Here is a 58,033-nt window from a genome sequence, read left to right on the forward strand (position 1 = left end):
GCTATTTGGGCACCCCCACCAACTTTTTCTCTTACTGGATTGTCGAAATAGACAAATGTTTGCCATTATTGTATCTTCCATGAATAAATACTTATTTAGACGTATTTAGACAAGGTCTCTACATAGCTCAGGCTGTCCTGGATGTCACTATGTAGGCCAGGCTGGCCTTGAACTCACAAAGATCCACCTGCCTTTCCTGAGTGCTTGGATTAAAGGTATGTTTTTTGTTTGTTTTTTGACTTCTCTGTTTAGCCCAGGCTGCCCTAACTCACTCTGTAGGCTAGGTTAGCCTTAAACTCAGAGATCTGCCTGCCTCTGCCTCCCCAGTACTGGGATTAAAAGTAAGAGTCACCGCAGCCTGGCAAACTTTTTTTTTTTTTTCCAAGACAGGGTTTCTTTGTGTAGTTTTGGTGCCTGTCCTAGATCTCACTCTGTAGACCAGGCTGGCCTTGAACTCAGAGATCTGCCTGGCTCTGCCTCCTGAGTGCTGGGATTAAAGGCGTGTGCCACCACTGTTCGGCTAAAACTTTATATATGTGTGTGTGTGTGTGTGTGTGTGTGTGTGTGTGTGTGTGTATACACATACATACATACATACATATATGTGTATATAGATAGATAGATATAGATAGATAGATATAGATAGATAGATATAGATATAGATACATAATTTGGGAGGGTTTTCGAGACAGGGTTTCTCTGTGTAACAGAGTTCTGGCTGTCCTGGAACTTGCTTTGTAGACCAGGCTGGCTTCAAACTCACAGAGATCCTCCTGCCTCTGCCTCCTGAGTGCTGGGATTAAAGGCGTGCGCCACCACTGCCCAGCAAAATTTTATATTCTTAATGGAGTTGTATACACCAGGTTAAAGTTGGTCAATAGAATTTTTTAAGATTTATCTATTGAGGGGCTGGAGAGATGGCTCAGAGGTTAAGAGCACTGGCTGCTCTTCCAGAGGTCCCGAGTTCAATTCCCAGCAACCACATGGTGGCTCACAACCATCCATAATGAGATCTGGTGCCCTCTTCTGGCCTGCAAGCATGCATGTAGGCAGAACACTGTGTACATAATAAATAAATAAATCTTTAAAAAAAAAAATTATCAAAAAAAAAAAGATTTATCTATTGAACAAAAATTATCTATTGTATTATTTTATGTGTATGAGTGTTTTGCCTGCATGTATATCTGCATCACATTCATGTGTGCCTGCTGAGATCAGAAGAGGACAAGTTCTTGGATATCCAGACCTACATAATAGACCCTGTCTCAAAGATGGCTATTGAAAACAATCAGCTTGACTTTACGCAGTTGCTCTCTGCCAATAGAGGGCAGTGTTTGTCAACACTGAGCTAGTGGTCTGTCTGCTTTCTGGCTCATTTTCAGAAGCTGTGTCTATCGATCAGCCTCCTATCAGCACAGCCTGCCACCTCTGCGATACAGTCTGTGATCAGTGTGTCCATTGGAACATGGAGCAATAATCTCCAGGGTTTTAAACAGGATCTCTTGATTCGTGCATGTGTTCCCTTGCGTTGTTCCCCTCTTAGAATTCTGAAGCTTTGCAGACAGCATCCTAACATGAATGTGTGCATTGAGGTTTCAAAACTCAGCTGTGAACTCTTGGCCCTGTTGTGAAACAGGTGTTGACTTTTGCAGTTGTCCTCCACGCTGAAGGTTTCAGCACTGACAAGTATTCATACAACAAATACAGAGCGTTGTTCTTGAGAAAATGTAGTAGCTAAACACTCCTTGATCTTGATGGTATGTTTCTCTTTCCCTCCATTCTCTCAGCCCAGTGGACAGCTACCCATTTTAACATGCTTTGACTGGGCCACTGCCAGGAGAAATCTGTACTCTGGGGTGTGCTCCCTGTTTCAGTAGTGAAGTACTGGACAAATATTGTGGAATACAAGCTGTGCTAATTCTGTGGACAGGGAGCTGGAGGGTATAGCCAGGGTTTCCAGCCTAGTAAAGCAAATAGTTACTTTAAGTGTGATAACAAAACGTTAGAAATGATTGTTTGCCTTGACTTAGTGCTCTACGCAGACACTGGAATGATGATTTATTAAGTTATCTAAGGAACAGCAAGGAAGTGTGTGTGTGTGTGTGTGTGTGTGTGTGTGTGTGTGTGTGTAATTGGTAATGTTTTAGCTCTTAAAGTATGTGTGGAAGAGAGTGTGCACACTCATATATATGCCCTTTCTGTTCAAGTGTATAAGAAAGATACCTCTTTGGGGACTGGAGAGATGGCTCAGTGGTTAAGAACACTTTTTCTCTTCCAGAGGGCCCAAGTTCAATTTCCAGCATGTAACTTGCTTCAAGGGATCTAATGCCTCTAGCCTCTAAAGGCCTCTGTACTCTCATATGCTCGCCCTCCCTCCCTCCCTCCTTCCCTCCCTCTCTGTCTCTCTCTGTCTCTGTCTCTGTCTCTGTCTCTGTCTCTCTCTCTCTCTCTCTCTCTCTCTCTCTCTCTCTCTCTCTCACACACACACACACACACACACACACACACTAAAAAAAGAAAAAGGAAAAAGACCCTTCTTTGGCTGAGGTGGAATGCTGTGTGTCTAATTGTATTTTTCTCATCTGGGGTGGCAACAGGAATAGGTAGTCTGCATGTGCTCCTGACTACAGGAGTCCAGAGCAGGTGAGTGAAGTCATTGATCCAAGAAAAATGATGGTTTAAATTTTAGGGGGAAATGGCTACCAGTTTGTAATCCTAGCTGACTAGATATGTAGTGAGAAGTGATTCTTACCCACATGTAGCTGATAATGTCTGGTGAAATACCTAACCAAAAGTAAGTTTTGAAACACTGGTCTTTAACAAAGACCATGCACACAGTGGCACTTACTAGATCCTTGCTCTGTGACTCTGCAGTTCACTAATTTAACCTAACTGAATAAAAATACTGAGCACAGAAAAAAAAAATACAGTTTTACTGCCAAAGTAATTAAAAGTAGTGATGTAACAAAACTTTTGTAAGACACTAAATGTCTTCAAAGACTCAGTTGACATTCTGTTTATTTTCTTTTATTTGTTTTGTTTGTTTTTTAAGACAGAGTCTCACTAGGTAGCCTTGGTTGGCCCGAAATTCTCTTTGTAGACTGGGCTAGCCTTGAACTCGGTAGTCCACCTATCTCTGCCTCCTAAGTACTGGGATTAGCCTCGACATTCTGTTTAGATCTCGGATCATCACCTAGGAATTGGTGCCTAACTGTATCTGCTGCATGTCCCGTCTCAACCACAGGCCAAGTGTCTTAGCTTTGTCTCCTGCTTCTGCCGTTACCTAGTTCTTTATTCCTTCCCTTGTTTTTGTGAATGAACAGTTGTTTTCCATGGGTTTAGATTTTTCTGAGACAAGTACATTGTTTAGATGTGAACCAGTCCCCTGGAGGTGGATGGGGAGCCAGCTGTCCTGTAGAGAGCCGTACAATTGGCCTGAGTACAAGACAAACAGCATTTCCTTGTAAACCTGGAACAGTGTCGAGCTTAGATTCCAAAGCTCTATTGTGAACGTTGGTCTGGCTTCAGGTATGCAGGATAAAGACGGTATCTAGTTCAAGAGTGTGGGTATTGTCCTAGATCTTGCACAATGGGTCAGTGTTGGGACATGAGCAAAGCGGGTCATCTCTCACACCCAGTATTCCTTGATTCTCTCCCCACCCACTCCCATGGAGCAATAAAGCCTCCTACTTGGCCGCTGGGCTACTTAGCCTTCTTTAGAAGTCAACATTGTTAAGCAGTCTGAGAAGTAGGTGCCCGCTCTGGGAAACTTAAGTCTGAGTGGGGACATACTAGCAATGCCCGGCAGTGGGAACAGCAGTTCCTAGAATGCCCATTCCTCAGAAGTGGCCAGCAGTTTTTTTGACAGTGGAAATTATGGCAACTAGATTGTAACACACACACACACACACACACACACACACACACACACACACACACACACGAGCTAAATGAATGATACATCACATTTCTTGACAGGTAACAGTCTAGGAGCAGTTTGGGTCTCTGAATATTGACATGTCCGATATTTTTATGGCTTAAGACACTAGAGCTCAAGATAGACAATTAGATTATCCCGGGGAACTGACCTAAGTGGCAGAGAACTGGCAGGTACGGGGCAGCGGGGCCTCCCAGGGTACTACTCACTGTAACATAAGAAGTTTGATTTCACACACCCCAACACATGCATACCCATCACTCTTCTCAGAGAAGTTTTGTGGCTGGTTTGTTTTGTATTGTTTGTTTGTTTTTTCTCAGAGTTTGTGTGGCTTTTTTTTCCCCTTAGTTTTGTGGCTGGTTTTGGTAAGTCAGAATATAAATTTACAGGAAGATCTTGGGCAAGTCACCGGCCTCTCCACCCTCAACTCCCCTGCCCTCTTCTACAATGAGGATAATAAGAGACTGTTTCTCGACTTCAAAGGGACATTGTAGCCCAAGGCAGGCTGGAAAGCAGGCTCTGTCTATACACCATCGCTGTTGGCATTGTGGTCCCGCCAGCTTCACAAAAGCAGCAATGTTATCTCCAAGCAAGGTACACTGGAGTCTAAAGCCCCGTTCCTGCGACACCGAAGCCCCGAGCGTTGTCTCGAGTATAAATGAGTTATTTATTAGTAAGAACACACTTGCAGAAAGGTAATCTTTAACAGGCCCACAGTTAGCGTGGTTTGAAAGGGAAAGAAAGTGTCAGTGGCGCCCGAGCCCCTTGTACTGACTGCTGAGGTGGAGTTTTTCCTTAGTGGAAGTACACAGGAGCATTGGTGTTCACCTTTTGGGCTTCTTATAGGAAAAAGGAATTTTGCCCAGTGATTGCAAACTGTATTCCTAGTTAATAGGTATATTCGAATGGGAGAATGTTGATATCTGGGTCTGCACATACTTGACAAGTATTTCTAACCTGGTCAAGAGCCGGGCGGCGGTGGCGCATGCCTTTAATCCCCGAGTTCGAAGTCAGCCTGGTCTACAGAGTGAATTCCAGGACAGGCACCAAAGCTACTCAGAGAAACTCTGTCTCGAAAAAGAAAAAAAAAACTGTCAAGGGATATGGGTAGAGTTCAGTGGTAAACCGCTTGCTGATCATGGTGTTGTGTGGGGTCCTGGGTTCAATCCTCAGCAATGGAAACAATGGCATATTTTTGGTATGTGAAATGACCATATTTTGGTGTCTTGGCCTTTGGAATCTAAACAAAAAGGAAAACACAAAAATGGTTGCACAGGACCATTTAACTGATGAAATGTAATGCCCCATGTTCTCAAATACTAAAACCTCACTAGAAATACTTTTTCTGAGGCCCAATCATGAGTCCCTTTATGACTAATAGTATTTTGGCAGCTGAACCCAGGAACAAGCTACAAGATGGATGCCTTCCTCCCCCACGATCTGCAGGGAACAAAGACCCAGTTTCAACGGACAGTGAAGAGTTTGATTTATGTCTGTTGGGCAATGGTCAGCCTGTATAAATAGTCAGGGACCTGGTATCATGTCATCAGCTCTTCCATCAGATCGGTGTGAGCATCGTTGGTGCTTTTTAGAGAGATAACTCCCAGAAGTCCCAAGTTCCTCTTGTGTTATCTGATTGATCGCTTGGGCTTTAGTCAAATTTTCAGTTTCTCTGCTCTGTTGCTATCACTGAATTCCGTTAATGTGCATGACACACGCTTCCCCTCACTAGACATTTTGGACAAGTGTCAGCATTTAAGGTCGTGAGAACTGTATTTTTGTTCCCATTAAGAGTGTGGTACTGAAAAAAAGAAAAGAAAAGAAAAAAGGCTGAAAACCAGGATAGTATTCTACCCCCCAGGCTAAGCTCTCTCCAGTTCTTGTAGAACTGATAAAAACTGATAATCAGTTTTTAAAGTTTCTCTTTAGTTTTGAGACAGCCTTGCCTCAGACAGTAGCCCAAACTGCCTCAGGCTTCCTAGTGCTAGAATTTGGGGTGTGTGCCATCACGCCCAATTCAGGATATTGTTTGGAACTTAAGTATGTTCATCTCTTTTAATCCACCAGGCAGAACAGAACTAAGTATTAAGGAAGGACTCTGCAAACTGATACCCTGGTTGCCCATAAAAGTGCTTTATATCAGAGCCTCTCCAAACATGGCCCTGGCCAGTAGCCTCAACCTTAGCTGGAAACTTGTCTGAAATGTAAAATCCTGGGTGCTGCCTTAACCTAATAAATTCCAAACTGGCCATAGGACCTAGCAGTTCAGGTTTAGCAAGCCCTCTAGTTGATTCTTCCAATATAGCCACTTCCAACATAAAGGATGCCCAAGGATCAGCTGAACTAAATTCTCATTGTTCCCTCCCCCATCTCCTCCTGCTCCTCTTCACCACCCCCGCGGCCTTGGCCCGAGTGAGGCTGCTGACATGGGCAGTTACGGTATCAGGAACTGATGGTTTGTTTAGCAGCCCCAGTGAGATCGTACCACTGCATCACCATTTACCATTCCTGGGAAATATTTTCTCTCTTTTTCGTATTGTGTGTGCGCGCGCGCGCGCGCGTGTGCGCGCGCACGCTACCCATGGAAGTCAGAGGACAGCTTGGTGGGGTTAGTTCTCTCTTTCCACCTTCCTGTGGGTTCTGAGGATTGAACTCAGGTCCTCAGGTTTGCATGGCATGTGCCTTTGCCCACTGAGACTCCTCTCTGGCCTGGAAGTAATACGTTTTTTTCTTTGGGGGATATTTCACCCCCCTGTTGGCGTCACCAGGGAGAGAAGTGACCTATTTCTCCTCTGTGGTGCCATCACACTCCTCTTCTGGCTCCTCTGCTTTTTATCCTGTGTCTTAGGAGTCCTGTCTGCCCAGTGGGCACCGGGCTGGCCCACAATTGTAACCCCACCACTCCAGAAGCTGAGGCAGAAGCTACAAGTTTGAGGTCAGTTCGTGTTCCAGAGAGATTTCTAAGCTAGCCTGGGCTACAGAATGAGACCCTGTCTTGTCTGTTTGTGTTTGTTTTTGTTTTGTTTTTGAGACAGGGTTTTTCTGTGTAGTCCTGGCTGTTCTGGAACTCACTCTGTGGACCAGGCTGGTCTCGAACTCAGAGGTCCGCCTGCCTCTGCCTCCTGAGTGCTGGGATTAAAGGTGTGTGTCATCACCACAACAACAAAAGAGCCAACAAAACAGTAAACCTCAGTGCTGGCTAGTGTTTCAGTGGATAAAGGTGCTTGCTGTCAGGCCTGACCACCTGAGTCCAATCCCACGTGGAATTCATATGGTAGATGGAGAGAACAGACTCTGGAAAGCTGTACCCTCCATGTGTGCCCATATGAGTGCACACACACACACACACACACACACACACACACACACACACACACACACAAAGGGGGCTGAGAAGATGACTCCATAGGTAAGAGCATTTGCTTTGTAAGCACAAGGACCCAAGTCTGAGGAGTTTTTTTGTTGTTTGTTTGTTTGTTTTTTGGTTTTTTTAAGACAGGGTTTCTCTGTGTAGCTCTGGCTATTCTGGATCTCACTCTGTAGACCAGGCTGGCCTTGAACTCACAGAGATCCCTCTGGCTCTGCCTCCCAAGTGCTGGGATTAAAGGCATGCTCCACCGCTGCCTGGTGGACCTAAGTTTGAATACCCAGCCCCCACATAAAAAGCTGAACATGCCTCTAACCCCAGCATTGGGTCTCAGAACCAGATGGATCTGGAGAACTTGAGTAGCAGCCAGCCTAGCCAAAGGAGTGAACTTCTGGTTCAGTGCGACCCTATCTCACAGCAATAAAGCAGGGAGTGTCAGAAGACACCCGATATCTTACTCTGGGTTGCGAATGTGTGTGCACAGGCACACTCACCTATACATCTATGTGCATGCACCTCACATGTATAACAGGCACATGCACATACTCACCAAGAATCCCACCTGCTATTAGACCTCCTACAGATTCAGGCTTTGTTTAGATTCTTCCTCCTGCTCTAGAACGACAACTGGACAAATGCCTTTGGAAACCACAGGTGGTCATGTTCGAGAGTGGCGCACAGAGCACACAGTTTCATCTGTAATACCGTAGACCCTCACTGGGGCTGCCACTTTGCACTCCTAACCCTGAGTCTTAGTAATAAGAGTAGCTCCCATCTCATGACTCCTTACCACAGATGTAGGAAGTCCAGGTAACATGGCTGTCCTTGAGTTAAAGAGGCTGAAACCAGGATCTAGAGATGGTTAAACAATGTGCCCCCTGTCACATATAGCCCGGTACCCCAACACTGAGCAAATATTTATTGACTAAAGTCAACAGGGATCGATTGCAGTTTGGTTCCCTTTGCTTGTGTACCAGAACAGCTCCTGGCAGAAGCACCAGGTAACCCAAGGCTAGATGGGAAGAGCCTGACGGTGGTAAAAGCCTGAGGCCAAACCAGAGGCCTGGGCTTGAGTTCAGGTCCTCCGCTCACCAGCCGAGGCCTCGGTGCGACCCTTCACCCCCCTGAGTTCCAGTGTCTGCAGCTGTGAGCTGTCTGCAGCCTCGGCTTCTCAACATTGCTGGAGCGCACACACGAAACACCTCGCGAAGGCTCACAGAAGGCTTTCTTCTGGGGAAGGAGCGGTTGGCTAACGACACCCGGGGAGCAGAAGCCAGGAGCAGTGGTGGAGCCACAGTGCCCTTCATTCTTGCTGCACGGGGAAGCTATCTCTCTGGCTGTTTTTTCTAAGGGTGGAATGATGGCGTCATCTGGGTAAACACGTGAAAGAGAGTGCCAGCCGGGACTCACACAGCCTTCCACTCAGTGTTCCTTGGGCCTCCTGCACGCCTTGCCTTAGGCGCTGTCTGTTTGTCTGTACTCATCCCGAGAGCCAGCAGGTAAACAAGGTGCTTCTGGACATCTTTATACATGGAGAAGGGCTTGTTGGAATGTCCTAGAATCTAGAACGGCACAAGCCAGGCCTGCCTCCCCAAGTTCTCTTGGCTGGTCAGATCTTTCTGGTTAAGGACCATGGGCGGCAAGCAGGTGGGAATGGCAGAGAACTAGTATCTCCCTGATTACTCCGGTAAGGAACACATCGTCATGAGCTCCTACCTGGTCTGCTCTCTCTGATGCTGGGGTGCAGGGTTAAGGGTGGGCAGGTGGCTCATGGGAGAATCCTACAAGCTCTTCCTTCTCTTTTGCTGGACACCAGCTGAGCCTGAGTCTGTGGAGCAGACTATACTTGGGATAGCCCACCAGTACCATTTTAGGTACCTCTGGCTCCCTGGAGAGACTGCAGAATGCAAAACTCAATCGTCCTGCCTCAGCCTCCCAAATGCTGGGAGTCTAGCTTGGCTCACTCCTCATTCTGGAATGGGAGAGATTCGGAACTGAAATCTCAGAAGGATTGGTTTATCTGGATCAGGGCCTCCCAGCCTTGACTGTCTGTGGGGGCCTGTGCTGTGTGCTGAAGGACGCCTTAGTGGCAAATTTGGCCTCCATTCACTGGGTGCCAGCAACACCCCTCGCCCATGGTATAATACAAAATATCTCCAGACACATAAATGTCCCCCAGGGGACAAAACTGCCTTGAGTCGAGAACTATCAACCTAATGGTTTCCTGGGACCCCCCCCCCCCCGCAGTGATATGAAACTTTTGTTCTAGGAGCCTCTGCTAAGAGTCAAGGGTAGCGCTGACTGATGAGAAGAGTCCCAACACTTAGCCTCCACTTTCCATACTCCCATTCCATACTTGGGGTCTCAGAGGACCCCAAGGCAAGCCTTTGGCTTTCCATACGGACCACTGCAGCCCACCCAGCTACCCAGCCAGGCCAGTTTGGAATGCCACTTAGCCCACTGAGGCCGGCTCACGTTTGTATCCTGACAGAGCATGCTCAGTGTAGCACTGGTAGGGAGTTTACCAGATGTCCCAGGTACCCAGAGTGCCTTCGTGTCCATGGCCTATGCCGGTGTAAAAGACAGTGCCAGGAGGAAAGGGCTGACCACTGTCCCTGCCCTTCATTAAAACAAAAGGCAAGTTAATGAGAGAAAGTATGTTTACGTAATCAAAGTCTTATGTGATATTGGAGCCTTCGGACTGAAGGCCCGAGACCCATAGGAAACTGTGACTGTAGAAAGCATGTGGAAAATGGTGTGACATAATGACAACCAAGGAGGGCCCCGCAAGGCTGTTTCCGTTCTCCTTGACCTCTCTGTGAAGTGTGGAGTGGGACTCGGCTGGAGTAGGGGGTCTTTGACTTTGACGTAACAGGGCTGGCTTTGGGGAAAGGACCTCAGTATCTCTGGCCCATCTTGAGGGAGGGAAGAAAGTCTGGTGTCCATAGCTTGTCTCAATGGCAGATGAAGAATGAGAGACAGGAGACCAGAGAACTCCTCAACGGAGGCCTCTGGGGCCCTCCTCTTGAGACACTGTTTTCTGAACCCTAACAAAAGCGCTGGGATGCTTTCCTTCTCAGAGTTCTCCCCTTTCCCCAGGCAAATTACACACTTCTGTAATGGAAGGAAATAGTTTCGGGGCTGAGATGAGAGACTCAAGTTCCTGGTACCCCCTCCTCGTGAGAGCCCTGGGAAAGAAAGGAGGAAAAGCAGTTTCTCTTCCCTCTCCCTGCCGGGGGGAGCCTAGCCTGGGACAGAGACCACTTCCTTCAAGCCAGCAGAAGCTTCCAAACCTGCCACCGGGCAAAGCTGAGACGTGGGCAATTCCAGAAAAGATGAGATTATATGGTAGAGGAGGGCCCTGAAGAGGTCAATGTTCTTAATCTCAGCCTGTCAGCTGCCTGCAGGGTGGCTGTCCCCTGCCAGGGCTGTGGACAGCTCCTGGGCACAAGGCTGGCTGTTTTAAGTTTGGCTGGTCAGCACTAACACAGGGGGGAGCAGGTGGCTTTGGCTGGAGTCCCAGGACAGGCCTGGAGGCATCCCCTGCCAATAGGCTTTCCTCAGTCAGTGCTGGCCCTGGCAGGTGGCTTTTAGAAAACAATTCCTGTGGGGCCATAGGTGAGGAGACAGAGGGGACAGCTGTGGGGACAGGAAACATCTGGGCTGCTGCTTCGCTAGAGTGGCCACTGCTATAAGACGGTGCAGGATGTGACCCTTGGGGACCACTGGAGAGAGGGAGGGAAGAGAGAGGGAAGGGGGGGGCAGGCGCGGGGAGCTGGGAGAGGGGCTCTGGGCCCCTGCCTCCCGGGCTCTCTCCTCTTTCCGTCATCTCTTCCAGGTCTCTAGAAAACGAAAACACCAACCTTGAGGTGACAGGGTGGGAAGTGAGGAAGAGGAGTGAGTGTTTGGTCCCTTGCTGGCTATTTAGCAGTTTCTTCCCTGAGGAGAACCAGGACGGTCAGCCAGATCCTTCAGAAACAGGAAGGAGAAGAAGCAGGGATACTTTGGAGACGATATACACCTGGAAGGATAGACCTCTCGATCCCACAAAAACATTTCTTTCTATTTTTTTTTTAACATCCTTAGGTACAGAATTTAGGGCTTTGCACAAACCACTGAGCCAAACTTTTTTTTTTTTTCAATTAAAATTTTTTTCCAGGAAAGGCGCAAAGCTACACAGAGAAACCCTGTCTCGAAAAACCAAAAAAAAAAAAAAAAAAAAAAAAAAAAAATTTTACTGTGGAGGCCGGGTGGTGGTGGTGGCGGTGGCGGCAGCGCACGCCTTTAATCCCAGCACTTGGGAGGCAGAGGCAGGTGGATCCCAGTGAGTTCTAGGCCAGCCTGGTCTACAGAGCAAGTTCCAAGATAGCCAGGGCTGTTATACAGAGAAGCCCTATCTTGAAAAACAAAAAACAAAAAACAGAACAAAACAAAAAAATTTACTGTGGGGGCTAGAGAGATGGCTCAATGGTTAAGAGCACTGACTGTTCTTCCAAAGGTCATGAGTTCAATTCCTACCACCCACATGGCACCTCACAACTGTCTGTAACTCCTGTTCCAGGAGATCCAACAACCTCACACAGACATGTCTGCAGGCAAAACACCAATGCACATAAAATAAAAAAAAATTAAAAAACAGGAAAGAAAGGACTTTTGGATTTGTGTGTGTACGTGTATGTGTGTGTGTGTAAAAATTTACTGTGGATGTGGACATGTAGCTCAGTTGATAAAATACTTGTCTAACATGCACAAAGCCACAGGTTCAATCCCCAGCACTGCCTAAATTAGGCTTTGTGGCACATACCTATAATCCTAGCACTTGGGAGATAGACAGTTGTATATTGCTGTGGGATGTTCTGTTTGGCAAATGTGTTGCTGATTAGTCAATAAATAAAACACTGATTGGCCATTGGCTAGGCAGGAAGTGTAGGCGGGACAAGGAGGAGAATAAAGCTGGGAAGTGGAAGGCTGAGTCAGAGAGACACTGCCAGCCGCCAGGATGACAAGCAGCATATGAAGATGCCGGTAAGCCACGAGCCATGTGGCAAGGTATAGATTAATAGAAATGGATTAATTTAAGCTGTAAGAACAGTTAGCAAGAAGCCTGCCACGGCCATACAGTTTGTAACCAATATAAGTCTCTGTGTTTACTTGATCGGGTTTGAGCGGCTTGGGACTGGCAGGTGAGAGAGATTTGTCCTGACTGTGGGCCAGGCAGGAAAACTCTAGCAACAGTATATCCTCTTTTTTTTTTTTAACTTAGACAGTTGTATATCCTCTTACTTTAAAAAAAAAAATGGGATGTGGTGGCCCATGCTTTTAATCCCAGTACTCGGGAAGCAAAGGCAGGTAAATCTCTATGAGTCTGTGATAAAGGGGGCCCTTCTCAGAAAACCAATAAGCAAGGAGAAAGCCAGAATATAACTCAGTAGTAACTAGAACACTTACAGGATCAGGGTTTGATTCTCCAACACCAAGGTATACAGGGGAAGAAAAGAGAATAAGTATCTATTTAGAAAGCCCACTCACACGCTCTGCCCTCTGTCTCCCAGTGATAACAATTTGTGGGAATACAATATGATATCAGCAAGGTATCAGCACTGAGGCATCCGCCACTCCTACTCAGATAGTCCGATGGGCAAGGAGGAGAAGCAGACAGATGAGTGGGCCTGTGCGTGTGTGGGCGTGTGTGTGTGTGTGTGTGTGTGTGTGTGTGTGTGTGTGTGTGTGTGTGTGTTTAGTTCTATACAATGTATATGTAAATAACCATCACTAGAATCAAGTTCTGAATGTTACACATTCCAAGGATTTCCCATATTGACCTTTATCAACACACCACCTTCCATCCCTTCCTGTGCCTCCAAAGCTAAAGTTTTGTTTCAAATGTTTCAAAGGGGCTAGAGGGATTGCTTTTCCTGAGGACCTGGGTTTAGATCCCAGCACCCAAATTGGGTGGCACACAATCATCTATAACTTCTTGGAATCTGATGCCCTCTTCAGGACTCCATGGGCATTGGCGTGCACATGCAGACGCACGCGTACACACAAACACAAATAAAATAAATACAAATAAAATAAATCTTTTTTAAAATATAAATAAATACAAATCTTTTAAACAGAATGTTTTGTGTGATTTGGGGATGCATGTCTCTCAACACAATCGTTTGTGGAGCTAACCAAGCAATGACATGCATCAGTAACTCACTGCTTTTTATTCCTGGTCTCTTAGTACTTATGGTAGTTCGAATGTAATTGACACCCACAATCTCACAGGAAGTGGCACTATTAGGAGGTGTGGCTTTGTTGGAGTGGAAGTGTGTCACTGTGGGAGGGCAGTCTTTGAGGTTTCCTTGGCTCAGGATACTGCCCAGTGTCTCAGTTCATTTCCTGTTGCCTTCTGATCGATCAAGATGTAGCCAGCACCATGTCTGCCTGCACGCCGCCATGCTTCCCCATGATGATAATGGACTGAACCTCTGAAACTGTAAGCGAGCCACCCCAATCAAATGTTTTCCTTATAAGGGTTGTCATGGTCATGGTGTCTCTTCATAGCAACAGAAACCCTAACAAAGACAGTACTCAACTCTGTTTTGCCACTCACCTGTTGAAGGACATGTGGGTTTCCCCCTAGCTTAGTGATATGCAAGATAAGGTTGCTCTGTGCCCACCTATGCCAGCGGTGGGATTTTATTCAGTGACAGCATCCTGCTGGGCACACTGTGGACCCTCAGTCACTAGTCCTTGGTAGTGGCTGCAGATAATGAGTTCGGTCCCAGTAAGGGTGAGGGGAAGTGAAAAATGAGGAAAAAACTCATGGCAGTTGCAAAAAACAATGACCAAAAGCCAAGGCCCAGTTTGAAAAAAGGACTCACCTAAAGACAGGGGCCACAGTACAAAGTGGTTAGAACTGCAAGAGAGCAAAACATAGTTTGAGGGGCTGGAGAGATGGCTCAGTGGTTAAGAGCACTGGCTGCTCTTTCAGAGGACCTGGGTTCAATTCCCAGCACCTACATGGCAGCTCACAACTGTCTGTAACTCCAGTTCCAGTGGACCCGACACCCTCACATAGACATCCATGCAGGCAAAACACCAAGGCCCATAAAATAAAAATAAATAAATTACCAAAGTGTAGTTTGATGTGTGTGGCAAGGTGAAGATGGCCTGCAGCATGCCCAAGCACTGATGGATGTGAGAACAGGCTCGGGGGGTGGGGGACCCACCTGACTCCTCTCCCTCTCACATTCTTGGCTGTGTGTTCTAGAGAGACGGTCGACCTCTCTGCACCACCACCTCCTAATCTATAATATGGAGATCAGATCTTTGTCCTAAGGGTCAAAAGGAATAAATAAGACAGTTGGTATACAGTTTTTGACTCCCAGTAGCCCCAGAGTAGCTGTTGGTTCTATCTGCCTCCCTCCCAGTTATATAGACACGGAGGCGGGCTAGTTGAAACAGACTGGGAGAGGTGCTGGATCGAGAGCACAGACGACAGGGGCCTAGCCTAAGCAGTGAGCTGCTAGGTGGATGTAGGCAGTTCTCTGAGTCCAGGCATGCTTCAAACAGAGAAATTCACAAGTCGGGATTCGACCCAACGGGTCCATCTACCATTTGGCTGGGCATTCTATCACCATTGCTATCTGTCTTAGTGTTCTGTTGCTGTAAAGAGACGCCATGACCGTGACAACTCTTATAAAAATAAAGCACTTAACTGGGGCTTGCTTACAGTTTCAGAGGTTTAGTTTGTTTTCATCGTGGCGAGAAGCACAGAGGCACACAAGCAGACATGGTGCTGGAGAAGGAGCTGAGAGGTCTACATCCAGATCCTCAGGCAGCAGGAAGAGAGAGCGACACTGGGCCTGGCTTGGATGTTTGAAAACCTCACAGCCCACCCCCAGTGACACACTTTCTCCAACAAGGCCACACCTCCTAATTCTTGCAAATAGTGCCACTCCCTGGTGACCAAGCCTTCCGATCTATGAGCCTATGGGGACCATTCCTATTCAAACCACCACATCATCATCATCATCATCATCATCATCATCATCATCATCTTCATCACTCCTGCTCCTACCAGCAGCAGCAGCATTTTCTTTTTGCTGAATGTATGGATACTTTTCCCTGCCAAACACCTAACTCGCAAAGTGATCTTAAAACCTGTAAATTAAACCCTGTCACTCCTCCTCTGTGTCCTTTTGAAGGACTTCCTGTTGCAGAAGAATGTGATCCACACCATCTCCTTTCCACCAGTTTACCTGACCCCATTTCTGTTTCCTCTTGCTCTGACTGGCTTTCCTCCTGAAGCTCACCCACCTAGTCCACAGTCCTGCCTCAGGGCCTCTGCACCTGCCATTCCATCTTCCTGTCTTCTTAGTACTTTCCTCCTAGATCTCCCAGGGAAGGGAGCCTCTTAGGATCAGCTCCAACACCTCCCCCAAGGGCTTTCTTTCCCTGGCCCCACACCCCCCATCATCACATTTGACTTTCTCTATCACCATCTGAAGTCAGGAGTGAGTCTATGGATTTTTTTTTGGAATATATTCTCCAAGTCAGTAGGGACTCCATCTGTCCCATTCACCCGTGGCCCCCAGATTACAAAAGGGCCTAAGAAATATTTTGTTGGGTGACAAAGGGCGCACCCTGAGATTTCACTGGGACTGAGAAAAGCCCAATGATTGTGGGAAGAATGTGGATCTGGGAGCCCAAAAGACCAGAAGCCTATAGGTACCCAGGCCCTTAAGCCCAGGCGGGGCCGGGCTTCTCTGAACTTAGCTTTCCTCATCTGTACAGTCGATGTCGCTTCCATGTGGTTTTTGGGGGAGTGTGGTAAGGATGAGAGGATTATACGAAAGGACGAAATAGGTGCAGACTACACGCTGGCTTCCACCCAAGTCCACAGGCTTAGCTAAAGAGAGTGAAACAGTTTCGGGGGTGCTGGCTGCGAAGCTAATCTTCATACCTGTAATCAGCGCTGTCATACTTTCCACTTAGGAAAGGAAGCTGGCTTCTGGCACCCTGAGAGGGTGGTGGCAGGGTGGGGACACAGGAACTACTCCCTGCCGTCTGGGGCCAGGCTACTTCTGAGGTCCTATGGTCCACAGGAAAGGACAGTTTTTATATTTTTTTTCCCAGATTTATTTATTTTGTGTATATGAGTGTTTTGCCTGAATGTATATATGTTCACCATATGCATGTCTGGTGCCCATGAAGACCAGAAGACAATGGATCCCCTAGAACTAAAGTTACAGACAGTTTTGAGCCACCATGTGGGTGCTGGGAACTGAACCTGAGTCCTCTGCAAGAGCAGCCAGTGCTCTTAACTGTTAAGCTATTTCTCCAGCCCTGGCTTTTTACATTTCTAAGCAGTTAAAAAGAAAATCAAAGGAGGCGAGGGCCAGGTGTGTAGCTGACCGGTCCAAGCCTTTCCCTGCTAGGACAAGGCACTGGGGGAGGAATTACTTTTGGGACACATGAAACTCAAACTTCAAGGTCCGCAGGTAACAGCTTCTCATTAGACTCAACATCACCTTCACTGATATCTATGGCTGCTTCTGTGCTATAAGCAGAGGCAAGAAGCCATGGAGACCATGAGGGCCCAAAATATCTTCGTCTGGCCCATTTCAGAAAAGGTATGTGGATCTTGGCAAAAAGTCAAGGGCCTCTCTAAGAGTCTGTGTGGTGGTAAGGATGGCCCCTGGGGACTGATCCCTTTCCAGGGCTCAGCTGCAAGCTTTGAAAAGCCTCCATTCAGACGGTTGGTGGCGACACATGCCTTTAACCCCAGCATTCAAGAGTCAAAAACAGGTGGATCTCTGAGTTCGAGGCCAGCCTGGTCTACAGAGAGAGTTCCAGGACAGCCAGGGCTACACAGAGAAACCCTGTCTCAACAACCCAAAAGAAGAAGAAGAAGAAGGAGGAGGAGGAGGAGGAGGAGGAGGAGGAGGAGGAGGAGGAGGAGGAAGAAGAAGAAGAAGAAGAAGAAGAAGAAGAAGAAGAAGAAGAAGAAGACAGACCTTGGTTCACCTGTGTCCCCAGAGGCAGTGCCCACCTCCTGGAGCCCAGAGGCAGCCAAGAGGACTGCTCCTTTCCTGGAGCTTTGGGGAGGAGCTCCATAGTGATCCCTGGGGGAGACCTGCCTGTTCCTGTTTGCCTCCTCCCTGGTAGGTAGGGAGTGGGACAAAGTGGCTTCACTTCTTTGAGACATCAACTCTTTAGGATAAAGGTGACCTGCCCCAGGGAGTTACCCTGTGTGCCCTCTGTCCTTCTCGAGACTATCCCCCCCACATCCGCTCTGCAGCCTGTGTGGGAGACAGCCTGCGAGAGGCTGTTGAATTATTCTTAGAGAGGAGAGGAGAAATGGTGACTTCGGGGAGGTGGGAAGTCGGCTCCTAATAACAGGCTTCTCCTTCCTCTCTCTGGGGAGTGTATAATAATCCTCTGTGTGACAGAGACGCCAGGCCCGAAGGAGGCCAAGACATCGAGGGAAGCTGCTGTGTGGCCTGGTTGGGGCAGGGGGTGGCACACACTCATAGCCACAGTGCGAAGGGACATGAATCAAAATGCAAAAGGAACCCAACAGTTCTGGCCTGGCCTAAGCTAAGGTGCCAGAGGTAGGAGGGGACGCAGGGTGGCAGCGTGGCTTGGGCAGCCGCACACCCTCTGGGTACACCTCCCTCTTCCTCTCTGATCCTCCACCATGCCTGGGGAGGCTGGAGCACCAGGCTGGAATCCCCATAGCATCGCCTCCTCTAAGGAAGAAAAAGGTCCCTTTCCTAAAGGCCTTTCGGGGAAACAGAGAGAGAGTATACGTCTCCTGCTTGACTTTGGGGTGCCTTCCTTAGAGGAGGAACCTAGTTTGAAGAGAAGGGGGCGAGGCCGGGCTCCCGCACTGGAGGCTCCCTGGCCCGGGCGAGTCATTCATTGCTCCTCCGAGTTTACATTTCCGTAATAGCACCTGTCTGTCTCTCAAGGTCACTGTAAGAACCAAATGACATGTTGCACACAAAAGCCACTTTGCAAACCAGGAAACCCAGGCAGTAGTCACTAAATGAGCTACGATCTTTCTGGCTCACACTGTCGGGGCAGACAAAGGGGATCATGCTCATCACCCTGACGTGACTCGGGTCCCACCAAGCTTGTAGAGGAAAAGCGGAGTATTTCCCCAACAGGACGGACTTCTGTCCCCAAGAGGCTGAGGTTGGGGGACAGCCCACTTAGAGTTGTGCTGGCACACGCCATGGCTGTGCGGGCTCACACATGGGGCTCCTCACCTCCCCCACAGCAGCCCCCCCCCCCCCCACACACACACCAGGGGTGGTGTGCTTGCATCTCTGATAGGGCCCTGGCTTCCTGTTTAAGCCTAAAGGCCGTTAAGCACGAGATAGGGTGGTTTTAGCTTCCGAAAACCTAGTGCTTTGCTTCCCAGGGTTGTGGGGGGGGGGGAGATCGTGACTACATGGGCTGCGGGTGGCACCTCTCTCTTCTTTTGATGCTTGGGAAGGTTGGGAAGGTTCCAGAAATGCTCATATGTGACTCAGGGGAGCCCAGCCATGCTGTCCACATAGCCCTTAGCAAGTCTCATCCTGTAGAGCAGAATGGACACCCTCTGTCCACCTTTCAGAGCTGCTGTGAGGGACCAACGGCAAGGGCTGACAGAGGTGATCTGAACTCGATGCCGTGTACACATTGCAGGCCATGGCACAGGCAGACCGTGGCCCGGAAGTGCAGATGAGGGGCTGGGGGACAGGAGAGTGGGATTCCTGCTGAGTGCTCCAGCCTGCAGGAGCTCTGCTGGCGTCTGACCTTGCAGCCTGTGGGACAGACACCCCCGTCTGAACCTTACAGGAGAACCCACCTATTTCGGCAGAGTCAGGTCCCTAGCATACCGTATGGGCTGCGGACAGGCCAGCTCGAGTCGGCCTGACTTTCTGCCCTGGTCTTCATGCCCCACCAGGTATGTACAGCACCTTGATTGACTGGCTTGATTATGGGCATGAGATTAAGCTGGGAGAGAAGTCAACTGGAAGAGGTGAGCAGGGAGGCAGAGGTACAGCTGCCCCACATCTGACCCAGTGTCTGCCATGTGTCCTCTGCTCTCAGTGCCCCTGGTGAGGCCCATTCGTCCATGACAGCCGATGTGGTCTCATGTGCTGGTCTGGCATCTCTCTTCCCATGTCTCACTGAACTAAGGTAGCTGTCCCTGCTCCCTTCTCTTGCCCTGGAACCCTTAGGTTTCTACACCACTGTTTCTGGAACCCGTGTCCCTGCCCAGATACCTGGACCCAGGCTGCTACTCCTTCCCAGAGGCCGGATAGGCCGTGTGCGCCCTGCTACTTCAGAACCTGGTTATTAATGGCTTGCTCACTTGTTATCTTGAACATTGCATCAGCACCGTGAGAATCACTTTATAGCCACTTACCTTGGTATCAGCCCCGCTGGCTCCCTCAGTTACACAGGACTAGCTACAACAGTGAATACGACCACAGCCATTCCTGGCCTAGCTCACACGGCTCCAGGTCCTTGCTAGCCATCCCGGTTCTCAGCATCCTCAGACACCTAAGGAGCCAGCTCATCTCACCTGCCTGTTACCCTTGGGTTAACGTGCACTGGATTCAAGTAGAACGGACACTTACAACTTACAAGAAAGAACAAGGTTAGATTTTTATTGTTTGTTTGTTTTGGTTTGGTTTTTTGAGACACGGTTTCTCTGTGTAGTTTTGGTACCTGTCCTGGATCTTACTCTGTAGACCAAGCTGGCCTCGAACTCACAGAGATCTGCCTGGCTCTGCCTCTGGAGTGCTGGGATTAAAGGCGTGTGCCACCACCGCCCAGCTACAAGGTTAGATTTTACACCTTGCTCAAACACCACAGAAAGTCCCTCTGCCAGCCGACTCTCATCCTTCTTGCTGTGGTTCCAGTGTTTTCCTGGTTTTCAGCTTCCACTTAGTACACTGGTTGAGCAAATGCCATGGAAACACTGATTAGGGTAGATGACTTGCCATCCTTCCGTTCATGCTGTGCAGTGTGAGCCCAGGGCTTCTCCTAGCACCCTCCTGCCCCTGGCTCGACCCCTCGGCTTTTCCTAGTCCGTAGACTGGAGTCATAGCTGACAATCAAACCAAATCCCTGTGACCCTCCGCTGGTGTGGGCTCTGTCTGGGCCTGCTGCTGCTGCCGCAATTATCAAATGGCTAGGGACAGCGCTGACACTGAGGCCATCGGAGGAGCCAGCCTCCGCAGTGCAGGACCAGGCACCCAAGGCTTTCCAGCCACACTAAAGTAAGGAGCCCTGGGCTCTCACTCTCCTAGTCTCTACCACCTTAGGTAAATTGTTTGCCCTCAGTTTCCCCAACTGTAAAAGTGGCACCTGCCTGCTTTAGACATAGCTGTGGGAACCAAACCCACGATGTCTTGAGAAGCACCGTGCAAGCACAGCACAGGACCAAGCGGTCATCAGGCCCCCTCTCCAGCATCCTAGAAGCCCGGTGCCTCCTGCTTCTGCCCACTTCCCTGACTGGCCCACTGAGTCAGGATTACCTTTACCTCCAGGCTTGGCGGGGAGCCTGCAGAGTTTGTGGTTGTGGACATATGGCTGAGTCACCTCTGGATACCACTTTCAGTTCCTGGAGCCAACTGTTATCTGTATGGGGCAGAAACAATCCAAGGTGTTCTCCATCTCAGCATGGCACCCGATGTAGGTTTCTGTCCCCGAGACAGAATGGGTATGCCTGCTTTGACCCCAGGTATGTTTAACTTGTTAGAAAGCATCCTTCGCCGGGTGGTGGTGGCGCACGCCTTTAATCCCAGCACTCGGGAGGCAGAGGCAGGCGGATCTCTGTGAGTTCGAGGCCAGCCTGGTTTACAGAGCAAGATCCAGGAAAGGCGGAAAGCTACACAGAGAAATCCTGTCTCGAAAAACCAAAAAAAAAAAAAAAAAAAAAAAAAAAGAAAGAAAGCATCCTTCACCTGACCCTTGCAGGATGAGTGACCTAACCCTGGGTGCAGCATGACTTCCGTTAGTTATTTAACGAAAGCTAGTGGGGCGAGGCATGATGGTTCTGCTGCCTAGTGAGTAGCACTCGTCTGTGTGATACCACAGCCCACACTTGGCTTCACTGTGGCAGTCTCCTGGTGACAGACTCATTAGTGAAGAATTTCCCTTTCCAGGGGGGAGCAGAACGGAATTGCCAGGCCTCTGTTGGCTCTGGCTCTCTCCATTCCCTTGACCGAGGTAGCTAGCCCTGCAGGTGGTTTGAACTCCCATCGAATCTCAGTGTTCAAGTGTCATGAAGACACAGTACCTCAGTGGCCTTGGGGCCTGCTGCTGCTGTCACACAGCTGGGTGAAGGACAGACAATGGGGACTTACAGGGAGGTATGGGGCTCACTCTCCTCCGTGAGGAAGGAGACAGCTTGACTTTTTATGCCTTGACCTCACAGGCTTGACTTAAGACACCCTTGACCAGGTGTCTAACCAAATCTCAATGTAGCCTGCTACTTAGCTTCTACAAGAGGCACCTTGGGCTGTGTACCTGCAGCACATGTGAAGCAGAGAGGGTGGGGGAGGGGGAGGTGTGGTTCCTCCGCTCTCACTGTGCTCTAATGCCTCAACACCGTAGTGTCTCTGCCTTACTTAACGTCCACTAAAGCCATTCAGGCCTTGCCTCTAGGTGAATTTCCTCTTCATCCCTCTAGATCTCTTTGAGAGCTTGCTCCGGTTGCCTCCCCACGACTCTGATCTTAGTTGGCCCTCGGAAGCCATTTCTAGACATTGACTTTGCCCATGGAAAAGCCAAGAGCTTCCCGCAGCAGGAAAGGGTTCAGTAGTCCAGCTCCATCATGTTTATTTGCTCCCGCCCCCTACGCTTCACCCCTGCTTGTTGAAGCTGCAGCTGGGAGGCACCTGGTTCTCAGAGATTCCCTGGGCCTGGTCAGGGAAGTGTGTCTGGGGGTGTGTGTGTCATGCAATGGCCTCCACAAGGAAGTCTGAATGTAGGAGACAGGTCCCTCATACAAGGGTTCCAGAACATTTTCTGACGGGAGCTTTTCCCAGAAAGTGCCTTGAAGAGCAGGACTGTTGTTGTGTCCCAAGCTATGTGGTGAGGACCTCATGTGTCAACAACTGTAAGGCTCTCTGGCCTGTGACAGCAGTCAGGGTGGAGCATAGTGACCTCAAGACCCAGAGGCCAGCAGCATCCCTGAGCTGGGTGGAGAGGGAGGACGAGCCATCTGGTTGTTAGTGCTTTCGATTTCCTCCTCTTTTTCTCTCAGAACATCCTGGAGCTTGGCATGCTCAGCGCTGGGAGGCCTGGCCCAGCTGTGCTGTGACCTTCCAGGTTGCTCCTCGTCCACCCTTTCCACACTGTTCCTCCTGGACGCTTCCCTCACACCACGGAGCTCTTGTCAGGAGTATTGCTCAGCCGTGGCGGTCCTGTTTCTGGCCTTGCCCACTTCTAGCCCGCCCGGCCACAGGTGGCAGAGACAGCCACAGTGCTGACATCTCAATTCTTCCTTTCCCCTTCCTTCATTATTTCATTTTTGCTATTTAAAAATAATGTTTATTGGCTAGATGTAGCAATATGGCTATATATATATATATGCTATACATATAGCAAGATGGCTAGAGGATAAAGGGATTTGCTGTCACACTTCACACTGCAAGTTTGATCCCCAGAGCCCCCATGATGGAGGAAGAGAACCAAATCCCGCAAGTTGTCCTCTAATCTACACACACACACACACACACACACACACACACACACACATACACACACATACACACACACATACACACACACATACATACACACACACATACACACACATATACACATATACACACATACACACACATACACATACACACACATACACACACACATACACACACACATACACACACACATACATACACACATACACACACATACACACACATACACATACACACACACATACACACACATACACACACACACTGTTATGCATGTGGGTACTCACATACACACACATACACACACACACTGTTATGCATGTGGGTACTCACATACACACACACATACACACACACTGTTATGCATGTGGGTACTCACATACACCATAAACAAACAAATACATGTTTATCAAGCTGGTCTTGGTGGGACACACTATGGAGGCAGAGACAGATGGGTCTCAAGTTCAAGACCAACCTGGGCTATACAGTAGGTCCTTGTCTCAAAAAAGCAAAACAAAAAAGCCAACACACACAATAAAATGTTGAATAAAAAAAGAAAGCCAGACACGGCAGTGAATGACTGCAATCCCAAAGCTCGTAGGCAGAGAGACAGGGGGATCCTGGGCTCTCACTTCAAAACCATGTTTAAACCTTGGACTAATTCTAGATCACAAAATAACACGGAATTCTTGTACACTGTTGGAGCAGTTTTTCTTAATGACTAGTTTTTCACAGCATAATAATCGAAACTGAGAAATTAATACTAGTGCAATGCTATTTACTAGGACAAGATTTTATTCCAGTTCTACTCTTTCCTTTGACACCCTTTTTCATTTCGAGATCCAACCCTAGTATACGAGCAGAGGCAGCATTTTTTTTTTTACAGGAATCTCTATCTTGTTGTGCATGCTGTCTTATGACCAGCTCCACTCACTTGATAACACATCACAAACACTTCTCCAATGGCAATCCTAATTCTATTTTTTCCCTTGGCTGGGATGGAACCCAGGACCACGCTAAGGACATCTTCCATCACTGAGCTACACCTCTCCTTAGTGTTTTGAGATAAGATCTCACTGTGGCAGCCCAGGCTGCCTCAAACTCCTGATCCTCTTGCTTTTGCCTCTGGAATGGTGTGATTGCAGGCACCCACTACCGGCCCGTCATCATTTTTTTTTTTTTTTTTTTTTTTTTTTTGGTTTTTCGAGACAGGGTTTCTCTGTGTAGCTTTGCGCCTTTCCTGGAACTCGCTTTGGAGACCAGGCTGGCCTCGAACTCACAGAGATCCGCCTGGCTCTGCCTCCCGAGTGCTGGGATTAAAGGCGTGCGCCACCACCGCCCGGCTCGTCATCATTTTTAATAGTAGCAGAGCTTTCCGCTGTGTGGATTTGCCATAATGTGCTGAACCAGGGACTCATTATTCTATACTTTGTTTCTACTCTTTCCCTACTATGAAGAATAATGAGACATCCACTTCTGAAACACGTATCTCTGGCTGTTTTGTTGTAAGAAAACTCCCAGGAATAGAATTATTGTGTCCAGGGGGCCCATTCTTTCTTCCAATTTGCCAGCATGGATGTGACCCTGTTGCTGGTCCTTCTGATTCCAAGAGACGGCTGACCCTCACCCCGAGGCAGGCAGGAGAAGAAGCAAAGAGATGGTGGAACGGCCATAGTGTTTGGGTTGTGCAGCTGGGGAGAAGACATCAAAGGCACTGTGGGTCCTTCCTGGCTTCTCAGCCTTCTGCAAAGCCCACTACTCTCAGCTAGGTATCTCATCTCCCTGGAAAGGAGGCTGCTCGCTCTGAACCCAAGGATAATGGGGAGAAGATGAGGAGGGGGTGGGGCAGAGTCTGCTAATGCATTTTGCCAGCATCTTTGGTTTCTCCAATATCCAGCCAGACTATTAGCAGTTCCCCAAGGATGGCCTTATTCCTCACATCATCCCCCATTTCCTATAAATGGGAAGTGGCTAGGGAGCAGGGTTTTAGTACGTGTGTGCACATGTGAGCAATGGGGGAGGGGGAGGGGAAGGAAAGGGTCATGATGGTTTCCCTCCTCAGCAGAGAACTGAGACCCAGACAAGTTATTTGTGCAGAAGGCCACAGCATGGTGGGAAAGACACAGGTGTGATGGATTCCTCTGAGCTCTGAAGTTGCAGTCAGAGCTAGAGGAGAGACTTGTGCCTCGTGGCTGCAGCCGGAGACTGTGACTGGGGAGTTGGGGGAACGGAATTAAACTGAGAAACTGCTTAGTGTCTTTAAGTAATATCCGTGGCAGGGGTTGTCCTCAGCACTTAGAAACAGTTCCCGGCACACTGGTTAACTGGTATTATTATCACAGGAGGCTGCAGAAAGGGGAAGGGATTTTAGGGCAGGATGGCCTAAGGCACTAAACGTATCCCTGTGGCTTGGGAAGGAAGTGCCTTTGTTGGGAACACCCTCTCAGGCAGTTGTTCAGGTGGCAGGCTGCTGGGGAATGGTCCTGGATCTCATACCGAGGGAGCTGTTCCCTCGCTCTCTGGTGCCCTTCCCCCTCTTCCCTGTGTGCCACACAGCAAAGACGGACAGACAGGCCTCTGGCAAGGAATGAGGCAGAGAGAGAGAGGACTCCCAGCCCTCTGAGGTGGGACAGCTCTCTCGTTCCTACTGTTCTTTCCTAAGCCTGGAAAATACCACTGTCCACTCTTTCCGGGCTCTGTAATTTTCCACCTGACCTGGCATTCCCCCGACTTCTGCCCCTTTTCCTGGGGCAAAGGGGACACTGGCTCAGGGACCCAGGACTCCACCCTGGGCTCTCTGCTGACCACAAATAAGTATGCCAAAAATGTTGGAAAGCCAGGGTCCCCGCTAGGGATGGAGGTTCATGTGCTCCCAGGGAGGCCATGCCCAGATGGTTTTCCAGTTGAATTTAATGACTCGAATGTAGACTCTGACATTTTTGTCCTCTGCCTGTTCTTGTACACACTCTCTCTCTCTTCCCCACCACCCCACTTCTCCCTTTGATATCTCCCTTTCTGTTCTGTCTCCATCCTCCCACTCGGGGGGCCTTTAGGGATCAGTTGGCTAGCTGCCCCTTCTAACAGAACCCTGAACACGGGAAGGACTTGCCCTATGGTGCACAGCTGGTTAACAATGGACCAGTACTGCAGTCCAGCACCACAGTGGCCAGCTCTGACCTAAGGCTAACCAGGTCCTTCTCATCAAAAGCATCTCCTGGGACTGCAAAAGCAACTCCTGGGACTTGGCAGTGCAGATGGTTCAAGGACCCTCTGGATACCCGATCTATCTCAAGGTCTCTTGTTGCAGCATGGTGTTGTATTTGAACACAACCCTACCCACATCTTCCTGTGGACTTCATCTCATTGAGAGATCACACACACTTAATACGATGTAAATGCTCCCACAGGTAAGAACTTGTTGTATCTGTCTTGCTCAGAGAATCATGAGAAGAGAGAAGGCCTGTTCATATTCATACTGAGACAATTAGAATAATCCCCAGCCTAACACACACAACACATACCATCAATGTAACATTTTCCTCTAATATTTTATGATTAGTTGAGTCTCGTGCACCACAGAAATCCCTAGCCTGTGGTATTTGAAGTCAACGAGTCGCTTAAATGAATTTCTCTTCTCATAAAATTCCATGGACGAAAGAGACACGATAAAGCCCCCAACCTCCACCCCGAGGTCAGCCCAGGACGACAGCGATCTGCCTCCCACCTAAACTGCTTTCCTGCTAGTCAAGGCACTCTGGAAACCTTGACCGGGAACATGTTGGTAGCAATTTATCACCTCTCCTTCCGTATACACACCCACAGTAGGAAAAAAAAAAAAAAGAATTGGGAGTTTGTCTTTGAGTTGCAGAAAGAGGCACTGAGTTAGCTTTCTGAGAGCAGGGAGAGTAACTCGCAGAACGTGACAGATCCTTTCAGGGCATGGTCCAGGGCGGGTGGGTTGCAGCTGTGTGTGCCTGGACAGCAGGATGTCCAGAATGGCACGCGCGGGTAATGGTCGCAGACTGGCTCGGGAGCGGAGGGGAGGTACCCCGTGGAGCCGGGTAGTTTTTACCTAAATGTTTTGGTGGCGAGCGGGCGAGGGGGCGGTGCACGGGCCCTAGGTAATGACAGGGCACGTCCGTCTAGGAGCCACGCGGGGGCTGCCCGTCCGGCCGCGACCAGAAAGGAGACTGCTTTCTCCCCCTCCCGCTTTCTTCCCTTGGGGACCGGCCCCACCCCTCCATCCCCTCCCAGCACCCCCCACCTCCGACCCGCCTCGCCCCGCCCCCCTCCTGGCAGCCCCAGCGCGCATGCTCTCTCCCCCCACCGAGTAACCTGGAGATTTAAAAGCCGCCCGCTGGCGCGCGTTGCGGAGGCAGGGGTCCGAGCTTGCACGCGCCAGCCCCCAGGTGACAGCCGCGCGCCCCGCCAGGTAGGGGAGGGGCCGGTCCCGGTGGGGCAGGAGCGCGCGGGTGGTGGCCACGCTCGGCGGTGGCGTTCTGCGCCCCGCGGGATGGGGCCGCGCCGTGGCGTCCCGGCCCTGCGCGAGAGGAGGCTCGTGGGGAGGGCGCGGCCCCTGGCGGCCCGGTGCCCAGGGCGGGCGGGCACCCACCCGCCCGCTCGCGTCCGCGCCGAGTGCGCTTCCTCCCGGAGTGCTGAGCTGCGGCGCCCGCTGTCCCGGGGCCGCGCGCGGAGGGCGGGATCGGGGCCGTGGAGTCCCGGGCCAGGCCGGCGGAGGGTCGGCCGCCCCTGCTGCAGCCTCCCGCTGCAGAGTTTTCTTTGCAAAGTTGCGTTTATTTCTTCCCTTGTCGGGGCTGCGCCCGAAAGGGGCAGATGAGTCACCCGTGGCGCGCACAGACCGCACTTCGGGGAGTCCGAGAAGGGGGCCTCCAGCTGGGGGCCGTGGTCGGGGACAGAAGGGGGACGTAACTTTCTTGGCCGTGGAATTGGGGCAAGGCTTTGGTGGAGTTGAGGCTGGATTAGTGAGTGTATGTGCACACGCGCGATCCTGTGTCTCCCCCCCCCCCCCCCCCCGCCTCCGTTGCCCTCCGAAAGCAGCGCCGGCTGTGGCTCCCGTGTCCCGAGGCTCAGGTGGGGATGGGGAGAATTCTGCGGTTCTAGAAAGCGCTAGGCGGGCGGCAGCACGCCCGGTGGAGAAGCCCCAGGAGCCTGCAGGCTCAGCCCTCCCCTGGTCTCCGCTCCCCTCCAGGGAGCCCTGTGACTGCTTTCTCCCTTGACCTCCGACTCAGCTCCCTCCTTCATGACGCGCACTTGACTCGTCCAAGGCCACGGGGTACCCCGTGCTTCCTCTTTCCCCAGGAGTCTGAGTTGGAGGTAGGAGGAGTTTGGTCCGGTGGGTACTTGGAGAGAACTTGATGTTCGGCTGTGACAGACCCTATCTCAGCTAAGCTGAACTTTGAATAGCCTAATTGGGGCCTTGCAGCCCGGCAAGGCTTAGACACGGGGCTCAGAATGACTCTTGCTAGGCTCCTGGAAACTTTACTCAGGAGTGAGGGTGAGGTGTGAGCTCTGATTCCCAAGCACGAAGCACAATCCCTTTCCCAGAGTGGCGGCTTCGGTGTGGGCCCATGTGCCTAAGGCGTAGGGGAACAGGTTGACAAGTGGATCTGGAAAGAGGAGGGTCCAAGAGGTATATGGCGCACAGGAAGCCTTGGAACCTCACAGAACACCATGTCCTAGGGAGTAAGTGGGGACATGGTTTGAAGCCTCCGGCCCTTCTAAAGTTGGATCCATTTCATCCCTTCATTCCTCCCTTATCTCCCGCCAGCCCCAGCTCCAGGGCTGTCCTGGAAGCAAGATTGTACGAAAAGTGCCCAGAAAATGGAGCTTGACTCACTGGATGAGTCTAAAAGATAACAATCCAGCTGTGGACATCCAGGCCCCAGTCAGGGTCTTTGCCAAGGGGAGCTTTCCTAGGCACTTCTGGGGTGGAGGGTGAAACCCACTGTTCTTCCTGGTTCTCTGAGTAACCCTGAGGGAGCAGGAGGAGGTACGGGACAAGGTCTCTGGGTGGTCCACCATGCCCTGCAGGCTGCTGGACTGTGAGAAGATGTGTGCTGGTCCCAAGCTGGAACTGAGCCGAGGCAGAGCCCTGGGGACAGAAAACGGCAGGAAGGTGGGGAAGAGGAGTTCCAGGTCATTGGAAGCAAGGCTGATTTCAGGTGGGAACCTCCGGACCATTGAACCCTTGTAGCACTTCAGGGATGAGAACACAGAACGGCCAGGAAGGTGGCTGTTCTATCGCCTGTTCGCCTCACTGGCTCAGCTCCACTAGCCTGCAGGTTGTGCTGACTTTTCAGCCTTGCTGCGAAGTGGGGACGATGGTGATCATACCCTCGGTACAGCTTTGTTCTTGAAGGTAATCACAGCAAATACAAACCATACTAACACAGACACACACAGTCTAAACACACAGCTTCATAACGCCGGTAGAATTGAACTGTGTGTCTTTAGCCCAGCCTGATGGCCGACGCCTGAGATCTCAGCACACTTGGGAGGCAGAAGTGAGAGGATTCGGAGTTCAAGGCCAGTCTCATCTACATCATGAGCGCCACACCACCTTGATGTATGTGAGACCCCGTCTGAAACAACAAACAAACAAAACCCCCTCAAAACAAACAAAACCCATTTTGTTTTATGTCTGAAATGCAGTAAATGCTCAATAAATGTTAGTCTTAACTTATATTTATCATCTGTGTCTGGATGGTCTGCAGGAACTGGTTTGAGACTCTTGGGGGCCTTGCTGGTTGGGTTTTGTTTGTTTGTTTGTTTTGTTTTTTTGTGCTGGTGTCTATGTAGCTCAGGCTGCTCTTGAACTCGCAACTGTCCTGAGCTCTCTAATGCTGAGATTATAGGTGTACACCACCATGGCCAGCATGGGTCTTGCTCTTTTTATTTATTTATTTTTTTAAAAGATACTGTTTTAGACTTCTTTGGGGACAGGATCTCCTGGGCTTTGGGAAGTTTGTTCAAGTCACTGAGAGACTTAGCTTTAGCAAGTGGATCGAATCCCATTTCCTCCACAGTGCGTTATTAGCCTCCTGATTATGCCTTCTCCTCTGCAAGCCAAGCGTACTAGGACCTGCCCTCCAGGATTTGGGGATTAAGGAGAGGGCTCCAGGTAAACCTCTGAGCAGAGTGGCTGCTTGTGGAGAGCCTGATAAATGTCAGCTGCTGCTATTTGGTGTGAGTGGAGGCAGTCACTGTGGATTAACTTAGAAACTGGTTTCTTAGACTGCCACCATATATAACCATACGGAAGCCGTGAGCAGCACATTGGCAGTTGAATTTTGGGTCCGGTGCAAAGACCAAACCAAGACTGGGTGGACATCTTGGTCTCTTCCCCTCTCTGTACGTCCTGATGTGTCTCTGATTAGTACAGAGACCGATGCCTGCCTCCCTCCCAAGAGTATACTCACAGGCTGGAGGAGGGTACTGCGCAGTACAGGGGGTGAATATATGCCCTGAAAGGTTAAGAGCCTTCTGTGTAGATAGGTTACATGTTATTTTAGGAAGACTGTGTGGGGAGGGTGCCCTGAGGTGAGGACTCCGTCTCTCTCTAGCCGTTGGGGTCTTTCACGCCACACTCTGGCATCCACCAGGAAAGCCCAGCCCTAGCTTTCTAGGCTTGCATTTGGTCCTTGAGTTAGCCCTCCCAGCCTAACTTCCTTTGAAAAGCCAGCGCCCTGTTTGCTGGACAGTATGTGTGGAGGCTGGACCAGTTGGTACCAGGCCCAGCATCTCAAATGCTGATGCCACTTGACTCCCAGCAACAGAGCTGGAGTTCTGAGCTTTGTGTAGTGTATTGGGTGTTGCCTGAGGGGGCAGGGGCAGTGACAGAGGCATATCAGTGTCCTGATCTTTGGCCAGAATTACCTGTTTCATCCCATGTTCTGGTGCGTGGTCTGTGTTTCTTCCTCCTCCCCTGGGGGGCTGGGGTGGGGGGCCTTTTTAATTCTGAGGTTGGAGATGTCCTGCCTACACTGTTGGCTTGATTTCTCTGTAAAGTGAGATCCTGGTCACCCTGCAAGGCTGTGGTGGGAATTAGATGTAACTCATATGTCGGCAAAATCTCACAGACCAGATACTCAAAAAATGTTTGTTCTTCTTCCCCTGACTCGGGACATCACTTTCTTTGGGGTGCTGGGACAAGTCAGAATGAAGAAGGTAGTTTATCAAACCCAGGCCAGGCTGAATGCCCAGCCAGATAGGATACCCTCAGGACCAGCCAGCCCCCCAACAGCGGTTCCTCTCCCCAGAGTCCTGTCAGCACCCCCTAAGTCTTTAATCACAAGTATATTTTGAGCTAGCAAATAGTGTCCAAGCTAGAGCACTTCGTCACTGTAGGGATGCAGCCATGTAGATTCCCAGCTCCTGATGCCAGAGATCTGTGCACCCAGATACCCGAGAGTAGCCCTAGCTGACTCCTGGGCTCCCTGGTCCAGTCAAAAGATTCCTGCCTTGGTCTACCTTCTGGACCCTCAGGGCCTGGGCTGTGTTCTGCTTCTAAGTGTCTGGACTACACCGGGAGGGTGCCATCGGATAGGGGCAAACCAGGACCAAAGGCAGAAGAATCTAGCCTTGTGCCTTGGTTGTAGCAGAGTTGGGAGAGAGAGAGAGAGAGAACATGACATCTTGGGGTTCAGGGAGCCCTGGAGGATTAGATGTAGGACTTGAGCTAGAGAGGGTTCAGGCAAAGGGCAGAGGCTGTTCAGAAGAGGGAAATAGCTGGAAGTGAAAGCCAGCCAAGTGGCAGTGAATTCCCTTGTCTTGGGCCCGAGGAGGTGTGACCGACCATCTAGGACACACCGATCTGAGAGCCGGATCTGAGATCAGAACCCAGTTGTGTGACTTTGGTTCTCATGTTCTTTCCTGTATACCTCACTGGAGAGGGGCCAATAGGAGGGGTGGATGTGTTTGGAAATCCCAGGCTCTAGGGCCTAGGTGCCCTTTGTGTGCAGCAGCACCTGATTACCTTTCATGACTCAGCCACAGGTCCACTTCCTCCAGGAAGCCTTGACTTTGACACTACCACGCCCCCTACTGGCTGGCCTGTGTCTTAGCACTTAGCCACCTCAGCCGCACACGGGTTGCACTTTTCTCCTGCCAAGCAGAGTGATCATCGGTCATTTCTGTACCCCTCCATCACTTTCACTGGTGCGGTGGGGATGGTAAATAACTGTGGCTCTGTGAGGGCCGATGGGCACATCTTAGGGCTCTTAGACATTTCTTCCTTTCCTTTCCTTTTCTTTCTTTTTTTTTTTTTTTTTGGTTTTTCGAGTCAGGGTTTCTCTGTGTAGCTCTGGCTGTCCTGGAACTCATTCTGTAGACCAGGCTGGCCTCAAACTCATAGAGATCCACCTGCCTCTGTTGAGATTAAAGGTGGGTACTGCAACCACCTTTCTGACATTTCTTTAGGGGTACTTAGGTTTCATATTGAGGTATACTTCAAAGGGTGGGTACCTGGCTTCTTGATATTCTTTTTTGAGATCTGTTCTTAACCTTGTTCAGCTGAGTGGCTGTTTTTTTTTTTTTTTTTCGTTTTCTGGACTTGGGATCAAATATAAGCTATATGCGCTTTCCCCACTGAACTAGATCATCTGCCCGCCTTGTTTTTGAGATAGGATCTCACTGGGTAGCCCTGGGTCGCCTAGAACTTACCATGAAGACCAGGCTGGCCTCAGTCAGACTCATAGAGATCCATCTGTGCCTCTGCTGGAACTAAAAATGTGTACCACTATACCTGGCAATTTTGTGTTATCTCTTTTTGAGACAGGGTCTTGCCGTGTAGCCCAGGCTGGTCACAAACCCGTAGCCTTCTTGTCTCGGCCCCCCTAATGCTAGGATTACAGGTGTGGTTCTCATCTTGGAGACTACACTTCCCCAGAACTGGCTGGCCCAGATCCCTCTCATTACAGATAGGCTGGTCACAGACCTGAGGCTGTCAGGGCAGATAGAGACCATCAGATTTGCAGCCCTGGAGTTAGGGCACCCAGACCTGGGGTAGCGCCTTGTTGGAGCACTCCGCCCAGGGTTCCGCTCAGCTGTGCACTTGACCCAAATGCTCAGCCCCTGGCCTCTTTCCTGTGTTCCTCACCTCCAGAAAGAGGCCAGGCTAAGGGAGGGACTCAGATTGTCTGTGTACACCCTGGGAAGAGCTGGCCAGGCTGGCCTGGCTGACTGGCAGGTGTCAAGTTCACTGAGAGAAAGACTGTTGAAGTTTCACTTTGCAGAGGCTCTGGAAGAGTGGGAGGGGACTTCCGAGTGGCCTAGAGTGGCCTTGAGACTCTGCAGAGACCCCCCATTACTTCCAGGTTCTCTTCCTCCTCTGCAGAGGACTTCAGGATTCTTTTGGCCCTCTGCTTTTATTGTGGACCAAGAAGAGGAAGAATTTAGTTACTAATTTCTGCCAGAAACAGAGTCCCGCTCCAGGAGAGGGGAGGGAAAGGGGCAGTTCCGTCCCGGATGCCCTGCTTACTCGGCTGCATTTCAGGTGACTTCTGACCTGGGCACAGTGCTGGTTAGCAGTGTGTGGGCCGGGCTGATGGGGTAAGTGCAGCTGAGGAAAGCCTTTCCCACTCCACCTCCCTGACTCACTGGGAAGACTGGCTGTGACAAGCCCCTCCCTAACTCCCTGTGGCCTCGTCAGGGGACACCTGCCCTGAGCTCACCCTACCTGAGGCTGGGTCACCTAACCGTACACCTTAGACAGTAGATGAGCTCTCGTTTTACAGGTATGGAAACTGAGTCCTGGGGTGGTGAAATGTCTACACCATTTCGCAGTGTAACCCGGTACGTGCTGTGTTACGTAGCTACCCATGTTGCCCAAGTAGGACTACATCTTTCTGGTTCGCAGTTCAAAGTGTTTTCCAGAATTTTGGAATGGTTTCAGATTTCCTGGTTTTAGTTTTTCAGCCTTGGTTGGAGGTGTTAAGTTCTCTGAAGCTGAAGTGTCCATCTTGTGAAATACCTACGCGGTATGGTAGACCTAAAGGTCTACTGGGCTCCTGGAATGTGCTAAATGTCCCCTGGGCAGTTGGTAGGGCTGGCTATTGTCATTATTGTCCCTGTGGATGGAAACAACTGTCTGGTAACCATGGGACAGGCTTTCCCTCTGCAGCAGATCTGTGGCACTGACCTCGCCTCACCTGTTGGGGCCAGCACCTGGGAAGGCGTTTACATTCTTGACATTCCTCCTGCCCCTGGGGGCTGCTGGGATCTGGTAAGAGGCCTTGTAGATAGGGAGAGGGGAGGCTGAGGAGAACAGCAGAATTGATCTTCTCAACCACTGTGTCAGGACAGGAGAGAGCCTCTCCCAAGTTCCCTCCACCAAAGGCCCTTCATATCCTCCTCCTCCTCCTCACGTGGCTTCGAAGTTGTTGGTTTGTAGGTTTTTTTTTTTTGTTTTTGTGGTGCTAAGGATGAAATTCCAGAACATTCTGCATGCTAGGCAAGCACTCTACCACTGAGCCATACCTGCAGCCTGAAGTCAGTGCTGTTAAGTTCTTCTGTGAAAAGGACATGCTGATTGGACCCCTATCACCCAGTGGCTGGCCGAGTAAACTGATTGGAAGCGTGGGTGTGGGTGGGTGGGTGGGTGTGGTTGTCGTGCATGTAGCAGTCACACAGGCTGATTGCAATTATGAGCTACCTGTGGAAACTAAGGCTCAGTAGGTCGCGCCACAAACAGGCGGAAACCAGCATCACACCCGGGTCCAGCTGACCTCCCCGACCTGACCCCAAAAGCTTGATCAACTGTGGGGCCTGCCAAGGTTCAGGATAGCCACGTTCAAATGTCCAGCCCCAGGGGTGGAAGAGGGTTCCTGGTAGCCGGCCGCTGCTTGTCCTGGTGTGGCGGGCGCACACAGTGTGACGGTGGGTGGCAGCTGTTGTCGGCGGCGACGAAGCCTGGGTGGGAGGCCCAGGTGCCTGGAGACAAATGCATGTGTGTGTGTGTGTGTTGACTGTCACCAGGGATCCTCAGGGGTGCCGCGGCCTCGGCTCAGGCTGTCCAGGATTGACTGCTGGCCAAGGTGAGGTTCAGGCCAGCCCCAGCGTTGCTGTCACTGGATTGGAGAGGGGAGGGGAGGGGAGGGGAGGGGAGGGGAGCTCAGGGCTGGCTCCAGGGCCTGCTTGCTGCCCCTTCCCTCCCCTTCCCCCAGTCCCCAGCATTTGTTTCCTTCCGAAGCTGCGCAGGCCTCTTAGACACCGCAACAAAAGCAACGGGCCTCCGAGCCACCGCCACCTGTTGGGTTTTCACACATTTCGAGCGAAGGGGGGGAGGGGGCCGTTGCCCTTTTCCCAGTGTCTCTGGTGTGCCCCCCCCCCCGCTGCCCCCCCAGGGCCTGGGATTCTCTTTGCTGCCCCGTTGTGACAGGACTCTGAGGCAGGAGGAGATGGGGGGGGGGGGCAGCAGCTGGAAGGGGACCTGAGTGGGAAGGGGCCGGAGCTGGCAGCGGGGGAGAGTTTGATGGATTACTCCGCGGGCCCAGAGGTTTCTCCCTAATCCCCCTTTGTGTCCCGGCCTGCAGCCCGGCACTCTCTCTGACAAGCTGCTGAGCAGAAGGCTTCCAGTCTGACGGAAGAAAAGGCAGCTCAGCGGGGTGAACTCTAAATCCCTGGCCTCCCAGCCACGGGGGAGGCCGGAGCTAAGGAACCTGCCCCGGGTGGGGCTGGGTTCCCCCTTCCCTCTGCCCAGCCCTTGTTCTTTGTTAGAAGTCCCTCCAAGTGGAGAGGTTGCCTTGTGAGGGGCTCCTCAGATGCCTGGGAGGTAGTGCTGTTTGTACAATCACTGTGGAGTTTTTCTCGAGTGGGGACAAAGGATAAACAGAGACCCTCCCCGTTTGGAAATAACTGGTCCCAGAAAGCCAAAGACTGAGTGGTAGGTTGGGAGGTATAAAAGACCAATGGTTCCATGCTGTATCCCCTGCCCCCCGACCCCTCAGAAGCCCAGGTAGAAATTTCCACACCACCTGTGCAGGGTCTGTAAGAAAGGGTTCTAAAGAGCAAGCTCCCTGCCTCAAGGACCATGTGTGTGTGTGTGTGTGTGTGTGTGTGTGTGTGTGTGTGTGTGTGTGTTTTAAGGTGTCTGCAAGTTTCCTTGTGGAGCTCCCACGAGGATGCAGCTGCACTTTAGGAGTGCTGAGCACCAAGTTTATTAGGCAAGGCTCAGAGCATTGGTCTCCTGGGACTGAGGCAAGGGTATGGGGCAGTAGGGGTATTGCGCTGGGACACACTCATACCCCAGAGGGTCATCTTCTTACTGCCAGCCTAGAGGGTCTGCTCAGTGTGGAACAAAGCATTGACTCCAGTGTGGAGGAGCAGGGGTCCCACTCTCTTTCTCTCTGGCCTTGCCTGGAGTGGGCCAGAGAGGTTGAACTGGGGTGATCGACCCCTTTCTTGAGCTGTGCCTCGATGCGAGACACTCCCTGCCAGGTTTCTCTCCCTGGGAAGGACCATGGATTGTGGTGAAGGAGAGAGACGTGTGTTCCGAGCCTCCAGAGGAACCCAGGCTGTGAGAAAGCAGCCCTCTTTGTCAGTGTGAAGGGAGGACACAGGGTCGCAGAGCCTGCGGGGTCAGTGTGGGGGCTGAGGCCGTTTGATGTGCCTGGGCGGGGTGTGGGGACTCTGGCATGCATAAAGAGGCCATAGACTTGCTGACAGTCGCGGGGCGGGGCCTGTCCCCAGACTCTGCTGGCTGTGGCCTCTGTCAGCAGAGGGTATCTGCTCCCCCTGCTCCACCTCAGCCTTGTGGGGTGGCAGGAGCCCCTTTGAAAGCCCTCAAAGGCCTCTTTATGCGGCCTCTGATCCTCCCTTCCCTTACTGAGCCATGAAGGACACAGGGCTCACTTGGGTCACTTTCCTGTGCTGGCCTCCAGTCTTGTCTTTTGAGTTTTGGACAAAGTTCAGGGCAAGTTTGTTCCTGTGACTCAGTTTCACTTCCCTAGGCTGCCTGCTGTGGGGGAAGGCATTCTGGGCCAGTAGGGTCGATCTGGGCTCCCACTGGGGTGCTGGCTGGGCCTACCTTAGGTGTGTTTGGGAGGAAGACTTGAAGTTTTCCATCCTTTAAACACACACCTCTGCTGTGTCCATTCCTTCCTTGAAATACACATTTCCTGGGTCTCTGGGCTTGCTGGGGTGTGGTCAAAGAACAGCCTGCCCTGGGGCTTGGTCTTAGGTTCATAGAATTGTTAGGGTCCAGTTCCCTGACGCCCCCACCCTGCTTTCCCAGGATTTAATTCTGATCCCCATAGGGACGAGGAAAGAGGGTTTAGGGGAGAGGAGCTCCACGAAGGGTCCTCTGAAGGGTCCGAATGGTTTCTTCTGGCTTTCTAGCTGTTCGGCCATGAGAACCCACGGAGGAGGAGGAGCAGGAGGAGGGGAGAAGTTTGAAGCTTGAGAGGAACATCCGTACCCGCAAGGCTGCTCATGCTTGCCCTTCCTTCCGTGACCTGGTCAGCCTTCCTCTCCCCGCCACCCCCCTCTCCAGGTGAGCAGCTGGCTCCACCGGTTGATCTTCTGTTTGGCAGGACCAAGTGCTCCAGAAATAGTGAGGAAAGAATCTGAAAGTCTCTGAGACTGGAAGGGAATGGGGAGAGTCAGACCCTGCCCGTGTTCCTTAACACCAGGTGGCTGAGGAGCCCAGACCGCAAGGGGCAGCCTTGATCGGTCCCTTTCCAGCTTGGGTGAAAGCACACTCTGGCGCTGCCATCAGAATTGGTACTGGGTTTCTGTCTCAGTACCCAAGGCAGAGCACCCTGTGGGTAATTCTGAAAGCTCGAGTCTAGTGCATGGGGGGTCTGCAATAGGGTTGGCAGACCTAGAGCAGGGAGGCAGTTGAGGAGGGTGGGACATTGAGGATAAGAAAGTAGGGCTTTGAGCTGGGCAGTGGTGGCGCACGCCTTTAAATCCAGCACTCGGGAGGCAGAGGCCGGCGGATCCCTGTGAGTTTGAGGCCAGCCTGGTCTACAGAGAAATTAGGGCTTTGATGAGGAGGTTCTTTGGGCTTAGAATTCCTTGAATAATTCTGGGCTCAGAAAAGTTGGGTTGTCGAGAGTGTCTCTCCTTCCAGGGCAGAGACTATGTGGACAGAGGGAGGGGCCTGGGAGCCTGCCTATCTTCCACCCCACTCATTTCCATGAATTGTGTGAGCCCCTGGTCCAGACCCTGGAGACCAGGTAGAGAATCTCTGGGGGGTGCAGAGAAGCACCCTAGCTCAGAAACTGCCTGTAAGAAGATGGGGAAATGCTTGTGTTCCTGTTTTCCTGTGGCCCACGGGCTCCCCGCTCCTACTCACAAAGGTGTATAGAGGGCTGAGGGGAGAGCAGCCTCAAGGGGGAGGATGGCAGGTGGAGTGACCTGGCTAATGGAAAAAGCAGGGCTTGGAGAATGAGAGCAGGTTTATGGGTGAGGTTGGGTCTGGCAAAGTCTCTGTTTGCTCAAGGAGGACCCGGTCTCTTAAACACAGTGCAGGAGAGTTCCCAGTTCCTCCCAGGCCAAGAGTGGGGAGGAGAAATGACTAGAAGTCTTCTACCCCAGACCCTGCCCCTCTAGCCTGGGAAGGATCACCTGGGAAAGGGCAGGGGTCAAGTTGAACCCACAGTAGCCCAGCTAATGCGGATGACTGTCCAGTGCCTCCGCTTCAGGACCGTGTGGGTCAGTATTTTATCTTCCTTTTATAGGCTGCCCTTTTATGAGCCCTACCCCTTACCAAAGTGTAGGGACTTTGGGGAGGGAGCTGCCAGGTGCCCAGATTTATCTCAAGTCCTGTATTTCCTAGTCTTCAGCAGCTGAACCCTAGAGGGCCAATGTGGAGTGGAACAACCTTCCTCAGGTAGATGGTGTGTCTGGTCTCTCTGAGACACAGCTTAGTACCTACTGCATGGCTTTGTGACACCCCCCCGGGGGGGGGGCTGATATTAGTGGAGAAAATAAAAGAAGATGGAGTGCCTTTTATCATGAGCTGGTGAAGCTGGCAGAGGGTTGTCTGGAGGGAGCTGCAACCGCCTCGCCCTCCCCATGAGGAGTAGCCGCTCTTCAGCAACATTTATAGGGTTGATTAGTGAGGAGTTTTGTTTCCTGCTCCTCTTTTGGGATAAATGCAGGTTGGCAGGCTCTTAGCGTTCCTCACCAGGGCCTGCCCTCGGTCTCTTAGTACATTTTGATGCTGATTTGAAACTTTTCCCTTTCTGTCTTTAAAAACTGTGTGTGTGTGTGTGTGTGTCCGTGTGTGTCCCTGCTGCAGGGTTGAACCCAAGGCTTTGCATGTGTTAGGCAGGTGCTCTACTGTGGGGGACCAGCCTCCACACTTATTTATTTACCCCAGGAACTCTTGATGATTGAGGGATAAGAGACTGAGTTAGAAATAGAGAGTAAAGAAACAGAGAAAACACAGGATAGACTCGGTGGCCCTGGATCCTTATCCACAGGCCCAGAACTTTATTCCAAAGGACTATTTATAACAATGCCAAGGGGTGGAGCAAAAGACCTCCCCCTTGCTAGTTAGACCCTCACAAACCCCTGATGCCCAGGCCCGTGGTCCCGTCAACCTCCCACGCAGTCCTGCTGGGTACAACCACTAGGAAACCCGGTGGGCTCCGACACTCTACCATTGAGTTACACGCAGCCCCTCCTGTAATGTAGGGGGCTCACTTTGTAGTTCAGGCTGGCCTCAAATTGATGATCCCCTTGCTTCAGTATTCCAAGCAGTGGGACTGTGGGACTACCCACACTGTGCCCTAGTTTCATAGCTTGCATAGCAGGCAACAGGGGTGCCTGCTGGGGAGCCAGACTTGACAGTTCCTTACCCAGTGGACCCAGGAACTCTGGAAGAAGGGTTGTGCTGTATGCACAGGCTTGTGTGAGCGGAGGCCAGAGGCCAGCTAGGAAGTGGTGGCATCCCACTAACTCAGGGCTCACTGACCTCACCTCAGAGGCTCCTAATTAATACGTATGGCTGAGATCTAGGATCCTGTGCTGTGAGGCTGGTGTCCCAGCTGCTTGGGACAGTTGGGTGATAATAGATGGCTTGCCCTGTCCCCCGCCTCCTGTGAACAATGAACCTGAGGGAAAACTCTTGGGCTTAGGCTCACCAAGAGGAACTTTGTGTCTCAGCGACAGATTGAAACCCCACTTAAGGAACTGTATCTTCTTCCCTCTTGTCCCCGTCCCCCCGGGGGCGTGGGGGTTACAGTGTGACATGGCTCAGGGCCTGGAGGTAGAGAAGAGGAAGTGCCATTTGGTTTTACTTTTTAACAGGTTCCATGAACATAATTATGTGAGTACTGTATGTTCTGGTTGGAGTGGAGGCCAGAGGTTAACTAGTGGATGTCTTCCTTGACGCTCTTTTTTTTGAGGCAGAGTCTGTCATTGAACTTGGAGCTTACCAGTTGCCTAGACTGGCTGACCAATGAATTACAGGCGTCTGCCAGACTCCACCCCAGCCTGGGGTTATAGACAAGTGTAGCCACACTGGATTTTATGTGGTGCTGGGGATCGGAATTCAGATCTTTTTTTTTTTTTTTTTTTTTTTTTGGTTTTTTTCGAGACAGGGTTTCTCTGTGTAGCTTTGCGCCTTTCCTGGAACTCATTTTGTAGACCAGGCTGGCCTTGAACTCAGAGATCCGCCTGGCTCTGCCTCCCGAGTGCTGGGATTAAAGGTGTGCACCACCACCGCCTGGCCGGAATTCAGATCTTTATGTTTTTTTTTTATCAGGCACTTTGCCAACTGAGCCGCCGCCCCTGCCCCCCGCCTGGAAATATTTGTGTGTGTTCACGTTCATGTGTATCGGTGTATGCAACGGCCAGAGATTGATAATCCAGTGTCCTCTCCTCTTGATAATCAAATGTCCAATCAAATTGCTCTCCACCTTATTTTCTGGGACCAGGTCTCCCGCTGAAGCTGGGGCTCCCAGACTCATCTGTCTGGCCCTGGGGTCGTCCCGTTTCTGCCTCCCAGCCCTCGGGTTACAGATATGCATTACCACGCCCCGCTAAAAATCGCCTGGGAATCCAAACTCAGCACCTCATGTGTGCCCAGGAAGCGCTTTGCCCACGGAGCCATCTCTCAGCTCTAGGACTGTCACTTTTAACAAGCATTGAATGTCCCATCTCAGGAAGCTGGAGAGAAAAGCAAACGAGTTGAGAGTTGAGCCTGGCAGGGGGTGTCCAGGGCTACCTTGAGAGCCAGCCCTGAGTGTCTCCAGAAAGAGCGATTGTAGAGATGCTTCCGAAGAGAGCAGATGACATCGGCTTGGCCTTGAGATGTGCTGGCGTTCAAATGTCATTTTCTCTTATTAATTGTATCAGTGCTAGACTAATGTTAACACGAACCTCCTGACAAAGGGGGCTGGTCAGGGCTGAGCGAAGGGCTACCTCAGTGGCCTGCAGATGAGCAGGACTCAGAGAATGTGAAGCAAATGCCAGAGACCTGCCTGGGGCCCAGGACCCAACATTTCATGTGACTGTGACTGACTGTCTTGTCTTTCTAGGATCTGGCTGATGAGATGTGTCCCCATCAAGGCACTCGACGATGACCAGTGTTTAGCGTGGCATGAAATGCTGCACCGGCACCCACGGGCTGGCAGAAATGGGAGTCTGGCTGAACCGTAGGAAGTTGGTGGTGGCGAGGAGGAGAAGCCACGGCAGGGCTGAGCCCAAGCAGCTGTGGAGTATGTGAATGGCCCCCGGAGCCCTAACTGCCCTGTCCGTCATGGTCCAGAGGCTGTGGGCCAGCCGTCTGCTACGGCATCGGAAAGCCCAGCTCCTGCTGGTCAACCTGCTGACCTTTGGCCTGGAGGTGTGCCTGGCTGCTGGCATTACCTATGTGCCACCCCTTCTGCTGGAAGTAGGGGTGGAGGAGAAGTTCATGACCATGGTGTTGGGTGAGTCGCTCCACATTCTTTCCTCCTGTTCTGGTGCATGCATCTGGGCTGTCTGGGCTGCAACAGTTATCTCACCTGGGGAGTGGTGGGAGGCATTCCCTGTTCTCATCTACATCTCACGGCCCTTGGGGACATTCCACTTTACACGCAAGGAAAGGGAAGACTAGCTTGGTCTTATTTAGCCTGGCCGGTGTGTCCGCAGCTCAGTAGAATTGGGACTTCACCATGGTTTCCCAGTCAGGGTTCTCTTTCCCGGGCACAGGACAGGCGGTGTGGGTTTCTGATGTGGTGAGCAAACTCAGCAAGAGCCACAGAAGGCAAGTGGTTACTCTAGTGGCTTCCCTCCTTCAAGGAGAGGATGCCTTGTGAGGGCGCAGGCGCTGGGTTCTGGTTGGTTGTTGAAACCCTGCTTCTAACCCGCAGCAGACCTGTGTCTTTGCGTAAGTATTGCTTCCCAGGTGCTGCGTGCCTGCCACCATTTCCTCATCTGAAAACAAGGTGTTTATATATACACACTATACTGAGAGGAGCAGCGTCCCTGTGAAAGCTGAGTGTGGGGTCTTGCCGCAGTGTGACATGTTGTTGTGCCAACCTTCTCAAAGAGCGAGTCCTTTTCCCCCTTGTCCTGACCGCTGATTGGTGCTATTTTTCCTTGCAGGCATTGGCCCAGTGCTGGGCCTGGTCTCTGTCCCACTCCTCGGCTCAGCCAGTGACCAGTGGCGTGGACGCTATGGCCGCCGGAGGCCCTTCATCTGGGCTCTGTCCCTGGGTGTCCTGCTAAGCCTCTTTCTCATCCCAAGGGCTGGCTGGCTGGCAGGGCTGCTGTGCCCAGACACCAGGCCCCTGGAGTTGGCCCTGCTGATCTTGGGAGTGGGGCTGCTGGACTTCTGTGGCCAGGTGTGCTTCACTCCCCTGGAGGCCTTACTCTCCGACCTCTTCCGGGACCCGGACCACTGCCGCCAAGCATTCTCTGTCTATGCCTTCATGATCAGCCTCGGGGGCTGCCTGGGCTACCTCTTACCTGCCATTGACTGGGACGCCAGCGCCCTGGCGCCCTACCTAGGCACTCAGGAAGAATGCCTCTTCGGCCTCCTCACCCTCATCTTTCTCGCCTGCATGGCAGCCACTCTGTTTGTGGCCGAGGAGGCAGTCCTGGGCCCACCCGAGCCAGCTGAAGGGCTGTTGGTCCCCTCCGTGCCTTCCCGCTGCTGCCCATGCCGGCTGGGCCTGGCTCTCCGGAATCTGGGCACCCTGTTTCCCCGGCTACACCAGCTGTGCTGCCGCATGCCTCGCACCCTGCGCCGACTCTTTGTGGCTGAGCTGTGCAGCTGGATGGCGCTCATGACCTTCACGCTGTTCTACACAGACTTTGTGGGAGAGGGCCTATACCAGGGTGTACCAAGGGCTGAGCCAGGCACCGAGGCCCGGAGACACTATGATGAAGGTAAGTCTTTTAGCGCCCGTGGAAGCTGCTGTGGGTGGGTGCTGCCCTGCAGAGGACAGGCAGGCAGGGTTGGGAGATGCTCACAGTCTGGGCCCTGGCTGGTGACTACATCTTGGCCCCCCCCCCCCCCCCCCCCCCCCCCCCCCCGCTCCCTGTCAGTAAAAGAGAAAGGATTCATCTGTGTGCAGCAGCTCCTGGATGTGGCTGCTATCCTTGTGGTCTCCGCAGGGCTTCTAAGTCTCTGTGGCTCCATTCCCACTGGGCCTTGTGCTCCCTGCCTTCTAGTTCAGGCATTCCACAGAGCCATCCTAGAGCCAACGTGGGGCCATCTTGTGCTCCTCACCCCCTCCTCCCTTACACACCCTGTACCTCTTCCTTAGAACATCTTCCTCTGCCCTTAGCCAACAGCTCTGGCCACATTCACTAGTCACAATCTAGATCCCATTGTTGTGGGCAGGTGGGGAGGGCCCTGGGGGGCGGGTGCCCATGGCCACTCGTCTCTGGCTCCCCCGGATGGTGTCGGGTCCTTACCCCCACTTCTTCCCTACCCCCAGGCATCCGAATGGGCAGCCTGGGGCTCTTCCTGCAGTGCGCCACCTCCCTGCTCTTCTCCCTGGTCATGGACTGGAGGCTGGTGCAGCGGTTTGGCACACGGGCCGTCTATCTGGCTAGTGTGATGACCTTCCCTCTGGCTGCTGGTGTCACATGCCTGTCGCACAGCGTGGTCGTGGTAACAGCTTCGGCTGCCCTCACCGGGTTCACCTTCTCGGCCTTGCAGATCCTGCCTTACACGCTGGCCTCCCTCTACCATCGTGAGAAACAGGTACTCCCAGTGGCCAGGTACCGGGGTGGGGGCAGGGGCCGGCTGAGGGGCCGTTCAGGATGTGGTGTCCGACAAGAGATGTTAGAAGAGGCTTGGCTTTCTCAGACCAGAGAGGACAGCCGGGGTCAGAGGCTCCAGCTGCCGAAGAAGTGTAGATTAGATTCTAGGAATGACTTCCTGGCTTTTAGAATTAGAAAGTATTTGAGTGGATGATGGCAGGAAGTGCAGAATCCCTTGCTAGGAATCCTGGAGAATAAGCATACAACGGAAGTCCTCTATTCTGGGCCGTATTACTGTGTCCAGAGGTAGGGTGTGGGTCCCTGGCATGTGGCTGCAGCAGAGGGCAGTGAGAATAGCCTGGCCTTTGCTATTCTTTTAGAGAGGATTTTGATCAATCTGTATCCTGCTTGCTGCAAGATGGAGAAGGCTTCTTCCTGCCCCTCTTTCCAGATTCCCTTCTAATCCTCTCTGTCTCTCTGTCCCCACCCCACCTCTCCTGCTCTCCTCCTTTGCCTCCATCCTCTCCCTCAATCCCCTCAGTGCATATCTGAGCCTGGCATACTGACTTTTGTTTGCCTGAGCAATAAACTGGGGGCCTGGCTCCTTGTTTGGCCAACACTCACCAGCCCCTGCAGAAGGCCCTCTGTGGGAGGCCTCCTGACCTAAATGGCACGCTCACCCTGTACCCTGCCCTGTCCTCCCTGAGTTTAAGGACCTGGATTCAGAACTCTACCCTAGCACAAGTTGGATAGCTTAGGGGAGACAACAGGCCTTTGCATCTAGACTTTTCAGAGTTTGGAAAGACCTGGCCCTGGCCACAGCTAGTAGGCTAGTTTGCTCAGCAGTAATTTGCAGGGGTGTGGAGAGGTGGGCTGGGAATGGGAACCTGGTTCCTCAGGCTTCTATTGGCTCTCTGGGAGCTCAGGGCTGGGGCTCTAAAAGCTGCTGTCCAAAGATCAGGCTTGAGTATTTGCGGTTATGCCAGAACTAGCTCTCCTCTCTCCTGAGGAGCATGTGTGTCCCCGGGGACCTCTCCAGTATCCAGCCTTACTGGTCGGTCCTTGGGTGGCAGGCAGGAAAAAAGGGTCCGGAGAGGCCTGTCTCCAGCAGCAGCTAAAGATGGGCTTGGTCCTGCCGCCTGTCTGACTGTCCTTTGCCACTTGCTGAGCTGTGGGATGGGTTGATGAGTTGTGAGCTTCCCTGGCCTCGGCTGCGCGCTCCCAGTTCTCTGGTGCAGCCAGCCCCATCAGATTTCTGTGCTCGGCACTGCCTGGCACAGGGACCAGTGCGGGACAAGACCTTGTCTTGTCCTTCAGCAGGAGGCCCCAGGCCACTGGGGCCCAGGGTTGGTGGGGTCAGGCAGACGCGTGCTCTCTGGTCTCAGGCAGCCTGCAGGAATGACCTGAAAAGCTTCAGGGTCAGGCAGCTGAGCTGTGGGGGTTACCAAAATGGCCTTCCTGCTGCCTCTCCCTTCTGCAGGCCTAATTTCTGGGCTCGCTCTTGTCAAAGGCCAGGACAGTTGATGACCTCACCTCGGGCAGTATCTCCAGCCAGGGCTTGGACCCTAGAGGAGGAACAGGACAGTGAAGACTTCCTATGGCCCAGTAGAAGGGTGTGCAGGGGGCGGGGGGGGGGGGGGTGTATGTGTGAGGTAGCCTGTGTGGGACTTGGGACTTTAGGAGTGCCTTGTTGGGTTCTGTGTCTTGCTTCTGTCTGTCCCAGTCTTCCTGTGCTATTCTCAACCTGTAGATCGGAGTTTACTGATCCCCCCCTCCCTGAGCTGAGGACCGAACCCAGGGCCTTGAGCTTGCTAGGCAAGCGCTCTACCACTGAGCTAAATCCCCAACCCTGCTGGCTTCTTATCTAGTCTTAAGAAAAGCTAAAAGAGACTTCAGGCCTCAAATCTGGGGGTTCTGCTTAGAGCCACAGCAGGTAGGGTCTTCCCAGGTTTCAGGGTTTTTTTTGTTTGTTTGTTTTGTTTTTGAAAGCTAGTTGCCTGGTTTCTTAGAGCCCCTGGGTCAGAGGCAGTGAGGGACTCTTCTCAAATCTACTTATCTTTGTTTCCTTTTTGCGGCCCCCCCCCCCCGCTCCCCCTCCCCCAACTCAGGTGTTCCTGCCCAAATACCGAGGGGATGCTGGAGGTGGTAGCAGTGAGGACAGCCAGACAACCAGCTTCTTGCCAGGCCCTAAGCCAGGAGCTCCCTTCCCCAATGGACATGTGGGCCCTGGCAGCAGCAGCCTTCTGGTGCCTCCACCTGCACTCTGCGGGGCCTCTGCCTGCGACGTCTCCATGCGAGTGGTGGTGGGTGAGCCACCTGAGGCCAAGGTTGTTACTGGGCGGGGCATTTGCCTGGACCTTGCCATCCTGGACAGCGCCTTCCTGCTGTCCCAGGTGGCTCCATCCCTGTTCATGGGCTCCATTGTCCAGCTGAGCCGTTCTGTTACTGCCTACATGGTATCAGCGGCAGGCTTGGGTCTGGTCGCCATTTACTTTGCTACACAGGTAGTGTTTGACAAGAACGACCTGGCCAAATACTCTGTGTAGAATGCTGTAAGGCATGGAGGAGAAAGGGTCGGCCTCGGCGGGCTGCTAAACTGGCCTTTCCAGGTCTGTTTTGTTGCCTAGGTGGTGTAGCTCTCTGCTGCCACCCTAAGGCGGTGAGGGGTATAGTTGCACAGATCGAAGCTGGGACTTCCAGCTCTGACTTTAGAGTCTGGCGGGGGGGCCCCCTGGCGGCTTCTCACGTGGGTATCGGTCCGTCCGTCTGAAGTTCTGCAGGGTTGCAAATGCAGGTTTGTACAGGTGCATTACCAAGGCTCAGAGTTAACAGCTCACCTCCTGGTTGAGCTGCCACGGAAGGATCTGGGGACCCGAATGAACTTCCCAGTGAGCCCCTTGCCCAGATTCCGCCGCTTTTGCTCTTGCACGGGAGTTTCTCGTGGGACACTCTCCTCCACGAGGTTCAACAGGACGGAAGTTGGAGGGAGGAGCCCGAACAGACAAGATGAAACCCTGTGGTCCACAGCACTGCCCTTCTGCTGCGTCCCTCACCCCCACCTGTTACGGGAAGTGGCTCGGCTTGTTGGCCTCTGTGTTGCCCTCATGGAGACACAGGCCTTTAAATATTTAATTTATTTATTTAACGCATTAGAAGTAAAAGTCATTCCCAGCCTTTTTATGTTGTGCCTAAGAGTCGAGCAGGGTGGGATCTCCAAGAATTGGTTCCCCCTAAAATAGCTGATACTGCCAGACTCCTCATCTAGGGTGATAGATATGGTCCCCAAAATACCCAGCCCAGTCCCTTGGGCAATCTATTCACCCTAATTGAGAGCCCCGAGCTGTCCCCACTCAAGGCTGGACATTGAGGGAAAGTGGAGTAGGGTTCAAGGTCTCTACAGCATACCAAGTCCCCCTTTTCTTTTGACCCAGCTTGGCCCCCTGACTCCCTCCTGCTCCCTATACGACTGGACCCATAAAGCCATTGCCCTTCCAACTCTGTCCACTGGCTCCATGATCTCTATGTGGGGCTTGTTGAACCCTAAGCACAAATGTGGTTCCTTAGGCCTCAGCCCATCACAGCCTCTGGGGCATATCTGTCACAGCCTGGGGAATTTCACACAAACTCAGGAGTACTCCCTGCCAGAGCCAAGGAGCTCTTGTCTAGGGGGTGGATTTCAGTGCTGATTGCAATAATGTTGTGTCTTATTTATTTAGCAGAGTAAATATTTTATACTGTATGTGAGAAATCAGAGTATAATGTTTATGGTGGTGAAATTAAAAGCTTCTTATATGTTTATTTGGTGTGTATTTGTCTTTTCTGAGCGGGAAGGGGTCTGTGCTAAAATCAGTGTCTCTCGGTTCCTGGGGACTCTTAGCTTAGGCAGCTTCAGTTCCATTTGCGGCCAGCAGGGGGCACCATGGACCATCACCCAGGTACAGGCATGTGGGACTTGGGGTAGGAACAGTCTTTCTCAAAAGGGTCACAGAAGACGGAGCAGTCACACTAGCGTGTAGCTGGCACGTGGAGGCAGAGTTTCAGCAGTGGGGTGCAGTAACAACATCCTAGCACGTCATAGTTTTACTCTGGCCTCCGGTCAAGTTCAGGCCTTTCCGCCTTGCCTTCTCTGAGCTCTCCAACCCGACTGGCCTTCCTGCCCCTGACACTCTGGAGTGGTCAACACATGAATACCCACAGAAGGGCTCGTTGGACTTCTGAAGACGTTTTCTATGGGGCTGGAGGAGAGAGGGCCCAGTCGGTAAGTGCACATCCTGTTCTTGCAGAGGACCCTAGTTCAATGCCCAGCACCTGTATCGGGCAGCTCAAAACTGCCTGTAACACCAGCTCCAGGGAACCTGACACCCCTCAGACGTCCTCTCTACACAGACATACACATGTGGTACACACAAACAATAAAAGCCAAATAAAGTGTTCTCCATAGTATTTAACTGTGAAAATTGTCGAACAGCCCTGAGTAGTGTGTCTGGTATACCCAGAGCCCAGCTTCACAACTCAAACCCTGCTGTTTGTTCCAGCCCCTCTCCAGGGGTTATTTTAAAAATCATACGCCGGACCATTTTGTTTCACCTGTAAAACTTTGGTATGTAGCTCTAAAAAAATAGGACTTCACTGGAGAGATGGCTCAGTGGCTAAGAGCACTGGCTGTTCTTCCAGAGAATCGGACTTCCGTTCCCCAGCGTCCACAAGCTCCTGTAACTCCGAAGGGAGTTGAACACCCTTTATTCCGCCTCTGCAGGCACCCGCATGTGCACACACACAATTTAAAAATTGTTTAACTACTGGACCATAATGCCATGTTATCTAACGAAGCATAGACTAATTACTAAGTATTCAGATCATGTACTGGTTTCCCCAGCTGCCAAAGGAGTCTTTTCTTACTGTTCTTTGGTGTGGTGGTTTGAATAGCATGGTCCCCGTAGCTCATAGATTTGAGTGCTTAGTCATCGTGGAGTGGCACTACTTGAGAAGGATTAGGAGAGGTGACCTTGTTGGAGTAGGTGTGACCTTGCTGGATGAAGTATGTCACTGGGGGTGGGGGGGATAGAAGGGGGCTTTGAGGTGTCAGAAGCTCAAGCCAGGCCGTGTGGTTCTCTTCCTGCTGCCTGCAAATCTGGATGTAGAACTCTTAGCTACTTCTCCAGCACCATGTCTTCCCGCATGCCGTCATGATGATGGACTAAACCTCTGAAGCTGTAAGCAAGCCCCAGTTATAAGATAAAGCTTTCCTTTATAAGAGTTGCCGTGGTCATGGGGTCTCTTCACAGCAGCAGAACACTGACCAAGGCGGTTAGTTTGAATAAGGCCTCCATCCATGCACACTACTTTGGTTGCTGTATCCTCTTGTTTACTGCATTCCTGAGTGTCCCCTCTTTTTATTTTTAAACTGCCATTTGTTTTAAGAGCAGTAGGCTTTTCCTGCAGTATTGTCCACATTCCCGTGGGCTGGCTGTTTCCTTGGTGGCTCTTAAGGTGGCTCTTCTTTCTTTTTGTGGTGCTGGGAATTGAACCCAGGGCCTTGGGCATTCAGGGCAAGTGCTCTATCACTGCCCTACACCCCCCAGCCTTAAGATGCTCCCTCCTCCTTCCATATAAGCTGCTAATAATATAGAGAGGCTTGATTAGATTCAGGGTTTGTTTTGGTAAGTCTAGTACAGGTGGAACTGCATTGCGTCCTTACTGTAGCATCCTCCATAGGTATACAACACCGTACTGCCCCAGGTTTTTTGGTGTTAATATTGATTAGTGGATGGGTGGTGTCAGCTGATCTAGCTGATAGACTTTCCCACCAATCTTTATCTAAGTCATTGGTGATCGTTGTCTAGATCTCATTCCCTAGATGTAAAATTACACACTTCAGCCTCTCTCTGTGTCTCTCTGTCTCTTTCTGTCTTTCATTCTCTTTTGCTCACCCCTTCTGTGTGTGTGTGTGTGTGTGTGTGTGTGTGTGTGTGTGTGTGTGTGTGTGAAGTTTCAAACCCAGGACAAACAGCTGTTGCTGGAGTTTTTCTGCCTGGCCCACAGTCAGGACAAATCTCTCTCACCCGCCAGTCCCAAGCCGCTCAAACCCAATCAAGTAAACACAGAGACTTATATTGGTTTCAAACTGTATGGCCGTGGCAGGCTTCTTGCTAACTGTTCTTACAGCTTAAATTAATCCATTTCTATTAATCTATACCTTGCCACGTGGCTTGTGGCTTACCGGTACTTTACATCTTCCTTATCCTGATGGCGGCTGGCAGTGTCTCTCTGACTCAGCCTTCCACTTCCCAGCTCTATTCTCCTCCTTGTCCCACCTACACTTCCTGCCTGGCCACGGGCCAATCAGTGATTTATTTATTGACCAATCAGCAACACATTTGACATAAAGACCATCCCACAGTAAACAGCTGAGGTACTTATTTAACATATCAAAGCTGAACCTGGCTGCCAGGTTCTCCCAGCATCCCTCAGTCCCTACCTGTTACAGGGTACAGCTTGCATACCCCACCCTCCACCCTGAACTCTCCAGCCTAGGAGCTGGGCTGCCCTTCCCCCAGACACTGTACTTACCCTTCTCCTTTGGACCTTTGGCCTCCTGGCTGCTGCACTGGGCACCCCGCTCCACTTTCTCACCTTTCCCTTCCCCTCCCCCTCTCCCACATGGCCCAGCTCAGTCCAGTCATGTCCACTCTGGACTCTCCCAGAAGTCCCTGCCTCTGACTATGCTCTCCCGAATGTCTACAATAAACGTTCTCCTCCACCATGCCTGGCAGCAGCCATGTCCTTTCCTTTTTATCCATGTGTGCGTGTAGCTTTTTGAGGCAGGCTGTCACTCTGTAACCCAGGCTGACCTGGAACTCACTCGGAAGCCTAGGCTAGCCTTATTCTCTCAACTTTCCTGCCTCGGCCTCCCAACACTGCAGTTACAAGTGTTTACTACCACGCCCTGCCTGTGATTTTCAACTTTGGTTTAGCTTCTTTGTTATTTAAGGCCAGGTCTCTATGTAGCCTCGCCTGGCCTGGAACTCACCAGGCTGGCCTCGAACTCACAAGAGATCTGCCTGCCTCTGCCTCCAAAGCACTGGGGTTAAAGGGTAAAACCACACTGGGCATGATTTTCAACTCTTTAATACTCTATTTATTTGATGTGTTTCTTCCATAAAAAAAAAAAAATTAAAGGCTGATGCACATCTTGAATCTATGTGGGAACTCACAGAGATCCACCTGCCTCTGCCTCCAGGTGTGTGCCATCGCGCTCAGCTGGAGTTGGTGTGCTTGTTGACGCTTCTGTTTCCTGTGTTCTTTTGCTATGACGCCGGTGGCCTTTGCTTTTTCCTTGTTTTTGGTGTGACCAGGTGGCTCATCTCATCCACTTCTTGCCCTAGGTATGGACTCAGATGTTTCTCCAAGGGTCTCTGGAGCAGGTTGGTGACCTGCTGAGTCTTAGTGTAGGATTCCCATTGGTGGGGCCATTGTTTTTAGGTCTTGTCAGTCTGGGTCAGAGTTTATCTTTCAAAAAATATTACGGTGATAATAGTATTATTGCCACAGACAACACTGCTGAAATTAAGATTTAAAAAAATGTCTTATTACATTTTATTTTGTTTGTGTCGGAGGAGGAGTCTGGGAAAGTACCTCAGTGTATCACAGTGAGCACATGGAAGCCAGAGAACAACTTGTAGAAGTCAATTCTTTCCTATCCTGTGCATCCCAGAGAGCTAACCCAGGTCATCAAGCTTGATGGTAGACACCCTTACCTGCAGAGTCATCTGTAGCCAGAAGTTTCTGTGGTCCTACCTGGCCCCACGGTCCTGTGTTTCTCCAGTTCCGTCCAGCCCCTGGGTCCCGCAGCTGCTTATAAAATAATGATTCAGAGGTTTATATTAATTACGAACTGGATGGCCTATGGCTCAAGCTTCTTGCTAGCTAGCTCTTATAACGTAACCCATTTCTATTAATCTGTAAGTTGCCATGTGGCTGTGGTGTTACCTGTCTGCTGGCATCTTGCTGCTCCTTGGGCAGCGGCTGGTGTCTCTCTTACTTCGCCCCTCTTCTCTCTGTATCTCTACTTGGATTTCCCGCCTGTCTGTAAGCTTTCTTGCCATAGGCCAAAGCAGCTTTATTTACTAGCCAATGGGAACAGCATATATTCACAGTGTACAGAAGATATCCCATAGCAGTTATCTTACTGGCTCTAACTTAAGATTTTCTTTTGTGGTTGTTTCGGCTCTAAGATATCTCCAATTAGGAATGTATGTGTATAATGAATGCTGTTTTAAAACTTTTTTTTTTTTTTTTTTGAGACAGGATCTCACTATGTAGACCAAGCTGGCCTCAAACACACAGACATTTGCCTGAGTGCTGGGACTAAGGGTGTACACCACCATACCCAGCTGTTTTGAAACTTCTCACCATGGATAATGTTAAACACATACAAAAGCATGCAGAGAATACATTGAGTGAGAAGGAACCACTCTCCAGCTTCAGTTTACTAAGCCCATGAGCAACATCGTTTGACCAGTGCCTCCCAGCACTTCTCCGTGTAATGTGGAAACAAATCTCAAACATCCCATTTCACTAGGAATCCTGTCTGTCTGTCTGTCTGTCTGTTTTCTTCCTTCTTCCCTTCCTTCCTTTCTTTTCCAAGACAGAGATTCTCTGGATCTCACTCTGTAGACCAGGCTGGCCTCGAACTCACAGAGATCTGCCAGCCTCTACCTCCCAAGTGTTGGGACTAAAAGTGTGAGCCACCATTGTCCAGCAGGAAGTATTTCTAAAAGAGAGGATCTTTTAAAAAGTCATATAGGGCTGGAGAAATGGCTTAGAGGTTAAGAGCACTGACTGCTCTTCCAGAGGTCCTGAGTTCAATTCCCAGCACCCATATGGTGGCTCACAACCGTCTGTAATAAGGTCTGGTGCCCTCTTCTGGTCATACATGCTGTATACATAATAAATAAATCTTAAAAAGTCACATATAGGGGCTGGAGAGATGGCTCAGCGGTTAAGAGCCCTTGCTGTTCTTGTCGAGGACTTGTGCTATGTCCCAGCACCCACAATCAGGTGGCTCATGGCCACCTGTAACTCCAGTTCCAGGGGATCCAACACCCACTCCTGGCTTTCATGGGCACTGCATGCACACAGTTCACATACAGAGAAATAAACATAACACACATAAATAAAAATAATTTTTAAAGCCGGGCGGTGGTGGCGCACGCCTTTAATCCCAGCACTCGGGAGGCAGAGCCAGGCGGATCTCTGTGAGTTCGAGGCCAGCCTGGGCTACCAAGTGAGTCCCAGGAAAGGCGCAAAGCTACACAGAGAAACCCTGTCTCGAAAAACCAAAAAAAAAAAAAAATAATAATAATTTTTAAAGTCACATAGAAGGCATGATAGCACAGGCCTTTAATACCAGCACTTGGAGGCAGAGGCAAGCAGACCGCTGTGAGTTCCAGGCTAGCCAGGGCTACATAGTGAGATCCTGCCTTAAAAAAAAAAAATTAAATAAAAATAATTCCAAGCTGGTGTGAGCACTTGGGAGGCTGAGGCAGGTACATCTCTGAGTTTGAGGCCAGCCTGGTCTACAGAGTGAGTTCAGGACAGCCAGGGCTACAGAGTGAGTTCAGGACAGCCAGGGCTACATAGAAATACCCTATCTCAACCCTCCAAAACATAAATAAGAATAAAATTTCTGTTATCACAATAATAATTAATATAAGCAAGTATCTGGCTGGCACAGCCATATCTGAATGGAATGGTAGAAGTCATAAAGCCAGCGCAGCTGCTTGACAAAGATCCAGCAGAGCTGAGTCACATGATGGCCGCCATGCCACTTCCGCCTTTGACCTCCTCCTGTTGCGTGCTAGGGAGACTTCTAATATTTGTACAATTTGGGGATATTGGATTGATGGGAAATTTCTTATGAACCATTTATGCCTTCTCCCAGGAATGCTGCTTCTAAGCTTCCCCAGGACGGACAGTCCTGAGCATAATACCCCTCCTGCTTTTAGGGAGATAACCTTATCTACTCGAAGGTCATCCTTACGCCTTGGAGGTTGTGACACATACAAAGAAGGCAGAGGTCTCTTTATGAGGCTAGGAGGCTTTTTTTTTTTTTTTTTGGTTATTCGAGACAGGGTTTTTCTGTTTAATAGTCCTGACTGTCCTAGAACTCACTCTGTAGACCAGGCTGGCCTTGAACTCAGAGATCTGCCTGCCTCTGTCTCCCAAGTGCTGGGATTAAAGTTGTGGGCTACTACAGCATGGCTGAGACATTCTTAAAACATCTATCCCTTTACTTACTCAGGAACAAGATACTCAAAGTCGCTTTCTTTGGCTTCTACCTTGTGATGTTCAAGTCTTGCTGTTGGAGGAGGGCTAGGTTCTGGTGATGCCGTATTGCTCTTTATGTTGTTGTATGTACTTCTGCCTTGATGTCTGCCCATCTCCTCCTCTAATGGGTATAAAAGTTGCCTGTGTCTGAGCGAGCTGCTGTTGGTCCACTCTGTTCTTGCTGTGTCTGTGTCTCAGGGGCCCCCTCTGGGTCCAATCTTAGCTCTTGGTCTGATTGGAGCAGGCAGGTTCTGTGTCTCAGCGAGCTTCTCTTGGGTCAACCCAAGCTAGTTGATTCTGTGACTCATGGATCTGCTCTTGGTCTTATCAGGGCTCTTGGTCCAGTCAGAGCTGACAGATTCTGCTTCTCAGAAAGCCTCCCTTGGTCCAATGAGAGGTGGCGGATTCCCTGTCTCCTGAGGTTACTCTTGGTCCAATGATGGCTCTTTGTCCAATGAGAGCTCTAGGCCGGATGAGAGCTGGGGTTGGTTTCCAAGCCTCAGGAAGTGGCTGGGGTCTCGGGCAGATGGGTATGGGGGCAGGTCATATAGATTTTAGGGTCCGCTGGGGGGTCTTGGTGAGGGGGAGGCCTTCTCACAGGAGCCCTGCCTGCTGGCTGGCAACTGGGGCCAAGTTGGGCGGGTGTTGACAAGATACTCAAAACAAAGTAAACTTTAAAAGGTCAACAAGATTCAATGGGCTAGAGCAGTTGGTCACAGATTAGATTGCAAGCCTCTTCCCACTATACGCTCAGGTGACTATGTGGCATATACAAAGTTAGATTAGCTGGAGTTACCTCTGCCCCACAAAGAGACTTATTGATAAATAAAGAATGGTGTAAAAAGATGATATAAAAATGAGATGTCAGGCCGGGCGGTGGTGACGCACGCTTTTAATCCCAGCACTCAGGAGGCAGAGCCAGGTGGATCTCTGTGAGTTCGAGGCCAGCCTGGTCTACAGAGCGAGATCTAGGACAGGCTCCAAAGCTACACAGAGAAACTCTGTCTCAAACAACAACAACAACAACAACAAATGACAGGACCTCCCTTTCTTAGAAAAGTTAGCACATGCGGAGTCACTGTGATGTCATATGACAAAGGAAAAACAGAATGCCAAGATTAGACATATAAACAAATTCTATAAAGATATAAAATAGGGGCAGGAGAGATGGCTCAGAGGTTAAGAGCACCGACTGCTCTTCCAGAGGTCCTGAGTTCAATTCCCAGCAACCACATGGTGGCTCACAACCATCTGTAATGAGATCTGGCACCCTCTTCTGTCTGTATACATAATAAATAAATAAATAAATAAATAAATAAATAAATAAATAAATAAATAAATAAATCTTGTTTAAAAAGATATAAAATATAAACATTAGCCGGGCGGTGGTGGCGCACGCCTTTAATCCCAGCACTCGGGAGGCAGAGCCAGGCGGATCTCTGTGAGTTCGAGGCCAGCCTGGTCTCCAAAGCGAGTTCCAGGAAAGGCGCAAAGCTACACAGAGAAACCCTGTCTCGAAAAAAACCAAAAAAAAAAAAAAAATAAAATAAAATAAAATATAAACATTGTATTATGCCAGAATTTGAATAATAACTGCAGCAGCTTTGGCCTGAGGACTTTTCTTGGGCACTCTGACCATTAAGAGTTAATAATACACGGCTTGGGACATGGCAATGTGCCTGGGCTGGCTTGAAGACTTTGTTTTGCTCTAGCATCCTTGAAGCCACAGAAGATACTAGCTTGAGAACAGGTTGTCCTATGCCTCTAGATTCTTAAAAAATTGAAGTTAATGAGTAAAAATCGTTATAAAAGATAACTTTATCAGTGATGTTTAAACTTGAGGGAAAATGATAGCTCTGTTCTGTCATAGTTTAATCAATGATGACTAAAAGATATGCAAAAGGAAGTGAAACACATGTCCCAAACCAAAAATGATATGATCTGTGTTTTAGAACAACATGAATGTATCCCTGCTTACTGAATTCTGTATAAATAAAGAAGCATTCTGGCTGCTAGTCAGTCAGGCTGCAAGATTCTCCCGACCATCATGCCTGGCTCACTCCTTCCCTGGCTGACTCTTACATCCTCTCTGGACCTGTCAACTGCCGGGGCTGGCTGGCTCCCAGCATCTGGCCACTGTATTTCCCTGTCTTTTAAATTTTGTGTGTGCATGTATGGATGTTGTCTGCACATTAGTGTGCAGATGCTGATGCCTATCTTTGCACATGAAGAGCCCAGAGCAGGACATCATGCATCATCCACTATCACTCTCTGCCTTATTGCCTTCATGGAAGGTCTGTCTGTCTGTCTGTCTTTTTTTTTTTTTTTTTTTTTTTTTGGTTTGGTTTTTTCGGCTGGTCTCTCTCTCTCTCTCTCTCTCTCTGTTTTTTTTTTTTTTTTTTTTTGAGACAGGGTTTCTCTGTGTAGCTCTCGCTGTCCTGGAACTCATTCTGTAGACCAGACTGGCCTCGAACTCAGAGATCTGACTGCCTCTGCCTTCTCAGTGCTAGGATTAAAATTGTGCACCACCACTGCCCAGCTCAAGTAGGGTCTTTCATGGAAACTGAGTCTCACTGGCTGGCCATTAAACTTCCTGCATTTGCCTGTCTCTACTTCCCAATTCTGGACTTAAAGGCACAGATAGCCATGCCTGGCTTTTTATGTGGGTGCCAGGGATTCGAACTCAGTTCCTCTTGCTTGTGGAACAAGTACTCTTACCCACTGAGCCATCTCCTTAGCCCTGGGGAGGGGAAGAAATCTATATAATTTTTTTCTTTCATGTTGGGGCCTAAGTAAATCTCATATGTTGCAATGGATTCTGTCTCTTAATTCTCATAATCCATAGTTACTACTTCTGTTTTGTTATTTTGGTTTTTTTTTTTTCTTTGAAATTTGTTAAGGAAACTGGGAGGCTTATGCTGGAGACATCTGCATTCCCATAGTGACTCATATTTTTGCTTGTTTTTGAGACAGAATCTCCTATAGCCCAAGCTGGCCTCAAACTCAGTATGTAGATGAGGATGACCTCGAACCCTTTTACATTTATTAGTTATGTGTACACGGAGGAGGTATACTCTAGGATAATCAGAGGTGATTGGCTCTGTCTTCCTATCATACAGGTAATGGGAATTGAGCTCAGTTCGTCAGGCTTTACTGCAGGCACCCTTACTGACTAAGTCATTCTGCCAGCCCAGCAACAATGAACTTCTGCCCCTCTTCATCCTCTTTCTCCCACCTCCTGAGTGCTGGGATTACAGACGTCAGCCACCTTGGCTGCTCCGGCAGGACTGGGAACTGGTGTGTGCTTGGCAAACACACCAGCAACTGAGCCACATTTCCAGCCCTTACGTGGTCTCGTGGGCCGTGGGCTGCCTGCAAGCTGGTGTTCAGAGCCAGACTAGATAAGATTTGGTTTGGTTTTGTGAGAACACTGAATTGATTTCTGCACCTCCACGTGCTGTTTGAGCGACAGCCTCAGCTGTCCCTCTTGTCAGGTGTCAGGAGTCACGGATGACATCTTAGAAT

At 50.7% G+C, this 58,033-nt stretch overlaps 1 protein-coding gene across 2 annotated transcripts; it reads left to right on the top strand.

The window, feature by feature from the left end:
• The first annotated feature begins 27,315 nt into the window (after positions 1-27,315).
• Positions 27,316-47,977, top strand: Slc45a3 (solute carrier family 45 member 3). Of its 2 annotated transcripts, none has more exons than XM_052736874.1 (5): positions 27,316-27,443; positions 41,521-41,913; positions 42,572-43,357; positions 43,912-44,180; positions 46,288-47,977. In XM_052736874.1, exons 2-5 carry the CDS (start codon positions 41,709-41,711, stop codon positions 46,723-46,725), a joined length of 1,698 nt encoding a protein of 565 aa, XP_052592834.1. In that variant the 5' UTR covers positions 27,316-27,443; positions 41,521-41,708; the 3' UTR covers positions 46,726-47,977. The 2 variants fall into 2 exon arrangements, with proteins under 2 accessions (XP_052592834.1, XP_052592835.1); XM_052736875.1 differs by having other exon boundaries at positions 27,358-27,420.
• Positions 47,978-58,033: the final 10,056 nt, after the last annotated feature.

This window comes from Peromyscus californicus, unplaced genomic scaffold (assembly GCF_007827085.1).
Source record: "Peromyscus californicus insignis strain IS unplaced genomic scaffold, ASM782708v3 Scaffold_14__1_contigs__length_90479793_seg_2, whole genome shotgun sequence".
Taxonomy (NCBI): Eukaryota; Metazoa; Chordata; class Mammalia; order Rodentia; family Cricetidae; genus Peromyscus; species Peromyscus californicus.

Excerpts from the sequence above, each read along its gene's own strand:
- Slc45a3 (XM_052736874.1), top strand. The coding sequence starts at position 41,709 with ATGGCCCCCGGAGCCCTAACTGCCCTGTCCGTCATGGTCCAGAGGCTG. Across the intron at positions 43,358-43,911 it reads CCGGAGACACTATGATGAAG|GCATCCGAATGGGCAGCCTG; the intron begins GTAAGTCTTTTA and ends CCCTACCCCCAG. Across the intron at positions 44,181-46,287 it reads TCTACCATCGTGAGAAACAG|GTGTTCCTGCCCAAATACCG; the intron begins GTACTCCCAGTG and ends CCCCCAACTCAG.